At 38.5% G+C, this 71,363-nt stretch overlaps 6 protein-coding genes across 12 annotated transcripts in view; 4 read left to right on the forward strand and 2 right to left on the reverse strand.

Moving 5' to 3' along the window:
• The window catches only part of lamp1b (lysosomal associated membrane protein 1b), a 6,540-nt gene extending 4,238 nt beyond the window's left edge, over positions 1 to 2,302 (reverse strand). Inside the window, exon 1 of the mRNA XM_062431660.1 lies at positions 1,964 to 2,302. Coding sequence (XP_062287644.1) covers positions 1,964 to 2,024 — 61 coding nt within the window. The 5' untranslated portion in view covers positions 2,025 to 2,302. The remainder of the gene's footprint in view (positions 1 to 1,963) is intronic.
• A 3,345-nt stretch (positions 2,303 to 5,647) lies between these two features.
• On the forward strand, positions 5,648 to 14,008 carry LOC133992693 (T-cell surface glycoprotein CD3 zeta chain-like). Its single transcript, XM_062431389.1, has 7 exons — positions 5,648 to 5,841; positions 10,482 to 10,576; positions 11,148 to 11,183; positions 11,331 to 11,354; positions 11,449 to 11,508; positions 11,590 to 11,619; positions 12,375 to 14,008. The coding sequence occupies exons 1-7, from the start codon at positions 5,778 to 5,780 to the stop codon at positions 12,456 to 12,458; spliced, it is 393 nt and encodes a 130-aa protein (XP_062287373.1). The 5' UTR covers positions 5,648 to 5,777; the 3' UTR covers positions 12,459 to 14,008.
• A 2,090-nt stretch (positions 14,009 to 16,098) lies between these two features.
• On the reverse strand, positions 16,099 to 36,789 carry pou2f1b (POU class 2 homeobox 1b). Of its 3 annotated transcripts, XM_062431376.1 has the most exons (15): positions 36,744 to 36,789; positions 29,482 to 29,547; positions 28,653 to 28,744; positions 26,458 to 26,637; positions 25,606 to 25,671; positions 25,156 to 25,276; positions 24,923 to 25,026; positions 24,551 to 24,706; positions 23,291 to 23,432; positions 23,006 to 23,160; positions 22,570 to 22,758; positions 22,183 to 22,297; positions 21,751 to 22,075; positions 21,545 to 21,633; positions 16,099 to 20,671 (listed from the first exon to the last, which is right to left on the reverse strand). In XM_062431376.1, the coding sequence occupies exons 1-15, from the start codon at positions 36,787 to 36,789 to the stop codon at positions 20,403 to 20,405; spliced, it is 2,115 nt and encodes a 704-aa protein (XP_062287360.1). In that variant the 3' UTR covers positions 16,099 to 20,402. The 3 variants fall into 3 exon arrangements, with proteins under 3 accessions (XP_062287360.1, XP_062287362.1, XP_062287361.1); XM_062431378.1 differs by lacking the exon at positions 25,606 to 25,671 and having other exon boundaries at positions 23,006 to 23,151; positions 25,156 to 25,273; XM_062431377.1 differs by lacking the exon at positions 25,606 to 25,671 and having other exon boundaries at positions 23,006 to 23,151.
• Positions 36,790 to 43,061: 6,272 nt separating this feature from the next.
• LOC133993146 (cell surface A33 antigen-like) lies at positions 43,062 to 47,515 on the forward strand. Its single transcript, XM_062432012.1, has 7 exons — positions 43,062 to 43,193; positions 43,548 to 43,714; positions 44,806 to 45,019; positions 45,157 to 45,321; positions 45,440 to 45,556; positions 46,294 to 46,421; positions 46,577 to 47,515. Exons 1-7 carry the CDS (start codon positions 43,142 to 43,144, stop codon positions 47,282 to 47,284), a joined length of 1,551 nt encoding a protein of 516 aa, XP_062287996.1. The 5' UTR covers positions 43,062 to 43,141; the 3' UTR covers positions 47,285 to 47,515.
• A 1,720-nt stretch (positions 47,516 to 49,235) lies between these two features.
• On the forward strand, positions 49,236 to 63,949 carry LOC133992688 (immunoglobulin-like domain-containing receptor 2). 4 transcript variants are annotated; one of them, XM_062431379.1, is made up of 10 exons: positions 49,236 to 49,390; positions 52,062 to 52,385; positions 53,929 to 54,048; positions 56,834 to 56,890; positions 57,955 to 58,101; positions 58,213 to 58,374; positions 58,663 to 58,776; positions 60,169 to 60,370; positions 60,850 to 61,516; positions 63,302 to 63,949. In XM_062431379.1, the coding sequence occupies exons 1-10, from the start codon at positions 49,339 to 49,341 to the stop codon at positions 63,335 to 63,337; spliced, it is 1,881 nt and encodes a 626-aa protein (XP_062287363.1). In that variant the 5' UTR covers positions 49,236 to 49,338; the 3' UTR covers positions 63,338 to 63,949. The 4 variants fall into 4 exon arrangements, with proteins under 4 accessions (XP_062287363.1, XP_062287366.1, XP_062287364.1 ...); XM_062431382.1 differs by lacking the exon at positions 58,663 to 58,776; XM_062431380.1 differs by lacking the exon at positions 56,834 to 56,890.
• Positions 63,950 to 66,650: 2,701 nt separating this feature from the next.
• Positions 66,651 to 71,363, forward strand: part of LOC133992689 (immunoglobulin-like domain-containing receptor 1) — a 7,897-nt gene continuing 3,184 nt past the window's right edge. The window contains exons 1-6 of one of the 2 annotated variants that reach the window (XM_062431385.1): positions 66,651 to 66,931; positions 68,907 to 69,077; positions 69,711 to 69,860; positions 70,253 to 70,372; positions 70,495 to 70,641; positions 70,828 to 70,953. In XM_062431385.1, the coding sequence (XP_062287369.1) occupies positions 66,883 to 66,931; positions 68,907 to 69,077; positions 69,711 to 69,860; positions 70,253 to 70,372; positions 70,495 to 70,641; positions 70,828 to 70,953 (763 nt within the window). In that variant the 5' untranslated portion in view covers positions 66,651 to 66,882. The remainder of the gene's footprint in view (positions 66,932 to 68,906; positions 69,078 to 69,710; positions 69,861 to 70,252; positions 70,373 to 70,494; positions 70,642 to 70,827; positions 70,954 to 71,363) is intronic. The other variant, XM_062431384.1, reaches the window with a different exon arrangement.

Genomic DNA, 71,363 nt, shown 5'->3' on the forward strand with positions numbered 1-71,363 from the left:
AACTGGTTTAAACCACTATGACACATTTTTACCCTGAAGTCAGTGAATCTCACACAACTTGGTGGGTTGTATGGAGTAGTTTAAGCGCCTCTGTCATTTGTGACTGCACAAGTAAAGTTGTGGTAATTGATGGATTTGGTTGCTGAAATAGTGAATAAAACACACATGGACAATTATATTCACACTGGTCTTATACTATATTCTGTGAAGTCCGTTTACACAAAGCTGCTGGTTTAGGTTTGCCCAGGTCAGCAACATAATGAAGCCTGTCTTCTTCAAAACAAGTCTTTTTATTTCTAAGTCCAATGTTTACTGTCAGTATTAGACAATACATTTTACTGGAAAACTAGAGCCACCTGGATCACAGTAGGAGGACTGAACAAGTGATCCTGCATTACCATAGGTTTACCATTTGAGTCTAGTGTAGAATATATTGGAGCAATTTATTTTACCAGCAGATGGCAATATACATTTACAACTAAGGAGTCATGTGATACAGATTTTACTTGCAGAGGTGCGAATATATCATTTGCTAAATATACTTAAAGTACTCATTAGGCAGTAAAATTGTTCTTAAAGTCAAGGGGAAATGAAAAATGGATTTTTTTAACCCTTTAAGAACCTACTTAACATTATATGCCTTTTAAAATGTTATATCAAAATCCAATCATGTTTTCTTCCTGTAAAACAGTAACGTGTGCTTATGTAGGCTTTAAGCAACCAATTTCAACCAATAATATCATGACACCCACACAATCGATCAATCTTCAATTTTTAGCAGCACAGAGCAACACTTTTCAATTTTCAAATCAAGTTGCCCCCACGCCTGTCTACCCTGTTTCACTTGGAAATATGTCACAATACGGAAGTAAGATGCTCTCAAAATGCTGTTTCGTCTGGACTTTATAGAGGCACAGCTCAGACTTTAGACAAGAGGTGCAGTTTTCTCACCCTGAGAAGAACTACATGGCCTGTAATCTTTCCAGTGATTGATCCCTGATAATGTCGTCATGAGTTATCTCAGTTTCAGCGTCATACTTCACATTCCTAACAGAAAGTCTGTGTTGAAAACTGGAGGTGTGAGCTTAGAAAGGAGTGGGCATTTAGGCAGGACATTATGGGAATTGTAGGATCCCAAATTTTTGGGCTTTAACCCAAACTAGTCATGAACAGAAAATAAACTCTCAAAACGTATGGAAATGACTTACTAAATTACTGGAGCCCCTCTTACTGTAGGCTCAGTGACTGGATATAATGTATTTACTTACTTCCCACCACTATTTTATTATAAGACCATTTTGATGACAGTGTATCGAACAAATGGGATTCTACAACCTGTTCCTCTCCTGGTCTCCTCCAAATATCTTAGCAGAGGCTATTTACCTTTAAGATGACACAAAACTGAGCACTTTGTCACATTAGTTGAGTCAGATTTTGAGGTACTTGTACTTAAGCTGAGTATTTCCATATGATGCTACTTTATGCTTCCTCTTCACTGCATTTCAGAGGTAAATGTTGTACTTTCTACTCCACTACATTTATTTGACAGCTTTAGTTACATTTCAGATGGAGATATGACAAGCTTTTAAAATACAAGATTAAAGATAAAACCAGTGTAACCAGTAACATGGTACACTAGGCCCTTAGTATTCATGATATAATGATGTCATGTCATATATAATAATATATCGGTCAGAGGGACCAAACCACTACATTTACTGCAATACTTTAACTACATAGTACTTGTGTATTTTTACCTAAGTGGTATTTTTCATGCAGGACTTCTATTTGTAATGTAGTATTTTTACATTGCTGTATAAGAGTATTGTACTTCTTCCAGCACAGATGTTGTTTTTCTACTCGCAGGTTATCTATGACCTTCGGAGTTTGTTATTGTAATTTAACGGTTTTGCTGGTCAGGTATCCGTCAACTTATTGTCCAATAAGACAAACCAATACTTACCTAAAATCAACTGTAACGTTACTGTCAGGCACCGTGACTGGATACCGCTGATCTGCGTCATGTTTCCCCGGTCTTCTCTCCGGTGGTTTGAGCGCTTGTCGGGGCAGAAATCACAACAACAGGACAGAGGGAAGCTAGCCTGTGCTAAGCTAATGTTAGCCTGACAACAACAGTCAGAAAACAGTCACAATAAGAGCGAGCTCACACAGCGACAACACTAAACACTGGTCCTCTAAACAAAATCTAACTATAACGTGTCTGGTTAACTTCTCCTGTCTGTGTGTGCCGGCTGTGAGGTGAATGTTTGTCGACTGAAACGCTTTATCATCGCACCACTGCAAAGACTGACATCTGGCTCACGTGACAAACGCTTTAAGAAACACCCAGAGAGTCACGTGGTGGAGGGCTGCTTTGAGTTCACATTTATCAAGAAATACTGCAGAGGTGGAAGAAGTATTCAGAGCCTTTGGCATCGATAGAGCAATGTTAAAAATACATTTAAAAAATAATTACAAGTAGAGGTCCTGCACTGTAAAATAACATAAGTATTAGTTGTAAAATGTAGTTAAAGTATAAGACTAAAAGTAGTTGTAGTAGTAGTCGCTCTGACTGATATATTATTATATATGACATAATTAGATGATTAATACTGAAGCATCAGTGTTAGAGCAGCAAGTTACTGTTGTAGCTGCTGGAGGTGGAGCTAGTTTATATACAGTTAGCTAGTTTAGTCCAGTGGTTCCCAACCTAGGGGTGGGGCCCCTCCAAACGTCATCAGATACATCTGAGGGGTGGGGAGAGGAAAGAAGAAAAAACAAAGTTCTGATCCACAAATCTGTTCTCAGATTTTGGACATTTTCCTCAAATCTTTATTTGGTGAAATATTGGATCATTTGAACATTTATTGAAATGAAACCATGTGAGAAGTTTTGAGGGGGAAATCGCCATTTGGTGGAGCTGTTAACAACTCATAGACATCTGAAATGTGACCCAGATTACACACTACTTTTTTTTTTAAGACGTCAAAAGCCAAAAAGGTTGGAAACCACTGGTTTCATCTTTAACAATGTGTTGTGTTTTAAAAGCTTGTTATATTGTCCATTGTGTCAAATCTTCATCTGAAAAGTAACTAAAGCTGTCAAATAAATGTAGTGGAGTAGAAAGTACAATATTTACCTCTGAAATGTAGTGCAGTGAAGTGTAACGTAGCATCAACTGTATTCTTGCACTGTATTTGTGTACATACATACAAACTTAATTATACTTTAACTTCAGTAAATACATTTTATGCCACTTGGCACATTCACCCTACTTAATTTATATTATTGTTCATTTATAATATTGTTCTTTATTGTTTTTGCTATTGCAGTTACTTTACAGATTAAGCTTTTTATATACAAAACACAGGATCTGTTGTACATTATTTCAGTGTATATTAGATCAAATATTAAAGTTAATTCAAATGTATTATATCCCAGTTTCATTGTTCATCCATTAGTTGCCCTCTTTGTCTTTTTAGTATTAAATACCCTCTTTGTGTTTTCCCAAGCAGTGCTGTCTGTCTGAGCCGTAAACTGCCCGGACACAAACACAGCAACAAAACCACATGCAGCTCACAGCACATCTATTTGGCTAACTAACAGAGTCCAGTAGATGTGGCCATCTAATTAAAGTTCTTGTGAGGTCTGGCCTCAGTCAGATGTCCCTGAACATTTCACACTCTGATGTCAAAATTAAGTCTCCTCTCTGTGCAACTTCACTCGACCAGTACTCTGCCTGCAAGTTTCCTTTAGTGTCACAGTTCAGTGTGATTATGCAACACTTTGGAGAGAAACAGTGGTCTCTTGTCTGTAACCCCCTTCCTCTACACAAACACTAACATTGAAGTATCATAAGGGCAACTTATCTTTTGACCTTTTGAACATGCAGTCACTTAAACAAGCTGTTACTGGCTTCAAATGTCAAATCAATCTCTCTGCTGCCTGCTGGTCGACTATTCACATTTCGCTTTTTGATTGACTCTCTGCTTCAAATCTTGCAGTTTAACCTGTTTGCTGTATTTTAAGATACATGTAAGTGACACAGATTGCTGTATGTATGTTTACAAAGATATGTGATGTATGTTTGTTATTGCATTTGTCAAGAGAGCTACAACTTATCCTGTAAAGCTTCCAAGCTGCGAGTTTATGATTGGTTTAAAGTAAAGTATAATGTAGCTGTAATCATGAATGATGATATATGATTTAGAGTATGTTAAAGCATTTATTAAGGGTTGATACACATGAAGAAATCATTTACATGCAGGTTTAAAATGTGTTAAGAACTTAATCAGAAACACTTAAAATGTAATTTAAAAAGCTTACAACTTTGTTATAGTATGATATAAACAATTGGTAGTTCACAGATTATGATATTTATTTCAATCAATTTTAATTTCCACTTAAAGGATCAATGTATAGCACTTAGTGCCATCTAGCGGTAAGGTTGCAGATTGCAACCAATTGAATACCCTTCATCGTCCCCTTCCCCTTCCAAGCACATCGGAGAACCTAACCACAAAACTCCAGGGACATGTGAAAGGCCCTCTCTAGAGCCAGCATTTGGTTTGTCTGTTCTTGGCTACTGTAGAAACATGGCGGCCTCTGTGGAAGTGGACCTGCTACCTATGTACATATAACGTCGTGAGCACACCGAAGAGTTGTAAAAAGCAGCCTGCGGCGAGTTGCCATTCGTACTCTATGTAAACTCGTCTTTGGCGAAGTGCGGAGAGAGAAAACCTGCAGCCAATCAATACACAGTGTAGTCTGACATGTCGAAGTAAGTTTCAATTAATATATTCCCACCCCAAACACATTTAACAATGGAAGATAAACTTATTGTGACTGTTTCTGCACATCACATAGACTACTATACAGCAACGTGTTGTACAGTTTAGAGATGCAGAAAACAGAAGCTGTATGGACAGAGATCTCCCGTCTGCTCAGTGTGAGTAGTGAGTTTTAAACTGAGATGTTATAGTTGCATGTGGGTCAATATTTGGATAATTTTTCTGCTTCAAATTCAATACCCACCTCAGACACGCAAGTGATGAAACAGGCTGTTTATGTCGGGCAGATAGGTGACATCATGATCATATCTTTGGCAACCTATCTCACTTTAGACAACATCAAATGTGTCAGCCATGTTTTTGGTTCATATTGGTAGTTTATTACTGCGGCACACAGAATGACAGAAATGAAAGGTAAACGCCCCTCGTGCCACTCTTTGGTGTGTTCACGGCCTGAAGGGCTCATTCTAAAGTAACAAAATCACAACGATTCTTATTTTTCAGGTGATTATACTAATCAAAACACACTTATCAATGTTATAATCAATTTCTGCCATGTCCGCTCTGCTGGATGCCACTAAATTCTACACACTGCACCTTTAAAATTTTAATCGTTTACTGAATTTACTGAAAGAATTTTACCATTTTTTATTTCACTGCCGGATAACAGTGAAGGTTTGTTTTAAAACAGGTGACCTGCTGGAACATATAAACCATTCTTGTTGTTACACAATCAAAAAGAATATACGAAGCAGCTGAACATGACAAAGTCTCTGAGCGTTACTGTGGGTGTTGAAGCTTGTACGATGCTTTGAAGTACACACAAGCAAGTCTCAGTCCACAGGCAGCTTCTCAGTTCAGCCACTTCCTCTGATCAGAGTGTGGTGGAAAAAAAGATAAGGGTGAGGCAACTGAAAGCAACCTAGGGCTAAAGAAAGAAACAACGTCTCCACAGACGAAGAGAGAAAGAGACAAGGAGGGAGAACCATGAACACACTCAGGACAGGTGTGTTTTTGCTGTTCGGGCTCCTGGTGCCTGTATCTTGTTCAGGTAAGTGATGCAGATCTGAAACAGCTATTTAATCCTAATGTAATTCACTTCATTGACTTTGACAAAAGTCCTGAAATCTTTGTGGAAAAAAGAAATCCATATCAGCTGATTGGTATTGGAAGGGGTCTGCAGGCATGATAAGAATTATGGTGAATTTATTCAGTAAAACAGAAATCTTTGTTGTCTTCCGTGACACAGGCCATCTCCACTTAGATATTCCGCAGCCAAGAGAGCATTTAACCCTTTAAATGAAGTTTTTGATCTGTTCTTTATTCACTTTTTGGATAACAGATCTTTGAAACAAAACAAAAATTTCTACAAAACAAAAATAGCAGACGGAAGCATTTTGCAATGGAAAAAGTAGAGCTGTCTTCTTAGTCATCCAGGTTGTGAAGTTTTCCATTCTAATATCAGAAAGATGATTGTCTATATTTGGAACATAGGAAACAGTGATAAAAGATTATAATAAATGATTAATATGCAAAACCTTGTTGCTCAAAAAACGTCCCACACAGCAGCAGAATGTTGATTATTATACTCTATATTATGTAGAACATAAGAATGTACTTTTTTTCTCACTCTGCATCAGCATGAAATATAAAACAATTTTATTTCCTTCGGGTCAAAGGTTTGACTTTTTAACGGCAGACGTTTGTGTGCATTTGATGTTTCCCAAGCTATCTACTTTTTGCTTTGTGGGGGAAAAAACGTTAAAATTACATTCAAAATATCAAAAAGACTTTCATGTCCTGTCATGTATTTCAGTCAGATTCGTCATGATGAAGGGATTACAAGAAATCATATGCATAAATGAATAATCTCCCTTCAGACATTATACTGTGTGTGAAAACACTGTTATTTTCCAGAGTAAGTTATCATAACACTACGCCAAGTAAGCAATAATCACTCAATATTGATCAGGAAACGTGCTACGTGTTAGCTTGAAGACAATAACATGCCTAACCCCTCAGCGTACAGTGGCCCTGTTAAGTAGATTTAAGGTTTGATGACTGAAGATATATTGATTGTGTATTATTACACTCAGTGAAATATACAAACACGGTTTCTATGGCTGCAGCATTTCATCATATGATGAAAATATTATTATTATTATTATTGTTCTGCTTATTATACACTGACATTTTGGTATATTTGGAAACTTTAGAATAAAAAGATTAAAATTTGTGGGGGAAAATGCATTTAAATCAACAAATCTACTGGAAGGCTGTTACTTAGTACCATTTGTAAAAGAACAGTTTGACATTTTAACAAATATGTTTAATCACTTTGTTGACAAAAATTAGACGGAAAGATTGATACCAATAAGTCTAAAAAAAAAGTCAAGCTATTCCTCTGAGGATATTATAGATTTTATAAAAACGGTTATTAAAAGAGGTTATTAACCTATGTGTGCTTAAAAATTAAAAACAAGATATAGCAACAGTGAAAGGTGAGCTGAAGAGGTTTTAAGCCAAGCAGTTTTTTTGGAAACATCAGCACAGTGGGCCTTCAGTAATGCTAACAGCAGAATTTGCCTTTTTGAAGTATAAAAATAACCTATGTACAATGTTGCAACTTCAGATCATCAAAATTTGATGAGGAAGTGACAGTCTCAATGAATCCCCACCACCGGCTACATTGTTACAACAAGACTTTTTTCCAACCGCACAACGAGATAAATGAGCCTCACAAAAACCACAAAGCAGCCAATCGCTCTGACAGGAAGATGCTTGAAGTACTCAACTGCAGATAGTTTCTTATTTCCTGTCTCAGGGGACTTGCTCAATACTCTCAAGTGCCTCGGTATGATGCTATTTTCCATCCCATGTTGCTAAATGTATATCCGGTGTGTCATGTAATAGATTCACACACACACACACACACACACACACTGGGGGCCCCTATATGTTCTACTTTTTATACAGTAGCTTAACCTCTTTTTACAAACAGTATTGTAGCAAATCTCCACTATTCAATTATGAGACATTATATTATAACATACTGTATAACATAATATTCTGTATGTACTGTATTTTATAATATATAACACAGCTTATCACGATAATATTTTGTATTTCTATTATAATATATTATTATTATTATGTAAATATTAGACATTACTGTATAATGATATTGTGCATGTATTGAATGGCACACTTATTACATATTATATTTAATACACCTGCATATATTTCCACATTTTTTAATGGATATATCCAAAGTATTTATTATTCATACTTATACATATAACAATATTTATATAATGTATAGTACATACACTATAGCTACTTGTTTCTTTATCAGTTACATCACTGGACTCATTCTTTCTGGGCATATACTGTATTAACACAATATTATTATTATTATATTATGTATTGAATATAATAATCTTAATTTCTCATTTAGTTTTGTTTTATTGTATTTGTATAATTCAAATAGTATATTATCTGTAAAGCGTGTCTCTCCTGCTGCTGTAACGTGTGAGGAGACGCAGCAAGATGTATATGTTTACTTATCTTACAAGTACAAGGTTTTAGATCCACAATTTTTCTCTCGCAAAAAGAAACAAGCATTGACAAAAAAAATTAACAACAAAAAAAGTTGAAGCAGGGCTGATGAAATCCTCTAAAATTTGAGATACATATACACAACAAACATACATACATTTTTTCACTTTATAGGATAAAGATACACAAACAGAAACTCCACATTCTCTAAAACCCTTTAAAGACACTCGATTTGTACTGGACATCAGTGGATATATGTATATATGGATATTATATTCCTTATTTATACTTCTATGTAATTTTATCTTATTTGTTCAATTTAAATAGTTATGTGGTTCATTACGATTCAGCCTGTCTCTCTTTCTGCTGTAATGTGAAGAGTTGAAGCATCAGTTAAGAAAACTCTTAAAAGTTACTTTTCATTTTCAAACTTTTTTTTTTTTTATTTTTTTTTTTAAATGTTGCCCAAAGCAGCTCAGGTGCAAAGGGAAAATTAAGCAAATACAGAAAAATAGTGGAGTTTTGTGTCTTTTTAAATCTGATTGTTACACCTGAAAAACCTAAATCTATTTGTAGGTTTATCAAACATTATATAGAGTGATTGAAACATCTGAGACCAGCAATTTACTAATTAAGGACAAGAAGCCAAACTGTGGAGTAAATTAGCCGCTTGCAGACTACATTCATCACATGATGAGGAGATCTCTGAAAGTATTTTGTGTGGTTTAGCGTTTGAGTAGCGAAGTCTGTGGATGATTTTAAACTGAACGATATCCCAGCTCACTCTCCCGGCTAGTCTTAAGAGGGGAGGGTTAACAAACTGTAGCACATCATATAAATATGATACCATATTTGTGATTTATAAATTAAAAAAAAAATAAAAATAAAAATCAATCACAATAAAAAAGTTACACTTGGGAAGTCAATATTTCTCGCCCTTTAAAAAAAAAATTAAGTATGTTTTGCATTTATTTGACAGTGGAGAGTGAAGACAGATGGGAACTAGGGGTAGAGACTAGAGAAGCGGATGACATGCAACAAAGGTCTGTGGACGTCGTGGTTATGTGGTCTGCGTATTTACCTGCAGGCTATCAGGACACATCTTCTCTATTTCTCTTGAAGTTGAGCATCAGTTCAATGTATCTTTTTTAATTTTATGATTCCTATGGTCCCAGAGTAACAAAGGGGAAGTCTCTATAAAGAGGTGCAACAGCTGAGACAATAATGTAATGACAGAATTTTCCCAGCATTGACTCTACCTAATGACAAGATGGGAAGTGATGAATGTCTCTGAATGTTTGCCTATAACTTTGCAACTAAAAGAAAAGAATTAGAAATTAGTCAAGGATTCAAAATAATCTTCAAGGGGAATTGTAGTTCTTTTGTTTTTTTTAAACAAATCTTGTGATCCAGTGGTCATCAATTTGCTTTTGTTCCGGTTCATCCAGAGAACACCTGAAGTGATCCATTTTATAGAGGATAACTGGACATACAACACGATATGATCTGTGTAAAGAGATCAATGTTTTTGTCTGTGTATCTGTTGAAATGAAGCCATGAACAGATTCTGCAAAAGGCTCAACAACCAATGAAAACAGGAAGTCCCTCAATAAACTGAAACAAGGGCAGAGTCATTTATTTCTGATTAAATGTGCAGAGGGATTTTTTAAATATAAGAACGTTATCAAATTCATAAAATTGTCTTCAAAGTTAAAAATATTGAAATACTGAAAACAACACAGTCTATTTTACCTGATCAAAAGCCAGTCTCTACTCAATAATGATTTCATCTCAGAGTTGCAATACTGTACTCAGTTTCACACACACATATTCACACAAACATTTGCACAATTCATTTATATAGCTTCATTTAAGTGTAAATTTGATGATTTTGATTGATTTTGATGTTTTTTATCTCTTGTGCTGCTGTAACATGGAGATTAAGTCTTATCTTGTTAAACCTGAATCTGCAAACTAGATAACAGTGGTTTCCCTCTGAAATGTGTGTAGAGGAGGAAAAGTCTCACACAACATACATACTGAAGGACCTCAAAAATGTCTTCAAGTACAGAGCTTAGTTACCTCCCATGTGTGCCTGCAGTAGAATAATTCTCTCCTCTGTTTGTCCCGTAGAGCCTTTTTTTAACGACCTGGTCATCTGCTATTTCCTGGATGCATTCCTGATGGTTTACTGCATCACCATCACTGGTTTCTTCTTTAGAGCAAAGGTGAATTATAGTGCAAGCTAGACTGGTGCTTCACAAAGATATCTCTATACTGGAATAATTAGGTGATTCATTATTTAGTTTACAGTCATTCAACTATTAAAAGGAAAAATGTTCTTCTTCTTTTTTCACATTATCAAATATATACAAGCCTTATGTCTTTTGACTGATCAGACAGTGTAAGCAATTTGAAGTGTCTCACAATAAAAATGATTAATACATACTGTATTATTTTCTCTCTCTTTTTTATTTTCTCTAAATTTTGCTTTTTTGATTATTTGTTTAGTCTATAAAATACTTTTTGCCCGACAAACAGTCCATACACCAAATGTATCCAATCTACAATAATATAAAACTTTTCTTTTTAAATAGTTAATGTTTGACATTTTTGCTCAATAAATTACTTTTATCAATTGATAAATTATAAATCTTGTGTTGACTAATCAATTAATCAGCTTAATAGACTAAATAATTAGTTATTTGAACAACAACAATTGATGGATTAAACAGACCTGAAAATAACACACACACCTGCTATACAATGTCAATTAATTGAAGTGTTTGTTCTGTTTAGTTTGCCAACCTCCCAGCTGAAGCTGTTAAAATGCCGGTAAGTGTTTTAACCTCACATAATCTTCTCATTAGGACTTTTTTGACTGTTTATTCACTGATATGAAATGTGTATGTGTGTTAATTCTTGGATATGTGCATTTCAAGTTCATTTCAGTTCACTTTCTGTATGTTTCACTTATTAAAGCAGGACACTAATGGAATTTACCAGGTAAGGAAGACTCTTACACAATTTCATGACTAAATCATTTTGACCTTCTGCTCTACTGTGGGATCTGTATTTATTATTATATTTTCCACTGTAGGAACTTGAGAGACCAATGGATGCCGATCCTTACCAGGTGCTTGAACCATCAAAAAGAAAGGTAAGACACTACTTTTGTTGTACCTTCTCACCTCTTTTGGCTCTAAACTGTCACTCAACCTGCTTGTTTTTTTATCTCTAGAAAAAAGCCAAGAAGAAGAGGAAAACTGAGGTAAGGATGCCATATCACTCACATGGGAATGACTGTCAATCAAAAATAAAGGAAGGAAATGAAAAGTATTCTAGACATTATATGTAGTGTAGCATGACAGAGGATCACATATGGGATAATATATTATATTTCACATACAATCTCATATGTGATCTTTTTATAAAGGAATTGAAATGATAAACTGTCCTCTTTGAAGAGTAAAACTAATTCTAATCATTTCAACAATGTAAATTTAAACTCCCAGATAAAGGTAAATTTAACTCTAAATTGCATTCATATATGTATATTTATAATTCATCATCTTGCTTCAGTATAAAGGCTGACTGTGATGATGTCCTGTAAAAACAATCTGGTAGGATGGTATGACAGCACCAGTGATTGTTTTACAGGGATACAGGGACTCAAATACTGTCACTCATTTGGTGACGATGGATCAACTCAAAAAAATTTTGATCTCAGATTGTAAAAAAGACAAACAATAGCATCATTGTTCTGTGAAGGTAACTTGTTTGGAGATAGAAAAGAGAGGATTATTAGCATGATTAAGTGTTTTCTGGTGATAACCAACCATCTTATTGCAGGACTTTAAACTACTATCTTTTTTTAAACCATATCTAACACAACAGCCAAACATGTGCCATCATGGGCTGAAAGTCCACAGGTTTTCTTTCTTTCTTTTTTTTTTTTTAAAAGACCCAACAACAAACAAACCAAAAAAACAGAGGGTGATGTAACTTTGTCTCTCCTCTCTACAGTCTACCCAACCTGGGGCCATGGAAATGGATGTTTTTGAATCTATGGTCGGCACTTCCACTGCTCCAAGTCGGCGTCCCCAGTGATTTTCTGCATGGTCACTTGTGTCGCAGGAAAGTGCTGTTAACTGCTGAGCTCTCATCTACAGCCAGGAATAGTTCAACATTTCTCACTGTTACATTAGACAACCGACTCCACTTATGTGTGTGGTTTGTGTCTGTGATAATAAATATGGATTCAGAGCTGATGGGAAGCAATAAAATAGCTTAGCTTAGCATACAGACTGAAATCAGGAGAAAACGCTTTGAAAAGTTTGGCTTTTCCCAAAGTTCAAAAACAGCAACAGCTGTATAAATAGATAAAAGATTGGCTCAGAAGAGGGGATGTTATACTGAAAATAAATCATTCAAGTTCAAGTTTATTGTTATTCAAACCATACATTCACATATATAGCAGAGTGAGTGATGACATTTCTCTGGGGCCAAAGTGTAGCTACAATAAGTAATAGTGCAAGATGGATAATTAAAAGTAAGACAAAAATCCCTGAGAGCTTAAAACAGTAGGGCATTTAAAACAGTATGTTAAGGCATTACTGTTGAATGACCTTTGGGAAATGTGGGAAACAAATTTTAAAATATGAATATTTTCTTATTTGAGTTGAGTATTTTCTGATTTGATTAACTTTGACTGATGAAGCCTCATAATAGAAGAATGATTACAGCCAACAAAACATGTTTCAATATTTATACATACACCTGACTGATTATTCAGGCTAGACTTGAAGCATTATGAACCTGTCCTTTAACAAGTGCCCTGTAACAAAAAAAAGGAAAATACATTTCCCAGTTATAACTCTGTCCCTGCATGGGTTTCTTTCATTTATCTCAATTGTTCAGTTATATCTATATGCTAAATATATGTAATAAATATATGTAATAAATCAATCAATAAATGTTTTTTCAGATGTTTTATAACTTCTCTTGAATTCAGCAGTCAGGACAAAAGTATATCCCATCAACTGTAACTTTTAAACTTGCTAACCTCAATCATATAAACCACTCCTGGCCACATGTGCATGAAAGCATATAGGAAACTAGATACTAAACTCAATGACAGTGCCTATACAATCACATGGGCATGAATGAAAACATTTTTAACAAATATAAAACTTTCATGCAATAAAAAAAATCCTGATACGAAGAGTAATATTTGACCTCATTTGCAATTTGAGGTGGTCTGTCAATAGTGTTACAGACTCTCTTTCATAACAGTGTTCTCTGGGGGAAATGCTCTTTGAGCTGCAGTGAATTTTTTAGTACAATACTGCGAATGACCACCAGGAGAAAATGGCATCAGGTCTGAGCACTCTAATATTTGAGAACTCCTTTTGAACTGGGTATATAAAATCAAATAATATATAAATATATACTATATCTCCAATCAAATGTGACTTTGGGTGACTACAGCTAATAGCACCCATCATACAAACCTGCACTTTCTCTCTGTATTTGTTTTCCAGTTTTTAACTAATACTTTAAACTCATGAATGTTCAGGCTACTGCTCCTCCTGTGCATCATCATACCAGTGTGCATCTTTATTGTGTAAACCAGCTTCCAATAAAAATCAAAGCACATGTCAAAACACTTGAAAATGGTTTAATGATGTTTACAACAAAAGAGAACTGTACATTTACAGTAAAAGATTATCTTTATATGTGTATAAAAACAAAACAAAACAAAAATACAGCAGACAAATGCATCAAAATCTACTATGTATCCTGATTCACATACTTAAAACTCCTACACAATCTTTCAGTTCTATGCCGCCATGACTGGAGGCGGGGGTTTTTGTAGTCAGATCAGAGCGGTGTCCCTCTGTGTTATTAAAGTCCATAATGGAAAGCAGAACTCTTTACATTAGAGCTCTGTGAGGTCAATTATCAGACTGCAGAATAAGAAAAAGGGAGAAAAAACGGGGACACATTCCTTTAGATGAGCCCAAGCTTCCAATGTGAGTAGTTACTGTTTTACAGAATGCATTTCTTGAGATACACAGACGTAATATGTACATGGTGGCGTCCTTTTTTTTTTTCTCCTCATTTTTCTCTCTTGTTAAAAGCCATGGTCACTTGGGCTGTGAACTGATATCACACACATGACACACCCAAAAACATACAAAAATACTATATCTTTAACCTACCAAGAGTAAGACAGTTCTGCAATTAGTTCCATGCTGTGACAGAAAAAAGAGATTACAACAAACAAACGAGAAAGACAATTTTTTTTTTCTCACGTAAGTTTTTCTCAGAAATATACCAAAATATACATCTAAGCTTTGGAATACTGAGGCTAGGACTAAAGCCAGTGCTGGGTTTGTCTCTTAATACACATGCTGCAGGGTGGAAGGAAGAGAAAAAACAGAGAGAGAGAAAGACAAGAGACACAGGACAGAGAGATATCTTTGGTATCTGCATTTGTCAAAAGTTAAATATTTGGATTTTTGCTTTGGGATAGCGCTTGTGAGATCCTACAACCTCACTTGGAGTAAAGCATTAAACAAGGTGTCACTGAAGCCCGTTAGCCAGTCGCTGAGCCGCAGGGACACAGTCCATGCAGAGTGAAGGACCATGATGCATAGTGTCACAGCTGATAAAGAGTCTGTAGTGAAGAGACATGTCAAAGGAGTAGAGCAGAAGAGGAGGAAAAAGAGGAGGTAGGGACACAGCAGTGAAACCTAGCAACCGCAGGATGTGTATTCCTGGAGACAACAGGGTCATGTATGGGGGGGACTACAGTGTACAGATGAGGAGGAGACAGATGCACTGTGAGAGGCGGGAACAGCATTTTCACCACAGTCCTTGAGAGAGAGAGAAAGAGAGAGCGGATGGGGAAACAAGTGGATCCTAGCAACAGCGCTCAAGACAGACAGACAGACAGACAGACATCGAGTCCTGAGCATTTACAGTGTGCACAGGATTTACCCTCAGTGTGTATTAACAAACATCACCCAGCTACCACCAGATTGGTTTGTTTATGTGTCTGTCGGAGAAGCCCGCTAAGCCCTGTTCAACCCCCCTCCGATCCCTGCCCACAGGCACTGAAACCGCTGCACAGACATACCGGGCCGAGTGTTTCCGAGAGGGAAGAAGGTGTGGGGGGCGAGAGAGAGGGAATGAGAGGACTCGAATGAGAGCTTGCAGCCAGGATTTGATGCTGAGCAGTGAGGCAGGGATGGGCGAGAGACCGCGTCGTTCATATACAATCAGTTAGAAGTCTTTGGTTAATGTTGTTACCACAGGAAAGCGAGAGCGGGCTGTGACGGCACACCGTCGTTTGGGAAGACACGTACATACCAGGACTTGGTGGAGTGTAACAAAAAACAAAACAAAAAAACGAAACTGAAGCAGGATTGTCAAACTTAAAATGTTCAAACATGGGTCCAATAATAACATAGAACATATCTTTTCAGAAGGGGAAATCTTTAAAACCCAAAGTACAGAAAGCATTAAAACAAACACTAAATAAAAACATTTATCTCAAGTTACAACAAATAATTTCTATACAATGCTGAAATACATCAGTGTGCAGTGTAAAAACACCAAATTGTGAAAGAAAGCAAGCAGACATTCATGAGTACTGGTATGTATTGTGTCTCCCCCTTGTGGCGGCTTTTTCCACAACCCTTTACCGAGCACAGGTGTGAACAGGCTTCTCCGATGACACAAATTTGTGTTTGTTTTTTTTTTGTTTTTTGATTTTTTAAAATATTTTTTTTTCTTATTTCTTAAGTAGATTAAAGCAGGTTTCACTCAGTCTTGAGTTAGAAATGAGGTATACAACAGCTCCTTTTGCCTTACTGGTGCTCCACACTTCCTCTTATCAACGTTAAAAACTAGCAAACCAGTGTGATGGGTCAACATACTAGAGATTGATGTGTGACTGATCCACGAGAGCGTCTTGAAATCTCTGGATCACGTAATGAAACTTAAGCGTTACAGCCAAGCCAGTGCCAAGTAGATCAACAGTTAGACAGCGAGTAAGGTAAATAGAGATTTTTTTTTAAAGTCAAGACTATGACCACAAACTGTTGTTTTACCATTATTAACCACAAACTGGCTCACAGGCTTTTTATAACCAGTAGAGAACAACAAATATAAGTATTCATGTCTCAACGTTTGAAAAAAAAAAAAAAAAAAAATCACTCAAACACCTGCTGGAAGATGGGAAAAATGCACCATAATGCTTTGCAGACTGCCCTCTCTATTCTCTCTTTTTAAGACACTCATACACATACACACGCACACCCACCTGCTGGAATTATTAGTAAAGCTTTTTTTCACAGGTATCGTCAACCTGTCTGAGTCACACCTAAAAAACATAGGTAGCAACGTAATCATCCCACACTCCAAAATGCCCCAAGTACACTGTATTTGTTTCAGTGAAAACAATGCACCAGGTGAGCTCACACACACACACACACACACACACACACACACACACACACACACACGCACGCACACACACACACAATAATGCTACAATGCTCATGTCTTCTACGTAACAATAAGGCATAAATGATAATGTTAATCTTCTTTGTCAAACTAAGAAAGCCAGTGATCGTGCCCTCTCACACTATACAAAACAATTAAAGGCATAAAGTAATATTACAGAAAAAAATCAAATGATTGTTAAAGACAGCACAGCAAATCAAGTCCACAATGACTCAACCAAAATAAAAACAACAACAACCAAAAAAACAAAACAAAAAAACTCTATGAAAAGATTAAGATCAGATGCTTCAGAGTCTCTGTTCTCCTGCCAACCACAGACCTGTGTGTCCACCCATACGTGACAGACACAGGTGTCAGCGACTCGCGTGCGACTGAGGCGTGGTCACAGGTTTCTTTTCTTACTTTTTGGTCTTTATAGTTTAAAAAAAAAAAGAAGTAATTTTGCAATAATTAAAAAAAGGAAGATTTTTGGGGAGATTTTTGAGTAAGCATGATAAACTACATTCAGTCTTGATAACATACTGGTTCAAATATAAAATATGAATATCTTACAAGTGTTTATATATATATTTATATGTATAGAATTAAGAAAAGATCGTTTCTCTAATTCTTAAGTCTTTCCTCAGATAAATATTTCAGTAACATCCTATGGTGCCGATGGCAACTGGTTCAACTTGCTAGCACGCATTCACCTCTTAAGTAACTACAAACAGCACTGGAACAGGACTGAGTCCTGTAGGCCCCTCGAGGCCTCAGTGACAGGGAAACCAGCAACATGAGCAGCCAGACACCTGCCGAGCTGCAAAGAGAAAGGCTTTAACTTTGGCAAGAAGGATCTCTAAACAATATTTAAACCTGGAAATACCCCATAAATAGTAGTACTAGAAAATAGCAGTAGTAGGTTGTCCTTTTATGTATGGTTCCTATGTATGGTTCATCAGTATAAACTTTGAATGGCGAGCCAGACAGTACTTATACATTCCACACTGTTCTATACACAGAAATGTCTACAGGTGAACCTTATATGTTTAAGTGCTGCTGAGGTATATTCAGTCAAAATTATTCAACAACAGAAAAGAAGTACACAAGAGGAGAACATGGACAGATTTCACTGCTTAAAGTTTCAGTGATTGAATAATCACTGTGCTAATTAATTGTGTTATTTGGAAGCAGCAGAACAATGATGCTGTTGTGTGGGGTTTAGTTAAATGTGTAGCACATGAACAGTGCTCAGAAATAATCTGGCAGGTTTTTAAAACTAGTCCACAGACAGATTTGGGGGAGCAGTATATTGTTTGTTAATATGCTAATTCAAAACCTCAGTGATAAGAGGAGGTGTAGTATGATGATCAGAGCTATGGATTTACATAGTTGAGCCCTCTGTACGGGAGGGGTCTACACCACTAAACCTGATTTTCACAGGATGTAGTCATAAAGCTATAGGAAAGCATGCAGGCCTCTCAACAGCTCAACTCCACCAGGAGTTTCAGCAGCAAGTTGTTAAAGCTAAGTTTCTGTGATCCTTATCCAGCAGCACCAAATCAGGAATATCAAATATTGACAGGGGTGGGAGGAGAGGAAAATAATTTATCAGCAGTGTAGAGAGTAGAGATCATACAAACGGCAACTTGTGTGCTCAGACAGGCACAGCAACTACTGAGGAAAAACCACTTTGGTTCAAGCTGTTGTTTTATGGCTGAATATTAGTATAAAACCAAAAAACAGACCTTTTCTGTTATGCTTCAGAAATGTTCAAAACTGCTACCAAAATGTCCAAAACAGATTATAAAAAGGAAAACAAGCCATCAAACGGCTCACAGAAAACCAGGATCAGGCGTCAGGGTGAGGCCCCAGTGATAAAAACCAAATCATAAAGAGTGAAAGGAAACCAATTTCTCAAGCTTCAACCAAGCCAATCCCTCTGTTTTTTGGTCAGTTGTGCCACCAATTAAAAGTTCAGCTATGACACTCTTGGTCAAATAAAAAAAAAAAAACAAACAAACAAAACAAAAAAACAGGTCATCTTTGGAAAATGATCATCAAAATATTGCATTTCTATATTCTGTTGACAATGAAGAGAGATTCTGCACTCATAAATATATTGACTAGACTAAGCTACACTGACTACACACAGCAATTATTTTAACAAATATTTTTGGTATATCTTAAAGTACGTAAGCCAGTCAAATGACTGCGGATAAAAATAAAAAAAGACAGAATTTCATTCCTCCCAAAACAGGCAGACTGCAGCTCCTCAATCCAGTTTTTTGGTACAGATACTGTGCACAAGTAGATACGACGGTACTACTATTAAAAATAAAAACACAATACAATAAACCCCATTTAGCCAATGCCACCACATATTTGGTACAACGACCATGCCCCGACAAGTCCTCCTCAAAACAGACTGGTCAGCCACAGAGCCTTGTGGGTCATGCAGTTACTGAACTCTCAGCATCTGCCTGAGCTGTAGACAACACATGCAGACTTCTACTTCCTACCTTTGAATCCAAAACATAATGTACATTTATTCCAATGGATCACCATCCAAAACAAATCCTCAATCCAACACAGGACTGCATGTCTGCAGCTCTTTTTAAAGCTCTCAGTTACATTTTCAGTCATTTTCTATCAGTGTCTATAATCCGCACCAACACCTTCATATTACAAAAGCCTGGTAGCTACTGCATCACCAAGGCAAAATGTAAAACTCAGTGTTTCCAGAAAGAGAGACTCAGAGAGACACACCTGGTCCCTCTGACCCTTAAAGCAATGATAACCTTTGTATCGGCCACTTATTACTTGTTTTTAAAGCCTTATAACCACAATTAAAAATTGATAGTTAAATCTTAACTTATTAGACTTACAAAGTTCTGAAAATGTCAAAAAATACAGACATTAAAAGATAAATGAAAAAAAAAAGTCTCTAAAATATAACTTTGATATGATTTACATCAAGGCCTGTCCAAAAAAACTCAAAAGAGATCATTGAAGATGGGGTGACACACAAATCCCCATTAGTGATGATGAATATTGTGAAATTAGTAGTAAAATCAGTTAAGTTTGAATGTTTAAAGAGAAAAATCCTAAAGTTTTTGGTTAGAAGTATTTCAGAGAAAATTCTGAGCTGGAAATAGGAAGGACATATGTACAAAATGTGAACAGCTTGATGGTACCGAGGATATTTTCTTCCTGGACACTTGTCAAGGTTCATGAGGAGCGGCAGGCCAACAACAGTGTCCATCTGGCTACTGTTTGTGGAAAAAACATCCAAGAACAATAAAGAGAGGGGAAACAAACTACAAAACAAAAAGTCAACCCCAACCTCATCTGAGGTCATATTCTTTTTGGTGGCAGCGAAAGGATTAAATAATGATAGATACAATGGAAAGAACATGGGGTGGTTAGTGAACCGCGGCGCCTATATCAAACGACCTTCCCTATTCCCTACATGGTGTAGTGAGAGTAGTGCACGACATGAGGAATAGGGCGTTAAATCGGGATGCAGCCTAACTGGCTTCACTGAGCCTTGGAGGCAGTGGTAATGGTCGAGGCTTGCACAGGCACAGCAGCCGTGGTGGCTTGATGAGCATCAGCAGTGAGCTGCAGCCCCCCCGCCCCGTGCGACACCAGGCTGACGGGGTTGCTGGTGAGCAGCGACAGGTTCTGGGGGTTCAGGAAGAGCGGCGTGGTCACCAGGTTGGGTGTGTTACCAGCAGAGGTGTTGGCAAACAGCAGGTTACCACCATCCAGAGAGGTGATGGGGATTGCCCCACCCGATGCCAGAGCTGTGAAGAACAATCAAACAATCAAATTTCAATTCAACAAATGCGTAAACTACACAAAGGCTCACAGAATCACTGTCAATGTAGGACATTTCTTTCTGCAGGATTTGTTTTACCATCATTAAAATGTATTGCAGCTCAGCAGGATTTTTTATATTCATAGATGTAATTTTCTCTCAGTGGCATTACCCTCGTGGATGTGGCCCTCAAGATGCAAATGAATAGTGGCCTCATTAAATTTTTGTCTTCATTATACAACATCTTAGGATAATTATTTCTCCTGATAACCCTATGATGAATTTTCATTTTCTTTGTACGTGAAATATTTCCATATGCCTTTTGTTCATTCATATACTCTTGAATTTATTTCACTGTTTCATTTATTGATTCATTAATTAGTCTGTTTCCTAATGAGTGAGGTTTGGTCCTCCATAACAGAGGTTCCCAACACTCAGGCTGTGGGCTACTACAGGGCCTCGAGGATGTTATATGATTTGTCTCAAAAAGCAGGGTGACAGAAAATATCCTTCATGCCCGGATATGCTGATTTTTAATGAAAGTAGGTGTGAGAAGTAACCAGTCCATCACTACCAAATTTCAACTGAGGACAAAACCTGGATGTTGCTGAGAAGTCTATCTGTATTCTTTAAATTTAGTAAACTTAGAGTGAGCAAGAGAAAGAAAGAGGAAGCATAAAACACATCTTTTCAGTTTTTTCTTCACCATTCTGCAACAAATTTGTCTATAAAAACTATCTGCAGTTCAAACAGGTTGAGAAGTTCTGCTCCATACCAGCAACTACCTATGAAACTGTATTTCTGTATCAGACTACAAGATATTTTGACACTCAGTTGTTAATGTGACATTTGTACCCACCTTGTAGGGTGGCCAGGGTGCTGTTGCTCATGAGGGCAGGACTCAGCGCGCTGCCAAGGCCACCAGGAGCCAGACTGAGCAGGGCCCCACTGAACACACAGACAAGATTGTATTGATCAGTAGAGAGTACAAGTTTACAATTCAGTGAAATCCACAGAAGTAATAACTGGAGGACCTGGACCTGTTTGAACATGTCCAATACTAACCCTGGGGCGAACTGGGAGGAGGCCATCAGTCCTGGGTTGAGCCCTGCGGCAGCAGCCATAGCAGCAATGCTGGTGGGTAACTGGGCACCCTGCAGTGCTGCAGACAGCCCTGAAGTCACCATCACCTGACCTGTCCCTAAAGAGGTGGCTATGGATGTTGGGGCCTGGGTGACGATGGTGTGCGCATGAATGCCAGCTTTACTCTCTGCGGTCGTACAGTGAATACTCGTTGGTGACGGGCTTAATGATGGAGAACTGGTTACTGTGGTAACCATAGGTGCAGTGGATATGACAGATGCAGTGTTTGTGGGTCCAACTGTCGTCCCTTTGGAGAAAGGTGGGTCATCGGGATTAATTTAACAAAACATAAGTTGACATTAATTTTCAAAAATTCAAACACTTTCTTAAAAGCAAACCCAGTGAAGCACACACCTGTGAAAGACAAATTGGAGACGCTGGTGCTGGTGAGAGGCATCACTGGATTTACAGTCAGAGTGGTGGGTGTGTTAATAGTTGGACTGCTCACAAGGCTCGCCGTGCTGGCCACCTGGCAACAGAATAGGAGGAGGGATTGAATGAGATACTGTGTGTTAGAGTCATTTTGCTATAGCAACATGGACTAATATAATAAACCATTTGTCACAGCAGCTTTGCCCACTGAACCAAATATATGAGCTTAATGTACAAATATCCACTTGTCAAGCCTCCAAATACAAATGACAAGCACACATGAACCCCAGACAATCTTTCCTTAACTTCTAAAAACAAATAAAAAAGTCCCTCAAGAAACACTTCAGAGCAAGTTATGCCAATCCTCACCAAAGGACTACTGGGTGTAAAGATGGTTTTGATGGGGGTGTGGCATCCTCCGCTGTTGCCACTACTCGGGGGGTTAATCCTCTTCTCTTTCTGCCGGCGATTGCAGAACCAGACCCGAATCACCTCCTTCTCCATGTTGAGCTGGTCAGCGATCATGGTGATCTCCTCAGAGGTAGGTTTTTGGTTCTGCTTGAAGAGGGCAAAGGAGCCAGAGATTCCCTGTCAGCACTAAGGAGACTACTTCCGTCACTAAGACCACAGCTTGTGTCTTTTTTCTGCCAGATAACATTTTTAGGTTTCAAACTTCCTTTCTTATTTAAAATCTTGAAAATTAACCAACATATTGCAAAAAACTGCTTCCAGTTTTACCTGGCACAGTATGCAACAACAATCAACAGCTAACCTCTAATGTTTGCTTATTGTTAACTGTTCTCACCTCAAGAAAGCTCTTTTCTAAGGCCACTCGGATGTTGGTCTCAATACTGGTCCTCTTCTTTCGTCTGCGGTTGATCCCCTCTATGCCCATGCCCGGGGAGCCGAGTGCACTGGGGCTGGACAGGCCCTGGTCAGATGTCAGGTTCTCTGCACAAACAGCATCGACACAAAGAAAGGGGAGGGAGGTAAAGACAAGGTACTGTAAAGATACACAGGCCATGCCAACGCTGCTACCCTGATGGCAATCAATTCGATAGCACTCGATTAGGCTGGTTCAGGGACAAACCTGCATCATTGAGCCACTTTTCCAGCAATGGCTTGAGTTTGCACATGTTCTTAAAGCTCAGATTCAAGGCCTCAAAGCGAGAGATGGTAGTTTGGCTGAAGTCGTTTCCGTACAGCTTCCCCATGGCCAGGCCAACGTCGCCCTGGTGAGAAGGAGGGAAACCAAGAGAAAGAATGAAGAGACAGAGAAATATGAATTCTGGTTTCTCTACAGGGAGGTGCAGCAGGAAAAGACTCACCAATAATATGCTGTTAATGATTTCTATATGTCATACAGCCCTGTTCACATCTGGCATTAAAATGCATCTTGAGTGAGTCGATCACAAGTGGACACCTCTAAATACAGGTGTGAATACCCATTCAGATTCGATCGCACAGACCACAATCAGAGGTAGTCTGGGTCGCATATGACCACATTCTATTAGGAGTGTATATCGAATGTGTCCTGGGCCACATCAAAGGACCACCTACTTAACTGACGTCCTCTGTGTAAGTAGAAGTATATATTCATGCATGCACCAACGGTGTCATATACATAGAGTGTAAGAAGTTAGAAGAACATCTGGGAACGCAGCGATGCAGTGTGTATACAGTTTAGGCTATTCGTCAGTGAATAAATGCTACAACTCCAAAAAGACCCAAGTCAAGTTCCTGCATCTAGCTTGCCGCCTGCTGATTAAAGTTAAGTTGGTTAGCCCCAAAATTAGCAACAATGGGTTAGCCTAACCTGAGCAGACTCACTTAAAGTGGACTGACCTTTAAGGTGGACCAGCTATTCTAATTTTAATGATAATCTAACAGAAAAGTCTGGCTGCTGAGTCTCTCCCGAGTTTTGCTTTCCTCTGCATCGTACTTGGTCTCTGCAAATGGAAATGATGTACTTCTTTATATGCATAAAGAGTGGGGAAGTGAAATCTGATGACAAATGGTCACTCAAGATGCTTGTGGAGAAAAATTCTAATGTCAGATGTGCACTGATGTACTTAGTTGTCCACTTGTGATCAGATCACCCAAGACGCATGTTGATGTCAGGTGTGTAAAGGGCCTAAGAATCTGAACGTGAGATGAGATTGTCCACTGATGTTTATTTGCCAACACATGGAATTTCAAATCACTGGACCCTTAATGATCAATCAAATCTATTCTCACACACACACACACACACACACACACACACACACACACACACACACACACACACACACACACACACACACACACACACACACACACACACACACACACACACACACACACACACCTGCGTGAAGCCCAGTTTGATCCGCCTCTGTTTGAAGGTCTTGGCAAACTGCTCCAGCTCCTCCAGATCACTAGGCTCCTCCAGAGTGGGGGTATCCAACCGTTTGGGTGGTGTCTGAATAGGTGTGGCTGCTGTTGTGCGGGTTGGGGTTGCAGGCTGCAGAATACAAAATGTGATTATAATACAGTTTAAGAGTCTGCAAAGGAAAATGAAAATGCAATTATGTAAGAGATTAAAATGTGGTTAAAAATGCACAAAGTCAGACTATAAAAGTTGTTTTCTTGATGTACTTTTATTCAAACACCTGGTTTACAGTTAAAAAAATGTAAGCATTTTAATAGTTTAAAAAGAGATGCTTGCATCATTACCAACCTGAGTTGTGAGGTTGATGCTTGGTTGACTCGGCAGGAGGTTAGGTTGGCTTAGGTTGGTTGGTTGAGGTAGTTGAGTTAGAAGACTCGGGGATTGTAATATGCCTACAGAGTGAAAGACAACCGGGGGAGGGATGATTAAAAAAAGTTTCCATCACAAAACCAATACTTGGTATGAAAATATATTCTTAATTGTGCATGCAAATCAAACACTGTGACCCCTGTAGTGCTTACCTGCTTGGGTGTGCGGTGTCTGTGAGATGATGAACTGGGTGGTCGGCATTGGTGTGGCGATCGGGTGGCCGGGCTGCACAAGGACAAACTGAGGCAGGCTAAGATTCTGCTGCTGTAGCTGCTGCAAGACAAGTAAAATTACCTCTAGTCATGTTGAAAACACAGATGTTTACAGTAAAAACCAGACTAAATTACATCACTGCAGCATTGTGGCTATGCACTCTCATCACCCAAAGCACCATCACAACCAATTTTGTCACAATTGGTAGACATACGCAAATGCTGTGTTTCCTGTCAGCCTATATTATTAACTGCAATACTGTCTTTCAGATAACCTACAGGAGACAGCAATTGAGCTAATAAATTTAATATTATATACTTTAAGAAATGAATAACAGGACAGAGTCATGTTGAATTTGTATTTAGTTATTTGTAGTAACAGTTCAATACCATCCATGTCTTTAAGTAGAAACCAAGTGTCAGGCAGTCGTCTGATATGGAAGTCAAGCAATTCTCCTGGATAAAGGTTTTATAACAAACAGTGGAATTTAGACACATATCAATCTTACATAAACCAGCTGTAGTATGACTAGTATGCATGTCTACAACTTCCTTTTGCATCAATCAACATTATATTTGTAATAGTCATTTACTTCCATATTATTACCATATCATTACCATTCAGTGAACAGCTGCCTCATTTTGTTTTTTGAACAACCAGTCAGAAATATAACAAGAAAGTAAAAAAAATACAGACAGAGGTCAGAGTCTCAGCAGATAAATATACTGCCAACCACTTCTAGTGGGTCACAAGTGATGATTGAGAGGGATTATTTTGTTAGAGTCTCAACATTTCTTTACGAAAATCCTGCATAATATGCCTATATTTATGCATTTTTACATTTTTACATTTATGAATGTAGTTTTTAATTTCTTTATTTTTAAATTTACTCAACACAATAACTAACCAAAGTTTGGATGTCTCCTACAGTGCAAATAATTTCCACAGTAATGAATATTCTGATTTCAAAGCCTTATTAGATGAATTTAAAGCCATCTGCATTTGCATTTGCTTCTTCAGTCTTCTCTTGGGGTTTCTTTATCAAGTCAGATTTTAAACTAAGTCCTAATTTCAAAGTTGAAACAAAATTAAAATTATCCCACTAAAATAGAATTCAAGTATCTAAATTAGCTTCATTAAAAAAGAAACTCAGGGCTGCAAGTTTACATACATGAAGTTTTGTTAAAATAGTCTTTATGAGTTACAGAAAAAATGGCTGATGTGTGATTGTGTGATCTTACAGAAGCAATCTGGATTGGCTGTGACAGGGGTAGCTGGGTGATGGGTGTGGCTGCAGAGGCTGAGATACTGGCCCCAGTGGTGCTGTTCTGCTGGTTAGCTGAATGCTGCACGGCTGCAGCCAGGAGCTGAGCTTGTGCCTGCTGGATCAACAGCTGCTGATGCGCTGGGGTCAGGGTCAACTGAACATGGAAGGGTTATAGAGAGGCAGAGGGGAAAAAGAGAGACATGAGTAGGATTCAAACAATTCAATTTTAAGTGTCAGTGAATGAGTTAGTGTTGTCATGATAACTCAGTTTTGGTTTAATATCCAACTTATCGATAACCATTAACAATTAACATAATGTAACTGTATAATATAATAATAGCCTTGGCATGTTGGCGTAAGATCTGTGTTTATTAAGCACTTTAAAAAAGACACTTTATTTTCTTTTGTCTCCAGGTTTATTAACAACAGGGGGACTGCAGGGTTTGATCCTGTTGCCAACAGCTATTAAACAGCTTTTTTATGATGCCAATATTAGACAGTTAGTACAACATTCCTTACACATCCTTACAGGTGTTAGCTAAGTGTATTTACCAATCCTACATAACATATGAATGCATTAGGTCACAGTGCCATTGAATTTTTCACACAGGTATCGAATTAATATTAAAACTTTGACTATTATGACAACACTAATATTAGCCCAGACAGGCAAATGATGAGAAGACTCATGCAGCTGAGCCAGGCACAAGTGCAAATGAGCATGTTGATGTCATGTTCAAACTCAAACCCACATGCACAGTAAACATCTACTCCCGCACAGCACAAAAGCGGCCGCATTCATCCCGACCGATTGTTGCAACTACAGGATGACCTGAGCTGTAAATGGAAGAACATGGATATGAGATGTGGCCAAAGTCACGTGGCTGGCCCGATCACGACTGGAGAGGCCGAGGTTATGTCCAAACATTTCTGTTATGGAGGAATTTGAACATAGCCGAACAACCAGAAGGATGAACAGGCAAACAGGCAGAGGAGACACCAGCCTTAGCCACAGAATCAGGGCAAGCAATCATTTCATCACCCACTTTGTCAGCCAGGGTTAAATGTCTTAAGGTGTCACCTCAGATACGTGGCCAAGACCTGGTTTTAACTCAAAGCATAGAGGCATGAGGACACTTACTCCAGCAATCTGTCCCCCGGCCAACATTAGCTGGGTTTGAGGCAATACACTCTGCTGGACGGAGGTCGGAAGAGCACTCGAGTCTTCCGGCTTAGACTAGTGGAGGTGAAGCAAAGACGGGGCTTAGAGGAAACCTTCCTAAAGGCATAACTGAGAATTGTTGACCACATAAGCTAATCAATAATTAGATATCATCATTGTTATCATAAAAATGAGAGTCTCTTACTTAGAAGCAATTTGAAAAAATATTTTATTCAGACAAAAACACTACTTGTTTAAAAAAAAAAAAAAAAATGTTTAAAGCATAAAACTGAAAATACAATGAATCATTAAATCTCTGTGCTACCTGAGCAGTTTTCCTGAAAATGAGCCTTCAGTCTTTGGGCAGGGAGAGGATTTGAATTTAAAAGGAAGTGAGAAAGTGGGTATTTAAAATGTGCCGCAGCCTTCAGAGACATGGAAAGTGAAGGGAAGGGAGGGGAGAGCTGAGATGCTAATTAAAATAACTGTTATGCAGTGCATGTAAATTCTGCATAGATTTGCATATTCTCGGCCATCTGTTTCCGAGCAACCGCAGAGCAGCTAATTAGCATACAGGGTTGATTAATCTGCCTTGTTGCCAGGCGACACCAGGAGAGCCTGGCTCATTTAAATTAACTCTTTCTGCATGTGCGTGTATGAGTGGGGATGGCCATTCCTCTGTTCAAACTTCAACCTTATTTCATTGTAAAATTAACCGTGTCAGAACATTTTCTGTATGTTCATTTTGTGTTGTCTATAATATTGTGACATTTTAACATTATTTAGATGGAGGCTTCAAATAAGCCCACTGGGTTTTCTGCCTCTCCCTGCAATGTACATCATTCTTTATCATTTTTTTGCATTTTTTTATTTAATTGTGCAAAAAGGAAACTAAAATGTCACTAAATCTAAGAATGATCTCTATTAAATATCTGCTCCTTCCACAAAAACAGGAACACAAAGTTGCTGAGAAATAATGTGTGGTGGCGGTGTGCCTCACGTGTTACCTGTTGGAGGAGGGCTTGTGCATGTGCATTAGTGATTGCACTTGTGGTTGGCACCGTCTGCCTCTGAAAGTCCAATCCATTGATTTGGATTCCTACGGACAGAAATATAATACATGAGACATGTTGTCAGAGCAGTTCAAAGATGTTTTTAGCGTGGTTTAACAGGCAACATAATCTACGCTGTTGTTGGTTTAACACACAAAAAATGAGGAACACAATACTAGAAGCCCACAGTGACCCTGCAGAAGAATACTGAAGGAAAACAAACGGCACAGTTTTCAGGTGAAATGAAGACTGGGTATGAGGAAAAACACATTTTTTAAATGACAGCATATGTAACAGTAATAAGTGATCCATATCCATCACACAGCTGCAGGAATGCAGGCTGACCAATCATCTGAATTAAATATTAACACTACAAGCTTATATGGAAATTGGAGGCATACAGTGACATTATTTACTTAATTCTTCATTGCACAATATAACATTGTGCAGTGAATCTACAACGTTAACTTTAAATTTGATCATTTTCATCATAAAAATCAATGAAGCACAGACGCAGGAAATTAGTGTGATGTTCAATAGGCACAAGTGAGGTAAACACTTAATTTGACAAAGAACTGTTCACAAGGATTTTGGAAAGCTGCCATCTCTATTTTTTTCTTCAAGAAATCAGTCATTACTATAAAAAAGTAGGAGGCAGATTTGCAAAAATTTAAATTTTTGGCTAAGAATGTGAAACCTGTTGAATGAGAGAGTAAAACTCAACAGCATGATTTTAATCCGGTAAAGAAGGAGGGGGAAAAAAAAGAAGCTGTAGGTCACTCACCGGTGTTCCCGTCACCACTTTCCATTGCACATTTAGTAGTTTCTGACTGATTATTCACTTTAGCATCTGGAAGAGCCAGACAGAGACACATAATGAGACTGCCAGTTAAAACATAACAGCTCTTTCTCAATTATTTAAGGAGCGCTCTCACTTTCATCAACTGAATATATCCCATAACTGCAGGATTTCTCTGCTGTAACATTTCAATCACACTGACGATTCAAAGGAGCAAACTACAAACTTAACCACCGACAACGCTTTTCACAGTCAAGGGCAACAAGAGAGAGCCACGTACTGTTAATAACTGATGTCCCGTTAATATGAAAATTCAAAGTGTGACAGCTTGGCATCTCCCATTTCGCATAAGGACAGCAAGCAACAACAAAACCCAGCTGAGCTCCATCACGACCTCATCAAAAAACTCACCCGCTTTTGCTCCACCCGTGTTTTCCAGCATGGTTGCAGAACCTATCAAGGAAAACGGCCTCTGCCGGGCAAACCCACCAACAGGGTGTCCAGCACTCAGTTCCTCCTCCCACTCCCCCCCTCCCGCCTCTCTCTCTTCACTCTCCACTGGTCAACGAGCAGAGTTCAATACAACTAGAGCTACACACAGACACAGTGGCACTGTCCGTCGCACGGTTCACTGAACAACACCAGGATACGCACACAGGGAAAGCCAGCAGGGTTTAGGCAAACAGCTCTCCTTCCCTCAGTCTGTACTCTTTCTCTTTTCTTTTCTTATAGCTCGGCCCCTTTCTCTTTTACAGTGCGCTCGCTCTCCCTCTTTCCTTGTCTCTCTCTCTCTCTCTTTCTCCTATGCCAAGATTGTCAGTACTTCTGAAAAAGTTCACCCTCTCCCTCTCTTGCTGGAATGAAACAAACGACAAGTGCAGCTGGCAGCCTCCTCCAACCCTGCCCCCCCCACCCCCCCCCTACTCTATAATGAAGCATAATCAGTATTCAGCTGATTAAAGCCGTATGCAAATCTGCTCCTGCCTCGTTAGCAATGCAAGGCTTTGAAGTCCTGCGAGCGACGCATTTCACACAAGGCTCTGAAAGCTTTCTGCATAATTTAAACCCCTATAAATATTTATCAGCTCATTAGCATATTAATTGGATGGCTTTTGGAGGACGATAAAAAAAAAAACAGGGGAATAAGGACGACACAGAGAGGGGAAAAAAGTGCTCAAATCAGCACTGGGTACAGCAGAGGGAGGGGAGGCAGCAGCACAAGACCAATTATTGTGCGAGTGCACGGCTAAAAAGTAATTAGCTAAGAGCAGGTAAAAGGCTGAAGATATCCCAGAATGCAGTGTGAGGCCTGTCGGCGGTGGTCTGGGCATGTTAGCAAGGCGGACCGCATTAATAAAAATAAAATTAAAAAAAGTCTAAGACTGCTTGTTCAGAGAATCTCCAGGAGTCATGGAGACTGGGCCAAACTGCTAAAAAGAGAAGAAGGGGGGTGTCTGGGTTATTAGTGGGAGGGGGATTCACTCAATCGGAAATAAATAACTCCACATTAATCCACCACAAGCCTGTCATTACTGCGAGACCCCCTGTGGCTAAAGCATTCCACAGTGAGTGACTGCAGAGAGTGGGTGGCGGGCTGTTGCTGTCTATGTTTATGAAGTGTTAGGGGATTAGCATATTTAGATTAGCTTTACATTCCATTAGTATTTCATTTTGGAGCCTTTTTAAATTCATTTCCAGGCTCTGAGAGTTAATACGGAGGGGAAACGGCTTCCACAGTGGAGCTGCACAGGTGTCCAGTGAGACAGAGCGATTGGACTGGAATGTCTAAAGGGGAGAAGGGCTTCACCAACTAACTCAACAACTTTCCAACTTTTTTCCAGCTAAAGCTCTGATCAACATCTTCACTTGTCCCGCTGCCTGAAGAAAGAAAGGCATTTCCACACTTGTTGACCAAATCAAACAATGCCAAGAGGGCACGGTGTCATTAACACAGTGACCACTGAAAAACAAACAGACCTTTATCAGACATGGCGGTGTGAGGAAATACGAGGCGGGCCTTCAGTCAGCAAGCAATGTTGGCAGCTGTTTGTAAACAGCAGAGTGATTTTATGACGGACAACCACAGACTAAACCAGTAGTTCCCCCATCCTCTTTTTTTTTAAATGATGTAACACAAAAATAGTTCAACTGCACCTTCATCAACAGTAATGCTCGGGATAAAAATGTTTTTATATGAACTGATTATAAACTGGATATCATGTAACACTCTTAACTACATAAAAGGGATATTGTTACAATATTTTTAATACAAGACATAAATATCTGAAGCCAGTTAGACTCTTGTCTGGTTTGCTTAGAAACTCACACTAAACCAGTTTTATTACTTTCAGCTTCTCTGCTCAACAGCTCAAAAATAATCTTTTGTGGCCCATCAAAGTTGGTTGTTTACTAATAATTATCACAACAAATACACTAAAAATGAGGCTGAAAACAATTTGTAATCTATTATTTGTGTGTTTATTTCCCTCCTAAACACATATTTGAGTGTATTTTTTTTTTTTTAATAAATCAAAATTTCTCCTGGCTCCTACCTGTTATGTTTTATATACTTTTAATTATTTAGGTACTTGTTAAAATGGGCGATACAAATAAACTTTCTTTGCCCATTAAACTCCACAGGTCTCTCCACCGGTGATCCCTGCAGACAACACTGTTTAGTTTGACTGCGGCCTCTTGTTTACCAAGGTGGCGGCTGCAGAGGGTATACAGATGCCACACTGGTGTAAGAAATCTGAAAGAGAGAACAGTTCAAGCAACGTGTGTATGAGGGGGTCAAGAGACGAGCCTGCCCGTCTGACCTCTTCCAAAAAGCACATCATACGACCAAATGAGAAAACAAAGGCAGTTATCAGCAGCGTACTTCAACATGTGGATAGTTAGTTGGTTGGGTGGTTTGCAGAACAATGCATGGTAAGATTATCCTGCATGGAGAAATTTAAATAGTTATCTCATTACCGGCGTTATACGGAGAAGGCTGGCTGAATAGTGGGAAGCTGTTAATGTGAGGGCAGAGATTCGACATGAGACGCAGCAAAACTTAATTAGCAAATCCACATTCTCCTCGACTCCTTATATATATCTACATCTGAACACACAGAATACGTCTAGACAACTTTTACAAATCCGAACGAGTCTGAGCAGGTCCGAGAGCGCCGAGCAGATGTTGAAACCGTCAGGATGTAGCCTATAGTCACAACGGATCGTATTTCAGCTGGAGGGAATTAATAACCAAACAACATAAAGCTTCCTGGTTCAAAACAGAGTCATCACAAATATCCAATTTTAAAATAACTTTTAATACTTGTTGTCGGTGTTTTGAATCCGGTCTCCAGCAAAAACACAACAACAGGGAGAAGAAAACAGCAACATTATACTGAGCCCACAAACAAACACAATCCAGGATGAAGGGTAATTTGATAAACAGTGATGGGGCTAACACCACTGTGAGCTACAGTAGGATCTCCTGGGCAGTCATTAGCCCACTGTCTACAGGCTAAGTGGAAAATTTAATCTAACAAAATGAAATTGAAGTTTCCAGGGCCTGGCGAGGAGGAATATGCAACTCCTTCCAATCAGCTCACACAGACGACCATAACCTCACCAAAAGTGTTGCAAACTTACAAATAAATTCACTACCAGGCTGCCATGCTGATATTTGCATCAGCTGCTATTTATTCATGTAGAATGCATTTCACTTACTTGTAATATCAAAAATATGCATCTTTCTAAATTCCCTTATCTTTTTAAAAGTTGGCACATTATTGCAACTGCTGAACAATATGTTTTTAATAGACTGAATATTTTCTCCCTAACTCTGGCTCTGGCTTTTAAAATGACTCCAACTGGCTTGTAGCTTTAACACCTTCCCTTATAACAATGCTATTAATAATGGCAGACACATGACAGTCATCAGGGACACCATGGGGATTGCTGCTTAGTAATGCAACAACCTGTAGGATCGTCCATACTGCTACTCTGCGGCAGTGTCCGAAATTACTCCCTCATTCCCTTTAAAAACACACACTGAATAGTTTACTCAGCAGTAAATTGAGATTTTGGACACTCACAAATCATCATCATCACCTTTTTGCATGTGCATGAGCTGCTGCAGAGACACACAACAGTAATTTTCACATCTTTTAAATGTGGCACATTAAATTGTAGGATTGCGAGCAGAGAGTGGTGCACAGACCATACTTTACTTTTCGACCATTGTGTCATTTTTGGAGGAACTTTACACAGATTAAGTTTACACACTCAGAATTCAGACAGAAAATATACATATGCATTAAATACAAAGTGATTTTGGCCTGTGTCTCCATTTCCTGATGTGCCTCCATTTTGTAGATTAATTCCCGACTCTACATGGCACACAATCTCAGATCCTTTCTTGTACCCATGGGTATTTCCCAAAACATACTTGTACTTCTTCCAAATACTGAGGATGAGGGGTTCAAGAAAATATGGGTGAGCTGTACTGTATACTTACAGTATTGAGACATGTTGATGTATTAAACATACAGATAACAGTTTAAAAATATGTTGCAATACTGTGAGGATATACTGCTCTAAATATAAATCCTCATAATGTGACACAAAAGAATGAAAACCTTTGCTTATCGACTTTTTTTAAATCCAAATGTCTGCTTTACCTTGTTATATTCAGAATAAGGAAGTGTTGCTTTGCATTGTTTAGTCATGAGTGACTCACTTCACTGCAGATCACCAAAAAACAAGCACTTATCTGTTTTGAACACACCACATTGCTCTTATTAGTAATGATTTTCTTCCTCCACTGTGAAAAAAAGCTTGTCTGACTGGAGCCTTCATGGAGGCCTTCTCAGTACTTTGAGATGGCATGTCTTGAATTTATTACTGCGAATGATGCATTATTCATAACAGCTGTGTTTACATCAATGAATATTCATGATGGAAGTACAAGGCTGGAATGAGGGAGGAACTGTAAAACTGATTAAATGAGAAAAGTAGCCTAAGTGTGAGAATGCAAGATTTATTTTCTCATCTGTTCTTTATGTAGAACAGCTTAATAAGTCAATTATATATTTATTTTTTTAAGTGAGTGGGGCTATTTCCAGACTGTGAATATAATTTCATGCAATGCTAACAAACAGAAAACTTAAAAATTAACTCAAATTAGACAACATCTTTTCAATATTGATGAGACCTAAAATACTTAATTGGCTTAAAATAAAGGAAAGCATTTAGTATCATGTTGCCATATCACAAAATGACCTGTAATGTGATACTATTATTGTTGAGGGCAATAGTTAAACTGTGATTCTCACTTCTCTACCAAAATAGGTGGGGTATGATTTTTTGCATATTTAAATGACAAATAATACTATCTATATCACCCCAATACATGAAGCGGAATTTCATCATCGAAACAAGTCAAGCACAGAAGCACAAGAAACAGCAGCTGCATTCGATAACCTGTTTTGACTTGCAAAGATAGACATGTCTTCCTTAGCATTTACCCCAACAACTACATACACCCCCTCAACTGAACCCAGAGAGGTCAATATGTTTATATATTTATGAAAATGGTTGCACATTTCCTGTTTTCCTTGCTTTGCCTTTCTTTCTTTCTTTTTTTTTTTAAAACACGTCTATTGCATCTCTCTCCATCATGGCGGAGGGATCCCCTTTCTCTTGCTCCCCCTGAGGCTTCCCCCATTTATTTATTGTCCTGTTTAAGTTTTTTAAAGGATTTTTTTTTTTTTTATCTAGGGTCTATGAACAGGAGATTTTGTTAAACTGTACAGACAGTGAAGACCCCTGTGGCATTCTATTTTGATTTGTGACATTGGGCAATACAGATAAAATTAGCTTGAACCCTAAAGTCAAAAAAGTAGATATTCCTGTACAACATGAAAAAACCCATCCTGTGCAGTGTTACTACAGCAGCCAGCAAACGGGTTCCTAAATGGCAAACCTAATCACATGGAGTTTAAAAAAAAAAAAAAAAAAAAAGTGCCATCAAGCTGTGTCTTGCCTGGTCATGAAACCGACAGAGTGAATAGTAAGACTGCCCTGCCTGTTATTATTGTGGCCTTCCGGAAGTGGGCCTCACCACCCCTCCCTGTGCCCGAGGAGGGAGGGGGGGATACACAGGTACAATCTTTGTATTCAGCACAGGCTGGGTCGGTCAGAAACTGCTGCAACAACCAAGGGCATGAAGATGAAAAGTTATACAAATAAATTAATTATTCTAATGAGATGGAGGGATAGCGCAGAACCAACGACTCCCACTTGGAGTAACAGAAGTGAAACAACTTCAATCAAACTATGTTCAACTGCATAAACATAAGCTGACTTGCAGAAAACAAAGTTAGCCTCCAAGCGACTGGACCAAGTTAGAGGAAGCAGCCAGCTCGCCACTCCGAGCACAACAGTTCAATCAAAGTAACTAAACTCATGTTATGAAACCCTCTCCGCTCATTATCGCCAAAAACTGTTGAGCTGCGGTAATTGTGCGGCACCAGAGGAGCTCCAGGAACACGCTGCACCCCGCACTCCGACTGAGGCAGGCCCGCATGAATAACACAACAGGCTGCTGTGGTGGCTCCGCTGTGGCCGAGCACAAAAGGCTGAAGAGGGGTAAAAAAAAAAAAAGAAAAACGCTCTTCTGTGAAAAACACACGTCGAGCCGAGCTGACACTGTAGTTAACAAAACACGCGTTTGCAGCATTTCGGGTTGTTTCTCCCCCACAAGTAGCACTAGAAAAGGAAAACAAGCCACTGCCCGGCTCGCTCAAATGAATATGCAAACATCTTTCAAAAGCCGCTGTGTGCATCAACACAAAGCCAAGGCGGTGCTAGCAGGCGAGCTAACGCTGCTAGCATCCTCATTCCCATCAAACTGCGTTACTGAGATATCTAAATATGTCACATATCAACCAGAGTCACGTCGGCGATTACTAATAAAATATGCTAAACCGTATTTGTCGACAGAGGTATGAATATGTAGCGGCGTACGGCCGTGTAATCACACAAAGGGGGGAGGCATGTTCCCATGTAATTCACCGTCGCACTGCTCGTTTCCTCCTCTGTCAAATTACAGTTGGCTCGCTGTGTGAGCTGAAACGGGGCTGAATATCATCCTAACCTGTCCGTCAATCCGCCTGTTGTCTGCATTCCGCTTATCATAAATTGTAACACCGTTTGAATATGAGTATGAATATGTAAAATGCTGTAATCATTACCTGGTCCTGAACTCTCATCTTGACTCGCTGCTCCTCCGTCCGCCATTTTGAATATTTAACCCGAAATCCCAGCCCTGAGCCTACCACACTGCTGCCACACACACACACACACACACACACACACACACACACACACACACACACACACACACACACACACACACACACACACACACACACACACACACACACACACACACACACACACACACACAGGTTTGTGTTCCTATCCTGATGAGGACCCTCGCTGGCATAAAGCCTTTACAGGACCCTCACCATAACCATGACCATCACAACTATAACCCAACCCGTTTTTACTAAAAATCTAAATTAAACTAAACTGTACTGACTGTCACTAACTATGTCTCCTCAATGTTCATCTAAATCCACCTTTAATATAAAAAAAATGTTTTATGCTCGCTGTAGTATTAACTCACAATTCGCAATTGTTAACTTATTTGTATTTTCACAAAACTAAATCAAACTTACATAGTAAAGTTAAATCATTTGGATTAAAATAATGTGGATCAATAAATGGTAACTCGATATGCACATTCAGAGCTCATCCACGACTTTGTCTGGCTGATGATTGGTTGACTGAATTAGCTCTCATTCATTGAGAAATACTGCCAGCTCCCTTCAAAGAGAGGAGTTAACGTTTGTCCAAACACTTGCTAGATATGTCACTAGCCGCTTTATAAAAAATAAGTCTAATTATTAAATTATGGATTATTAAAATTAACTAAAGTCACTGAGATAACAACACTGATGTCCTCAGAATACAAAAATGTCCTCACAACAAAATAGAAATGTCCCCTCTACATTGGTTTTCAACTGAATGGTTCTCAGAAAGATACAGAGACAAACACACACACACACACACACACACACACACACACAGGCAAACACACACACACACACACACACACACACACACACAAACGGCAGGCACGAGCACAGTGACGCGCAAACTCACCAGGACCTGTACAGAGCGGAGAGTGAGGTGTGTGCAGAGTGTTGTTAGCTGTGGCTTATTTACATACTTAAATAATATTCTGGATTTTTCTTAGAGTTCTAAATTTGGACCAAAAAGGACAGAGACAGATCCAAGGCCTCTAAAAAACTTGATTTTTTATTTTATTCTATTTATTACTCCTAGTTCTTACCTGTTACCTTTTTTTCTGCACTGCTGTAACATGCAGATTTTCCCCTCAGTACATCAATAAAGTCTTATATTATATTATATTATATTAACATTTTAACATGCATCCTAAAAACACCAATTTCAGACAAATTGTAAGATGTAATGGTGACCTCGCCTTGACCTTAGAGGAGAAATTTCACTTCTCTAATATATAGGGATGTACATTTCCTTTCATCCCAGCCACTTCCTGCATTTTGTCCACCAAACTGTACTTCATATACCACGATAACCAACGAGATTACATGGCCTTTCTTGATTCACCCAGTGCTCAGATTAATAGATTACATGTGTACATTTTGTACTCTTAAAGGACTGTATTAATGGTTTACATTTATTGCCAATCTCAAATGATTTAGTTGACCATTTTACAAACTGAAGGATACAGAATTTTTTTTTAATTTATTCAGACAAAGCAGTGTAATTTGACATAAATAATATTAAATATCTGTAGTTGAACTGTTAGACTGACCCTGAGCGGCTGGACGATGCAGCAAAAGAGCAGTCAAAAGGCGATGGTACGGTGCACCAAATCATGGTTTTTTATTCACCAACACCAAAGTAACACATACATACAATGGTACAGGCATGGCAGCATCACCGATGAGACCTGACCAGCAACAAGGACAGATGGAAACTGGCGCCTTTTAACACCCCCATCACTGGTCTGCTTAATTGGATGTTTCCACTCACAGGTTTACTAACAAAAAGATATTATCTCCCAGCTAATCCCCCAAGACAATATCACCCGCCTACACTTACATAATATTTATCCCACTGCTGTACACTCTATCTACTCCTCCCCAGAATAAACAAACCCACTACAATAAATATACATCTATACACACCAACTACCAAACCCCCCTCTTCCTATCCTAACACTTGGTCTCTCCCGGAACCTTTAAATTGGTGTTCGTACCCCTGGGGACTCTTTTGGTCGAACACTGAAGGAGACACCAAAAGGACAGGTAAGAATCCACACAAACAATTTAAACACAGGCAGCAACTTTAACACATTACTCACTTTCACATTGCAATATTAACGCATATTTATGTTGTCTATCAATTATACACTGGAGGTGCACATAGTATTATATAATCGAACTCCCTCTCTCCCTCAGGTGAAGCCGATTATCGCACCTGGCAGAAGACAACACACATCAATCCCAACTCATCATTACCCAATGGTTTAAACTGTTCAATAAAGATCAATGTGCAAATATGCAATGTGCAAACTACTAATAAAGTGCAACTATCACAGTTAAAGTGTCATGTGCCATTATTAAAGTGCCTAATTAAATTGTTTGGTTAAAAGTGACAATACAAAGACCCAAATGTGCCATCTTTACAAGGCCTAAGCCAACAGTCATTAGTAACGAAGCGCTCTTTGTTACATGAACATATATTCAAAGTGGAACATTGAAACTGAGTAATGATAATAATAATAATAACAACAATAATAATAATAATAATATTTTTTAAAAATGGGAGACAAATGACTATTTAAGGCCAAGACTGTCTTCCTAAGTTTTTAACACATCCATCAAACACTTTTAAAGGCATCTATGAAAGATCTGTACACTTTTTTCAATGTTAGTAATAATAAATCATTAAATACAATTACAGCTATGATGTTATGTGTTTTAGTCATTTAAAGACACTTCAGAAGGGAGGATATAATTGTTGACAAATATATAAAAAAGTAAATGTAATAAATAATTCTTTAAAACTGCGTGCAGCTACATTCACAGCTTCTCATTGAGTGTTTAATGCATGTGTTTATATAAATGGTAAAATAAATACGCAAACTATTAACATGTGGAGTACATGTCAATATGAACATCAACTCTTAATTTCTCATTTTTGTCAAGTTAAGTTCAATTATTCAATCAATCTGCAGCTTAACTGTATTAATATGCAGTTATTAACACTGGCAAAAGTTAATGTAGACTTAAACTTCATTGTTGATTACACAGCTCTATGGCAACAACAGCCAACAACTGGACCAAGAGTCTTAGGGACACCAAAAATCTCAGGTTCATTGCATGTCAAATGGTTTTGGTAATTTTATTCTTTGGGAATTTGTCAGGTTGCACAACTTAAAGTCCCCCTCCAGTCAAGAACGTGTTTCTTCTTGTTCTTACAGTTGGTTGTTTGAGCTTCACTGTGCAGAATAATATATGTCGGCCCGCCCTCACAAGTAAAATGACAGTATAGGTCTAAAATTCAGGCCGACAAAAACAACCAATAGTTATGTTTGTACCATCTAGCAGCTGTAGTAATTAAGACCTGGGAAGTGACACAGTTCAGATAACGTTGCTAAATGATGATTTGATAAGATGATTTTGACTTATTAGAGGAGGCAAGAATAGGGTAGATTGTTAGGTGGGGAAAAAAAGTGGACGTTGCTGCAGTAGACCACCATTTGCCTCCCATTTCCAACCACTTTTTAAAAAAAATAAAAAAATAAAAACAAATAAACGTTGTGGTGTTTACTGTTGCCAGGACGACAAAGGTTATAGGTGCAATATACGAAATTTAAGGTATGAAATAGGCAATACAGTAACAGACTCTTGTTTGAATGTTGCTTTCTTTTTTCTCCCAACTTTGAGTATATAACACACATATTTGTTTTGGTCTAAGATGCTGGTGCTCTAGTGCAACATCTAGTGGGACTGAATGTCATATATTGCACCTTTATAAACCACAGTGTAAACCACATTTAAGGGGATCATTTTCTAACCTTTCCCAAGTGGTTTTGGTGCCTAAACCTAATCAGCCCTTGACCAAAGCGATGTCACACCATGAAAGGCAATTATTTTTGACAATGATTTGAAATGGTTTTGTATAGCAGCATACTATGGTCCTATGGGCTGTTCTGGAGCGCATTACTACGGCCACTAGATGGTGTAAACTTAACTACAGGTAATATTTTGCCAACTGAATTTTAGACCTATACTGTTATTTGATTATGAGGAGGTGTTGTGTATGTGCCGACACCAGAAGCCTCTTTTCACATTAATCTGCTGAAGGAGGTTAGTTTTTCTGCACTTACCAAACATCTCATTTTTGGTGGTGGACCTATGAGGATGATGCCATCACAAACAGTTTGGAGGCCAATCATGGTCCAGTATGCAACTTACACTAGAGTGATGTGAAAACTTGAAGCAGTAGGAGACATCTTGTGTCCAGCATATTCATAGGTTCCAAATCTTTTTAATGAGGGGGAAGGAGTATATACGTGTGTGTGTGTGTGTGTGTGTGTGTGTGTGTGTGTGTGTGTGTGTGTGTGTGTGTGTGTGTGTGTGTGTGTGTGTGTGTGTGTGTGTGTGTGTTGTGTGAATACTGGTCTAGAGGGGATCTTTAAAGTATAATATCAACTAAAGCAGGTCCTGCATTATTACATAATGATGTGAGTCTGTCTTTAGGGGCCCTGTGTAGAATACTAAATATTTATTTAGGTTAATATTGTGCTCACATGGTGCATATTCATACATATAAAAGTAATAAATTACAGAAGTTTAATTAATTTACCACAAACTAATTTATACGCAGGGGACCTGGTGCCAGTTAAAGTTATTCCATAACAGAAGTACTGGTTGGTCTCTGGGTGTCTGTGCATGTAGATTAATGAAGCTACCACGTGTGGTCTTCTGTGGGTACTGTATTTGATGGGAAGTTGAAGGGTGCATACACAAAATGCACAGAATAGAGTATCAGTGGCATTGAGGGGTCAGTAGAATCCAGACCCCATGTTCAACACAAAAAATAATAATAATAAATGATTGTTGAAGAGTATAGAACTTTTTTTAAGATGTGAATAATTTTACCTAAACTGGATGTTTTCTTAAAATGAGTTATAATAGTGACTCTCATATATGTCAGTGTTCAATAACGCCGGAAAAAAATTACAAATTGATCCTTTAAATTGTTGTAATTAACGGAAAAACATCACATTTGATTATGTCTTAATTTTAGATGTAGTTAGTCTGTTTCCCTTAAAGAAATATCCACCTCAGATGCTTTTCTTTCAGATATATTTGTGTTTACTGAATGAAATAAAAAGTCTAAATGAGAACATTACTAGTGTTGTGGAGATAATTCATTATTTTGTTTTTTTTAATTTGTAAACTGATAATGAAAAAACACCTTTGGGTTGATTTTTAGGGTTTAGTAGGATATTAGCAATAATAAATAAATATAAGTAGCATGTCCTTTTTAGAGATGTAGAGATGCAGAATAGTGGTTCCTTCTCACATCATTTGGGTAAACATAATGCTAAACCAATGAGTGACTGAATACTTCAAAAAAAGCTGCTGGCCGTCTAAGGATTACATCATTGTCCTCAGTTGAGTCCAAATCTGCTACCTGAGCCACTGAATAAGCACATTGTCTTGTTATCAACGTCACATCTGTCCTAATACACAGCAGTGTGCCTGACACATATCACAAACAATAAACTTTAATGCCAAACCATAAGCTGGAGGTCCAGTTTCAATTCACACCTTCTGCCTTTCACCTTAAGTGTAAAATCTCTGAATGAGAGACAACAGCAGCAAGTTAAAGCAACAGGGTCAAAGGTCATTAACTGATTCAATTGTTTCATCATCTTATTTTATGCTATAGGTTAGCATAACCAGCAGTAATCTGGTCTGTATTGATACATACAATTTCATTGTAAGTCCAACACTGCAGCCTGCAGGTCAACCTGAGCACAACATCAGCTGTGGATGCACAATATAAGGCACAAGTACAACTTTCTATGTAGGTCAAACTCTATCAAACTGATAAGAAAAACACTAGAATAAATTGACTGCCATCAGTAATTGTTTTTTTCAATTTTGTGTCATTATCTACATTTCATACTTTGTTTTGCTGACTTTATTGAATGAATAATTAAATATCAAACTATCTATCTGTGTCATGTTGTACGTTTAAGGCCTGCTGGTTGTACAGCCCCTCGTTATCATGTTCATATTTAATGATCAGGTTTAAAAGTGACGATGGAGCAATGATTGGCTGTCTGGTGACATGTGACCTGTAGCTGCTGACTTATTACCCAGAGGAGCCAACTTCTCCCATAACTGAGAGTTCACCTTAAGGGTTAGGCTGGCTCTCGGTCTGAGACAGCGAGCATCTATTTCAAATCGTTCTTTTTCATTTCTTTTTTCATTCTTATTCATATTTTCTTTTAGCAATGGCAACAAAGACACGGCTGGGATGGCAAAAACTGTTTCTGATACTCACAGGTAGGCTTTATGCTTGTATTCTTTCTGTTAAATACATAAAGCTACCACACCTTGGTAGTATTATCATCAGCGTTAATGATTAATCCTACACTTTGCTTCTAAACCGGAAACAAGGCTACTGAAAAGAAACCTGTGGGTGAAACCCATTTATTACATTTGCCTAGAAAGAAAAAATGAAAAGCTCTATTTAAGTATTGTATAACATAAACATATTGTAGTCTAAGTTGGTCGAATTAAATCATATCTTCTATGCTCTGTCCTCCAGTAACACATTACGGAAGTAGTTGTCATAAACACATCATTATTACTGGGAAACAGATTCTTTCATTTATTATGTATTTAATTTGATTTCAGTGCTGCCTTGCTGTAGGAGTTTGGAGGTTTCTATTCCACAGCAAGAATACAAAGTCTCAAAAGGAGAAGATATTACCTTGACCTGCTCCTTCATTCCAGCCATATCAGATTTCAGGTTGCTCGTCCTCAAATGGTCATACTTCCAGGACAATCCAGATAAACCAACGGTGAGAATTTAAACTGGCTTCCTGCATAATTTGTGTTCATAAAATTGTCTTAAATGCACATATTGGGGACCTGCTTAAAGTAGAAATCTCAGCCTGTGAACAAACATACAAAAATCAAACAAACAAAACAAAACAAAAACCAAATAACGTCTTCAAAGTAAACTTGGCTTGAACATGGAAATACATGTATAACAGAAAGTAAAACTGATGAACCACTGGTGAGACATTAAACTTAAACATCTTCCTAATTTGTGGTTATAACATTGTTCATGTAGCACATTCTGGTAACTTAGGTAGGACTCTATACAACACAATTTTGTATTATATGATTTTGTAATATGATAAATTGTCCTCATTTGTACAGATAATAATTCTTCCAAGAGAAGGTATAGTAGCAACAATGAGACAAAACTGGAGATTTGGGCTTCAATCAACTAATTTTTCTATAAAATGTCAGCTAAAAAGTCGAAGGTTATGTCTTCAAATAAGTGTTTGGTTTAGTCTAACAAACAATCCCAAACCCAAAGATATTCAGTTTACAACTAGTTTATAAAATAGCAAAAAGCAGAAAATCCTCATATTTTGATCCAGCAAAAAAAAAAGTAAAAAAATTAAATATCAAAATGTTTTCTAATTAATTTTCTGTTGACCAGCTAATAGATTAATCAACTAACTGTGGCAACACAACTAGAGACTGAAATTAATATGCTTCACTCTTATTTAGCATACATAATAGTCTAGCATCTAGTCAATTTTATTTACAGTGTATATGTAATGTCATGGTGACTTGTGGCATGGTATTGATAATAATAATACTATAATAACTAATTGTGTATGTGCATTAACAATAAGAAGAAGAAGAAGAAGAGGAAGAATAAAACACTATTTATATAGCACCTTTCATACAGGGCAGTATACTGTGGCTCATAGTACTTTACAATAAGAAATGATACATACTCACATACTATTATGACATTGTTGAATATTATATCTTTATATGATATATAAATATCATAATTATTATATTGCATTATTATATTATATAGTGCAGGTGTTTTTGAAAACTGTTTTGTTTATGTACATTTCTCTAGCAACGCGTGGCCACCTTCTATACAGGCAATCCAATTGACATCGTGCCTGAATATGAAGGCAGAGTCATATTGGAGGTTGACGTCGCTAAACGCGTAAGCACACTCCGATTGACAAAGGTGACTATGCAAGAGAGCAATTTATTCCAATGCAGTGTCATGATCCCCGGTGACGATGTGGGAAGACCTTCTGCCACCACTTCCCTTTTGGTTCTGGGTGAGAATGAACAACTCACACATTTTATGTTTATTACCTGTCTGTTGTCTCCATGAGGACGTAACACCAATACTGCATTGTGTTTTTTCTTGTCATAAAGTGATTCTCATTGTTATATTCTTTGTTTTTTTTTGCAGAACCTCCCTCTAGGCCCCTCTGTACAATTCAGGGGGAGGCAGAATATTGGCAAGACATCACCCTCACCTGCAAGTCTGAGGAAGGATCCCCAAAACCCAGCTATAAATGGAATAGCTACAGTGTCAAAAACATGCCCAGACAATTTCCGCCAAAGACAACTGAAGGTATGTGTTTCAACCACATATATGTTTCTTTGAAGCACACATCTTTGGTGAAGTAGGTTCTCCTTTTGCCAGTGTTTATGTAAAGAATGACAAAATGTTTTGCTTCATTATGTTACAGTGAATGGACTCCTATCATTATTCAATATTTCCCAAGACACATCTGGGTTCTTCATTTGCACATCAACAAATGAAGTTGCTTCTGCCAGCTGCAACCTCACCTTAGCTGTGGTGCCAGGTGAATGTTTATAAATGATTTACCTGTTAACCTATTAGTGACAGATAGAATTGCCACTTAACTGACTTCCCATCAGCTCCCCTGAGCTTTTGAGCCACTTTTAATTCATGTGGCCCTGGTAGTATACCCTCTTCCATATTGTTTCCAGCAGCAGCGGCAGGCAACTGTCTTCAGTGCACAATATCTCATAAACTCAGTGTACTCTACCGCAACTGATTGGTAAACAAAGTTAGCAAGCAGCTGGTGAACATGGATTTTGCTGTTTAAAAAACAGATATTTTTCTCAGGAGTTGGTGATGACTAAGACAGAGCTAGTGAGTAAATATTGGACTTACCTTAAGGTGGTGAGAAACACAATATGAATGTTGTTTGTGTCTGCTCTTAATAGACAATTAACTGCTTGCTAATCCCTCCCCCAGCAGTTGTCCAATCATAGTTTACTGTTTGAATGTACATGGAAGTTACAATGTTACATGGAAGATATCCGTACCATACCAGTGTGGAGATTGCATGCTATTTAACAATGACCAAGATCTCAAGATCATTGGTTAATTTCGAGAAAAAGATGAATAATTGTCATTCATAATTTTTTGTTGTTGTTGCATATAGGCATAATTTTTTATCAGATATTTAAGATACAACTTGCAAGTCCAAAATGGCAGATGAAGCTGTAAACACTAGCCTTAGCCTTGCAAGAGCAGTGAGTAAACGTCATGTCTGTCCTCTTTTTTATCCAGCCAGTATGAAAATAGGGTCTACTGCAGGTATAATTGGAGGAGTCATCGCAGGTTTACTGTGTCTAGTGCTTATCATCTTCTGTTGCTGCCGGAAGAAGGGCCAAAAGGAACAAAATGCTGAAGGGTATGTATTGGGGTATATATTGTTTGTCTTGTATGTTTCTGCTACTATAAACACAACAATTATTAGTGTATTGATTGTTAGATTCTGAGTGGTGTTTACAAGTGCCAATCTCAACATTTACTCTTTATTTTGTGTGTTTTGTCCCTGGTTATCTGTTAGTTCCCCGAAGACATGGAGTTTCATGACAAAGACGCTCCTGAAGTTGGAGAGCAGTACCGGGATGACACAAGTGAAGCAAAGCCACAGGTTTACCAAGACAAAGCTGTTTCTCAGAACAGTTACAGCGCAGGACCAGCTGGGCATAAGTCTGAGGATGACCAACACAGTTATTACAGTGGTAAAGAAAGACCTGATGTTAAGGGCAGTGATATTGATACGCGTTACCAGGAAGACCAGCGTGATAGTTATCATGGCAGCCGTGATCGCCTTGACGATAAACGTGATCGTTATGGTGGCAGTCGTGATCATCTTGATGATCAGCGTGATCGTTATGGAGGAAGTCGTGACCGCCTGGAGGATCAAAGGGATCAGTATGGTGGCAGTCGTGATCGCCTTGACGATAACCGTAACTATAACAGCAGGAGTCGTGATAGGCTTGACGATCAGCGTGATCGTTACGGCGGCAGTCGCGATCGACTTGACGATAAGCGTGATCAATACGGCGGCAGTCGCGATCGCCTTGACGATAAGCGTGATCATTACGGTGGCAGTCGTGATCGCCTTGATGATAACCGTGACCGTTACGGTGGAAGTCGTGATCGCCTTGACGATAACCGTGTCCGTTACGGTGGAAGTCGTGATCGCCTTGACGATCAGCCTAATCGTCATGGTGGAAGCCGTGATCACCTCGATTACAATCAGTACTGAAACTGATATGAATAACTTTGTGAATCATTGAATAACTACTGAATCTTGCGCTAAAAATCTGATTTGCCTGGATGCACTGAACAGGTTTCATGGCTTAATGCCTCGTCACTTCGCTTGGGGACTATTTGTGGGATAGTTACCTGTGAATCTACTAATAACAGTGATTCAGTTGAAGTGAATAGGTCATAATATATGCTTCAGCCAAACCAAAACAACTTCTAACCCTACCACACCTACCACCATACACCAATATTTAATTAAACAGGGCCTGATCTGAAAAGAAAAATTATTGTAGGAAAAAAAAGTATTGTTGGTGCAATGTTTTGGTGCCCTGATATATGAGTAGGTTACAAATAATTGAGGTGGTGAGGGATCCTGGGGCGTGTCCTTTAAATTATTATTTTTTTTACAATACTGGAACATCTCAGAGTGTTACAATTATTTGTAGTCTAGTAGGCTAGTTAAATGGCCTGTATTTAAAATGTACTGTATGCCAATAGATTCATGAAAAACATAAAAACATACAACTTTGCTGCAAGGGACACGTCACACAGAGTCTGTCCACAGCTGAGTATCAATCTAACCTGGTTGAATAACTTGATTTAACACCAGCGGTTGCTTATTACCTGCTGATCCTTGAAGGAAGTTGAAATGTCACATGGCCTTCTGTATATAGTGTGTGTACTTCATAAAGATTTAATGATTCAACCAAATAAACTCTACTGTGGTCTAATGTCAGCTTATGAGGCTTAAATGTTTTAATTATTTGCATCAGTGACAGACTTTTAAGTGATTAACAGTTGTGCTTCAACATAAATAAATGTAAGATGATTATAAAGTCAGTAAGCCATAATAACCTGCGGTATATTCATGCTACCTGTCTACTTCAGTCTTTTTGTTGTGATGCAGACTTAAAAAGGCTAATTCTTCTTTTCTCCAACTACCTGAGCTACATTTACAATTTTTTAAAATCTTTTAAAAACATTTTGGTGGTAAATCTTTTTCTACAGCTTACAGCTTAACATTTTAATTTGTTGTTTCTTATTTTGGTGTCAGTTAAAAAGAAATTCAGTTTTACTTAAAATGATCATTTGTATCACATTTTGCGTTTTTCAAAATATGTTTGTTTGATAAATGATTTGAATGTAAGACTTTTTGTATGTAGCAAACATTTAGAAATAAAGAAATAAAGAAAATGGGTCAAATGTTGCCATTTGTGTGAAGTAACATTCCTCAAAACTCACTGCCAGGTCTGACCTGATTTTATCCACTAGCTGCCCCCCCTTCTCCTGCACACCCACACAGACCCACGAACAATATTAACCTAACTCACTTGTGGGGACTTTAGACTTACATAAATCTCTTTCTTTGAGCCTTACCCTAACCCTAACCTTAACCACTGACCAAAATGAGCCTTTTCCCAATTAGTAACACAGCTTTTGTCCCCAATTGGACAAGCGCTCCCCAATTAACTGGTCCTACTCATGAAATTTGTCCCCAAATGTAGCCTATGACAGAATCAACAGACACACACACACTCAGTTGACCTAGGTCACTTTTGAGGACATGCACTAATTTCATGGCTTCATCTAATCCTAACCATAGTCTAACACTAACCTTAAGCACTGTTGACCCAACAATCTGCGTTTTTCCCAATCTCAAATCCCCACTTGGACAAACTGCACAATTGACTGGTCTTTAGTCTGAAATGTGTCCCTCAAAGTAGCCTATGATAGACACACACACACACACACACACACACTCACACACACACACACACACACACACACACACCATATATTTAGAAGAAATATTCTGCTGCTCTCACACTAAAGTGACACCTGCACCAGCCCTGCTACACACCGCGTTTAGTATCCCGAGCGTGTGTGTGTGTGTGTGTGTGTGTGTGTGTGTGTGTGTGTGTGTGCTGGACTCACCTCTGCATGAAGTGGTACGGTCCCGTTAGTCGCAGTCTGGGTCCTGTTGGCAGCAGCGTCAGTCGGCGGACAACGAGGATGACAAACATGCGGAGATAACCTGCTTATTCCTGTCAAATGGACAATATCATGAACTTTTACCGGTGGGGTGTTTTAGTGGGGGCGCTGGGTAAGTCTGACTCTTTCTCTACAGCTAAAATGCATTTTCTGCATCAGCGCAACAGGTTGATCCAATGCAAACTGAACTACTTATCCTAGGAAGCTATGTGACTTCGGGCGTATTTGTGTAGGTTACAGAAAACTTAATCAGGTGCTGTTTTATATTAATTTGGCTGAATTATGTTAGATGGAGGACCCATTATCGTAATGGTATGCCCCATTTTTAATGAATTACTAACACATTAGAGGGTTTGTGGGGCAACAATAATCCTTCCGGTATTTATTGTAGTCTATGTTTTATGTAGTATTGTATTATTTTGTGTTTATCTCCTCAGATATGTTACTCATATACACTATAGACCCCACCATAGTTTACTCTATGAAGGCCTAATTGTAGGGTGTATTTTGGGTTACTACGTTTAATGGTAGTGCTGCACTTTCTACAGCTGCAAATATTAATCAATTTGTCTGCAACTTTTTTAATGAGCAATTTCTTATTTTAGTAATTTTCAAGCAAAAAATGCTTAACATTCCCTGATCCAAGACTCAAGTCTGATGGTTTGATGTTTCTTTGACATTTATAACTGATTAAATTTGACTTTTTGACTGATAATCAAATAAAACAAGCTGATAATTTAGGCAGTGGGGAAATAATACCAGGCATTTTCACTATTGTCTGACATTTTATAGACAAAACAATTAATCAGTAATGAAAACAAGTGTCAGGTTTATTGATAATAAACATATACCCAGGTGCAGTAAAATACACAAATTACTGCAAATCTGCAAGTTGGTATCTCCAACATTGCATCAGTGTTTCTTTAAGGCTTGAATTCTGAGTGTGGTGGTACACCTGTTAGCAATGTACTCTTATAACAGAAATGTTACAAATGTTCTTGTGAAATTGTGGTGATATCCTTTATCAAACAAGGAGACTATATTGAGTCTTATCGGTGTGGGTTTTTTGTCGGACTAATGAGTCAATGTGAAGGAATGCACGACACAGTAAAGGCAGGAAATGTGACAGCTTTGGAGAGGAAAAGTCGGTCCGTGTTCAGGAAACATGCAGCAAAGCACTGACCTGGAATACATTTGCTACCAGACAAGCACACACACACACGAACGCACACACGAACGCACACACACACACACACACACACAGAGAGAGAGAGCGAGACATTGGTTAAAAGGTAATGTAATGCTGAAGTGAGGCCTTTAGTCTGCATGCAGGTAGTGGGAAAGACAGTCTGCTGTCTCTTTAACCTGTTCATTAGCCTACAGTGAGTCACACCTGATATAAACTGCATGTAAACAATAATTAACCATCACTTTGAAATGATGTAACCAGAGGTTTCTGTATTTCTTCATCTCCTCTCACCTCGAACCGATTGTATTCATGGAGTAACGGTTTGGTTTAAATCTCTAGCAGTTAATTGGTCAGTTCACACCCAGCTGGACCAGGCCTGATACTCCCATTGGTTGGGAGTGTGTGATCTTCCCACCCCTCCAACCCCCCCTCAGCTCCTCAAGTGGGACAGAGGGGGGGGGGGGAGATTTGCAGCACAGCCCTAACAATAGACTGGTCCATGAAAAAAAGAAACAAAGGGAAGACCAGAGTTCTTTACTGGGAGGAATTTAGGAGCTCGGTCTCCCCTCTTTTTGTGCTCCTGTCCTGAAAAAATAATTTGGCTTAATCACCACCATCGCTCACTGAAGTGTGCTGTGCAATGTGTACTTTCTCAACAGCTGAACACCTGATGATACTCATATGACCGGAGAAGACAAACCTCGTTTAGGTTTTAGTTTATTAGTCATTAAAGCACTAGTTTGAACCTCAGAGCGATGCAGCATGGAGGATCATATCAGAAGGAAACGCATCAATTTTAGATAAATGCAGGGTGTATGCTCCTCTTGTTGGTCTGAAGGAGAGGCAGCCTAGTGGGTTTGCTTTTGTTTTGATTTCCTGTCTTCTGGGAAATGTTTGGAGCGAGTTCCTGCCCCACCCTAACCTAATACGACGAGCTGTACAGCAGAAAGCACCCACGAGCGTCTGTTTGCTCCATCCCCTCCCTTCTGTGATGACAAACCTCTGCCTCCTCACAGGCCTCCCCAGCCCCCCACACACACTGGAATTTAACCCCCCTGACCCTGGTACCACGCAAGAGAGGAGCTATACACACACACACACACATACACACCTAATCTCTGTTCCCGTCTTCACTCCCTCTTGATATTACACAAAATATCTCCCAGGTGTAGTCCTCCACACTCATGAATCATCCACATACACAAAGAAGAGAAGCAGCTGTTTTTTGTCATCAGCCATTTCCTGTCTTTAAACTGTTTTTGTCTACACTCAGATGCCAGTTTAGTATGGTCAGCCCTACATATAGTATAGTTTGCTATCTGATGGTTGTCCTTGTCTATGGGGTGTAAAAAAAAAACTTCCTGTGTGTGCCCTGTTTTCATTACTGTAGGTTGAAGTAGGTGAACCTGAAGTTTCTCAGTGTTAATACCTGTTGCTGTTTGAAGTTGGCTGCACAAGCTTTTATCTCACAGTAACACTCTCATGACTTTGAATAGCCAAATCAGGTGTCATGGAGTAACACATGAGGCTCATTTTATTTACAAAAAAAAGTTAACCACAGCCCTTATTCTCTATTTCCTTGTGTGTTTGTCAGTCTGTGTGTGTGATAGTGTGGACGTCATAATGCGGGAGAAGCAGCGTTTTGCAATGCTCTTCCAGTCCGTGGTCCTCCCGTGTCAGTACCATACGGCCTCCACCCAAACCCCGGTGGTGCAGTGGTGGTACAAGTCCTACTGTCGAGACCGCACCAAAGAGTCCTTCATTGAGAATCTGGGCGTCCAAGCCTCTGACCTGGGCTCCACGTCCCACCTGGAGTGCTCCGACAGCAGCCGCACAGTTCACGTTGTTGCCTCGGCGCAGGGAGCCTCCATGACGCTGGCTGAGCACTACAAAGGCAGAGACATTGCTATCATAAACAGTAATGTGATCATTTTTATCCTCTTTGAAAAAGTGATGAATTTAGGGAAAAGAGTTGCCGCAGCTGTTTGACCACTGTACTCTTAGAGTCATCCCCAAACAGGAATCAGAGCTGACTGTGCTTTGTATTTCCTGTTCTCTAAATAAACCTCTTTTGTCTTTGTCTCACAATAGTGTAGGCACATAATCACAACCCCCTTTCTCTCGTTCCTATTTATCTGTTCTCCTTTTAAACCTCGAGCCTTATCAAGAAAAAACAGCCGTCTTCTATCCAAAAGTGTCAACAAAGGGATCCTGCCGTCATTAAATACAGTAACAAGAATGATCCAATACATGTTGGTAATCTCTATGTTAATTAGGATTAGTATTTTCTTGTTATTCACATGTAAACATTGTGTATTTATTGTGTCTGTTTTACTGAAGCTACTACATGCAAATGACAATACAAAAACATGATATATGGGTCAATGACGTATAAGGATTTTCAACAACTCAATTTTAAATAATAAAAACAAGCATATCTAATGCAGTAGTTCAAACATTCAGAATGTTGTGTACCTGACAATTCATATTACAATTTGAAAGTGATTTTAGTGGGTTTTTCAAGATTAATTGGCACTGGCCTGAAAAAAAAGTCATTTGGTGCGACCATGATTCATCTTGAAATATCTTATATAAATAAAATATCATCATTTACAAAGATTTTAAAAAAAATGCAAATACTTTGTTTCCAAACACTTTATATTACTGAAAACTTGTAAAAAAAGATGTGAAGCATGTTAACTAAATTAATTTATTTCAAGATGAATCGTGGTCGCACCACATGACTCTTTTTAAAGGCCAGTGCCAATTAATCTTGAAAAACCCACTAAAATCACTTAATTTCAAATGTATAATATGGAGCTTCAGGTACACAACATTCTGAATGTTTGAACTACTGCATTAGATATGCTTGTTTTTATTATTCTACAATTGAGTTGTTCTAAATCCTTATATGTCATTGACCCATATATTAGTGTTAAATTATGGATGCATGCATGCATTAATAGACATTAACAATGTCAAAAATGTGTTTTGTTTATTTTAACTTCAGTTTCAGAAATTTGAGTTTCACTATGCAGAACAATGTGTTTTACACTAAAACTACATTCACCTGCTGAAGAACGAACGTTTCTCAGACTTTATAAAAAATCTGGATTGGTGACGTCACTAGTTTGAAGTCGACACCTGTTTAACAATTGAAATGAAAAATATTTGCATATTCAAACAATACATTCTGGGTTGTTTAATGTGAGAATGATTTCAACAAGATATTTTAACATTTTGTTGTATAAAAAACATATTAGACACACACATTATTATTATATATGTATTTTATATACATCTTAAAACATTACATAGTAACATAGTATTTTATTTTGTAATGACCATAGTTCAGATTCTCAAAGTGATACTCTCATAAACTGCCTGCTGCTTTATGAACCTGATCATTAGCTCTGTCACCTGCTGCAGTACTTGTAACCTGGTTTCTTGTCTCTGTGCAGAAGCGGACCTGCGGATCGGGCAGCTGCAGTGGGGCGACAGTGGAGTGTACTTCTGTAAAGTCGTTGTCGCTGACGATCTGGAGGGGAGGAATGAGGGCCAGCTGGAGTTACTGGTGCTCGGTATGGCTACATTTCATCTCAGTCAAAGTAGTGACATAAAGACTCAAACAAACTGACTTTGAGCTTGATCAGGATGAGCTGGCTACAATTTTATTGATGTTTGTGTGTATTTTAAAGCTCAGTGCACTCTTTATCTATATGTTTGCAAAGGTTTCCAGAAATACCCTTTTTGTTGTCTTTGCGTTCCAAAGTGTCCATACAGCTGCTTCCATGGAGACGACCAAATGGTGTTTTTCCTCTTTACATGGTCCTGATCTTCTATGACAGACTATATTGTTTAGCCAACCGCACACTTTAGAGAGCTGATGTGGCCGTCTGAGGCATCTTAAGTCAGTTAGACACTATGTCAGGGGTGTGTTGCTCAAAAGCCTGTATGGGATCATATTGTATGTTTATAAGTATGTTTGTGTGTGTGTTACATTTATTCCCTCAGGAGTGTTAGTCGCTGATTCATGATTACACACGGCTGCTGAAACCTGTGCTGAACAGCTAACATTAAAGTGTTAGAGGCCAGAGATTCACTGTATGTAGATCTTGAAGTAATTGTCCATCCATTGGGAGAAATTGTGGAGACTATTGTTGCCAAAAACGTAAGCCACTCCTTAAGCTGTTACCATGGCAATGTGCTATTTCAGAGGAGCATGTTAAGGGTTGCTGTAGGCATGAAGAGACACAGGAAAGGCCAGGAGCCAGGCTTAACTCTGACTTGAGCATAAAAGCGATCTTTACCAAAAATGCTTTTTTTCTGCTGTAAATTTAATTGACCTGATGTTCATAATATATTAAAGTCTGGTCATACATACATCCCTCCTGCACTGAGCACTAATCTGATTATAATCGGCTTACAGAAGAGAAGAGCGGCTTGTGTGAATGACAGGACTCAGTTTTTGGGACTAGGTTTAACTTTGACCAGAGCTAGACAGTGTGTATCTGGCCCTGAAGCAGTTTTGATACACACTAACTTAAAAATGTAAAGGAATACATTTTAGGAAATACTATAACTCGCTTTCTTACCAAGAGTTAGTCGGGCAGCAAGAAAGTGCATATTAATTTAAGCAACAAGTTGTGGTGCTTCTCTCACCATCTCCCTAATTTCTGGTTTTATTTTTCATTTGGATACATTTTTCTTCCAACGTTTACTCCCATAGCTCTCCCTTTGGTCTTGCAAAATCTTCTCCTGCACTTCTACTTTCCTTAGTTTTTGCCCTGCCATGTTCTCCCTGCATCGTTCACTGCCTCCCTCCCTCTCAGAGCTGCATAGCTCCTGAGCTTTCTCAGGTTACTCTGCGTTACAGAGTTCATGGTATGTAGATGTCTGTGCCAGGCCAGTGGAACCAGATTACTTTTTTGATCAGTGGGAATGGTACACTGTTTTTCCCCCTCCATAGTAACAGTCTGCTCAGCACTGGAGCCAGTAGTCTACCCCTGTAGTCAGACAGATCAGACAGCGACAGACAAGTCGTTACCATAATTATAGTCTTTTACCATCTCACAATTAATACAGTAAAAACTTGCTGCAGTTCACCTGTTGCCATCTTAATTGAGGTCATATTTATATTTTCTGTATTTTACAGTTTGCCAACCATCTTAAATTTGAGCTTTCTATATTTTGACCTGTTTATCCTGTATATGAAGCACAAAGGGGCATTGTTTCACAACGATACGACTTGTGGGAGCTATTTTCCTTTTTTGATGAGCTCCCATGGTAAATTGTTGTCCTTAATTGTTAGGTGCCCCAGTTTCCAAAACCCCCTCTTTGTATTCTCACACTGCCTCTCTTGCCACATCTCTAAATGTTTGTATCTCTGTATGCATGTAGCATGTGTGGATTGGCATCTGCATCAATTGATTTGTGCGCAGGTTAAACATCATTAAAGAGGCACATGTGTGGTGTGCATCACAGAAACATAGCACGGCTAGCCTCCTGGTAAAAATAGATTCAAAGTTACGTGACTTTGGCTTTTGAACTTTGAACCCTGGTGTACATGACTTATGTTTATGCTCACAGGTTAGTATTTCTGAAAGCACTTCTAGGAAACTCTATGCCATCATATTTTAGTAGCATGACGTCCAGACACCAAAACATATCAGTGAATCATGTGATAACCAGACAAGAGTCTACAGCTATGCTGGCAACATGAGTCTGCATTGGTACAGCAAAGCTTTAAATCAAATGGCAAAGTATGCTAAGCTAACATGCTGATGTTTATGTTCATCATCTTGTTGTTACCCTGTTAGCATGCTAACATTGAATACATTTCAAGATAATCCATCTGATAGTTGTTAAAATATTTCTTACAAAAAAACCAAAATGTCAACCTCATGGTGGTTAAAACCAAAGGATCACTAAGACCTTCTGTGTTGACCCTCGATATAATATATATATATATATATATATGTGTTCACTTCTATAGCAGTCCATTAAATATTGTTGAGATTTTTCACTCCAGGCCAAAGTGGTGGACCAACGATGAACCAACAAGCTTCAGCCAAGCTGCTCACTTAGCTAAACAAAATGTGCTCATTCATCTTAAAATTGTATGACACATAATTGTTAAATTTATGCAAGCAGGAATATTTAATACTAAACTAAAACATTAATGCTCCTTTAATGTACTTTTGCCAATGTTGATGGTGTAAAAGGTTTGTTTCTTTCATTCCTTAATCAGTGCATGAACATCAATCAGCCACTTTGCTACCAAATTTTCTAATTTGCCTGACCTTTTTTCTTCTTGCTTCCTACTTCCTCTGCCGGCCTTCACCTGTGCTCTCCGTGTCTCTGCAGGCAGGACAGGTCAGCCGGACGATATCCTACCTGAGTTTGATGTGGATTTTATGCCAGGTACGGCACTTCACCTGCACTTTAAACTCACTGGCCGCCATCTTTTAGCTTCTCTCATGCCTTCTAATGTTTTATTCTCACTGACCAATCAAAACTCTCTTTGACTAACAAATGTACACTGAACCTAACATAAGAATAAGAGAAAACAATAACAAAACCAGCTGCCAGACCAGTCAGAGGAGCATCATATCTAACATGAACAAAACACACAGTCAGTTGGTTAATGCAAGGTCAAAGCAAAAGATCACAGACTCTCAGTTCTTATCCTTCACCTCTGCTTATGATTTAAATTCCATAGGGGATATGTGTTGACTTAGTGAGGGGGCTTAAGTGGGTTTTGCTTTTTGGCACACCCTGAGGAAGTGTGTCGTCAGGGTGTAGATGCTTTAGAGATGTGATGTTGGATAAAATTCGCTTGAAGTTCCCTCGGGTTTGCCTGAAGTTCCCTATTATACTGCTTTGTGTTCTTTGGGTGCACCACCGAAAGGAGAAAGAAACATCAACATGATTTAAGAGGAGCTTTGCCATTTATTACACCTCGAGTCAGTAGTTTTGCCAGATTAGCTAAACGACTTTATTTGGAGGTAAAACTGAAAGCCAGCACTACGGAAATGTCTGGAAATATCTTATCACACAGAAAACATGTGTACACAACTACGGCAAGTACATTAGGTCAAAGTTGAAGTGGATGTTTACAGTTGTCAATTTGGGTAACAGTCACCTTTATTTACTTTTCCAAATCAAATTTGGCTAACATGAGTGTAAAACCTGTCTGATCATCTGACTACATAGAACTTTATTTTTCCAGATTTTCCCCCCCAATATTACCAGATCTCTACAATTAACTTTTCTAACTGATATGAATGATAGTTCAAGCTATTACATCAAGACTAGAACTGGACAGTGTAATCTTTTTTATGACTTGTCATTTGTGTTTCTGCTTTTATCTTATTTTTAATGGCCAATTTGCTGACATTGTTCCAATAAACTGATTTTATTCGTCTTGTGAGGGGGGCAGAGCACCTTATTTTTTTACTGTAATTCTTAAACTGTCTGTGTTGCAGAGTGGGCGTTTGTGGGCTCTGTAGTCCTGGGCAGTATCTTGTTCCTGTTGCTGATGGGCATCTGCTGGTGCCAGTGTTGCCCTCACTCCTGCTGCTGCTACGTCCGCTGCTGCTGCTGCCCTGACACCTGCTGCTGTCCACGACACCGTGAGTATCACAAACAACTACATGATTTCTTTTAACATACCTTCTTGGTATCAACTTGACAGCAGTTACTCTGCATGGAAGGTTTAGAGTTTTGTTTGTTCCCTTGTCCAGTATATGAGGCAGGAAAGATGGCAAAGAGTGCCCAGCCTGCTCAGATGCCTGTGTATCCCTACTACATTCCTGGGGTCCCTGCTGTGGTTCCTCTTGTGCCTTCAACGCATGTGGAACCAAAGATCGCCTCTATCCCTTCAATGGGGAATAACCTGGCTGGAGGTGAGTGTAAACAACACAGTTTGTGTAGAGGCATCAGAAAGAAGCTCTATAACAGCGTTACTTCCTTTCAAAAACCATTCGACTCAACTAACTCATTTCATCTGACGTCTCTCACCTTCAGATATAACATTAATGTCTGTTACATACGCATGCTTACTACATTTGTTTGTTCTATTCATCTCATGCTAATATGTTTGAGTTTGTTTGATCTGTATGAATGTATGTATGTTTGTCCAATCTTTGCATGATGATGTCTGTGAGCGCATGTGTGTGTGTCCATATCCACAGTGCGCAGTGGTTATCGACTGAAAGGCAGTCAAGACCAGGACTCAATGAAAGTTCTGTACTACATAGAGAAGGAGCTGGGTCAGTTTCCCTCTGCCAAGATGGCTGCACTCAAACGTAAGCCTGCGCAGATTAGGGCAGTTTCTGTCATCTGTGTGTGACAGTGCGATAGTGCGTATGTGTTTGTGTCTGGTCTAAGTGTTCCTGTTTCATTTGCATGGTTTGTGTACATTAAGTAGCGGTAGTTTCCATCTAATACTTACATTAATTTCATAACATCTAACTGTCTTCACTGATGTGAAAAAAATTCTGTTTCAAAAGGAAGGTTAATTTTTAAAGTCTGTTATATTCTGTATTTGGACATTTGTGTATTGTAGTTCTGATGTCATGACCACTTGCAAAAGCAAATACGTTTTTTTAGGTTTGTTTCTTGTCAGTTTAACTCGTGTTAAGTTTCATTTCATCAGTGAGAGGTCAGTGGTGTTGCAGTTACCCCCAGTTTTCATGCCTTAGTTTACAAACTAATTTAAAGCTGTTGAATTATGTTTGAGGTGCTCTGATGTACAAAATTACTTTTTCTTGTACACATTTAAAGCATGACGCTAGTAATACTTTTTATTGTCAAGAAATTCCATGAACTTCTAATTGCTAATTCTAAATCGTTGGCTTTCAGCCTTGAGTCCGTTGGTTCCTATTGAAGATGTATTAAAAACTGAAGATGTCTTAAAAAATGTTTCATAAATGTATAGTTTATTGTTATTGTTGACTGAGTAATTTCCTTAAACAGGAAGGGACAGTAGTTTTAATCAAACACTACTGTCATTTATTTGTTGGGGACTATTTTCATTCATACACATTTTGTGCTGTTGTGAATATTTATGGCAGGAGGATGTTGTATAGTGTATTGAGTTAAACTACAGTGCCCATGTTCATTGTAATATAGGAACATAACATGTGTTGTTTGGTAAGGTGGGTTTTTATTAGTGTAGTAGTGTTGTTGTTAGTAGCATCAACAATTTGTTGGTTTTGGTCTTTGTTGGCAGTAAGAAAAATATACAGTATCACACCAGTTTTTTTTCTTTAAATTGAGTTGTGACAGTTGAGGGAGGTAGCACATAAAGCATTTCCGTTTGACATCAGTCACAAATCTTTTTTGCTTAGGTTACAATTGGCAATCAGCTATAAGTACTCATGATTATACAGTACTTGTCAACAGAGTAGGCAAATGCACATGAAAGTCTTTGTAAGGTACTAATAGGGGAATTCAGACAGGACAAATAGGAAAAAAATCACAGTTTCGGCAAAGTCATCATCTGGGTGTTGATGAAGACTTCTTCCTATTTATCCTGTTTACAGTCCACACAACCACAAACCAGAGATTAAGTGACTTATCTTTCTATGAAATGTTAAATTGCATCATTTCACAGTTATAATTGTGTAGTTTATGAGATATTTAGAAATGCCTCTACACTAGTCTCTACAGTGATAGTGATGTATCTGTCCCAACAGCCAGTAGCCTATCAGAGCTGAGCTCTCTTCATGATGGAGGGAATACAGATTTCAGACACACCTATCAGACCGTCCAGATGAAGGCCCTGCCGTCCATCCCAGACCTGGATGACCAGTCCACACTCAGAGTTGCTCCACCTCCCCGGAGTCGCAGGCACAGACAAGACAGAGGCAACCACTCAGATGATGAACTAGACAGGAGGTAACTTGGATAGCTACATCAATTAATTTTCTGATCCTTTTCACAGGATTGTTTTTGGGACAAACACATTGGTTCGTTCTTATCCTAAAGACATTTTCTCTTGTAACATAAAAGTGAGAAAATTCAGTTTGAACGTATTAACAAAGGTATGTAAACTAAGCAACCAAACAGGGTTATGTTAGAAAGAAATAACACTATTACATTTTTCTGAATCATATGGTTGCTGGCTAGAAATGCTTTTGTGTATCTCAGTGTGAAATCAAGGAGCCACTGTTTCAGAAATTAGTGAAAATATTGATGGTAAATCTGCCACTGTTTTCAGTAAAAAATTGCATGCGTGCGGTGCCAGAAGAGAAAACTTGCCAATCAACCAATTGTTTCAGCTCTAGTTGCAGAGTGTTGTCTGAATTTCACATTATTTCCATCAAATACTTTACAGGCAGATATTGAAGCATGTGTGTGTGGTCTTCCTGCTCTAGGTGGAACCCTCGCTCAGAGCACCTGCAGAGAAAGACACTGGGCAGGAGAGGGCGAACTGGCTCTTTGGATGAGCTGGAGGAGTTTGCTCAGTCTTATGACAACCGCAGCCGTCGGGCTGAGCTTCCAGACCGAGCTTACGACCGGGATTATAGCCCACCCAGGCGTTTCTATAGAGATGAAGATGATGGTTGGGGCCGCCGAAGCCCCTCACCCTTACCACAAAAGAGAAGGGACACGTGGGACAGTGATCGTCCCTCTCGCTCATCCCCAAGCAGAGGCTATGATGATGCCTTCCTCAACAGTGTACTGCAGAGTAAGACGAGGGGGCGGGGAGGAAACAGAGGTGCTTGGAGGGTGGACGAGGACAGTGACACTCCCTCCAAAGGCAGCTCTAGAGGCAAGGGCAGTGATAGTTACCAAAGTCGGTCACCTAGCAACCGACCAGAAGAAGAGGACCCTTTGCCTCCGTACTCTGAGCTGGAAGCGGAGCGGTACCGCAGGGCTGACCCGAATACAGACCGGTACCGCACTGTGGAACCTCCTAGAACAGAGAGATACAGAACCACTGAACCAGCCACAAGGCCTTTCTCTTACACCCGCCCTCACCAGGGGAAGTGCCAAACGCTACAGGGGGGCAGAGAGGAGAGAGATAGGAGCCGAAACCTGGTGAGTTACTTGTAACAGGGAAAAGGACCTTCTTTCTCTTCAGCAGGTATATATTCTATATTTTTTTCTTACTGTCAACAAATCCCATTGAAACATCAAACCAACTGACCATAACCTACGAAGAGGTTTTGTCTAAGTATCAAAAATTGGTTTGTGGATCAATTTGAAGCCTTGAGTCTGGCATTTTGACTGTCGCCATCTTGGATTTTTGAGCCAGAAGTGACGATACGAGAGGGTGGAGCTTACCCTAAAAGTAGGGTTATGGTATCTGTCTTATCTCTGATAAGGCTAATGCTAATTTCAGCCAGTGAAAAAGAGACTTAACACTATTAAAACAAAATGTACTTACTAGAAAAACTGAACATACTTAGAGGGTCTCTTTGTACAGCCAAACTCTGAACAAGACATTTTTAGGAGACCAAAATGTTAGAATTAACTAACTGAAGTTTCATGTGGTAAAAACATGGTTCTGTTACCTAACCAACGTTGTTGTGGTAACAACTTGCTAATCACAAAGTAGCCACGCCCAAAAGCATACCCTGCTTAATCATCTATTTTTACTCTAATTGGGACCATCATTTACAAAATGGGCATCATGTTGTATTGAAGAAGACTAGAAACTACAGATTGAGACCATAAACTCATAAGGAAACCGCCTACTGAGGCAATAAATCAAGTGAGAAGTAGGGTCATTTTCTAATAGACTTTCATACATTGGGACTTCTTTTTGGCGTTGCCCCCTGCTGTCCATAAGAAAGAAGGCAGGTTTAAGTCACTTGCACATTGGTTTCACTTGTCAGAACCAGAGCTCCCTGCTTGGTGTATCTAAAGCCTGATAATCTTATTCCTCTGTGGCAAAGATCTACATCGCTTTCCCAGAACTACTAAAAACACATCAGTGAACCACACTGTTGCATTCAGTGACATATTCCTTCACTATGAACATGCACACTTTTGAGTCAATCCCAAACACAATGCCATGCTGCTGTAAACATTCACTATCTTAAAAAATGTGTAGTAATCCTAAACTGAAACTATTCGCTGAGAAATGCACTATTTACTCTTGTTTGAGTAACATTTGAACAACCTTCATTTGTTGTTTAAGGAGTCTTAAAATACAATTCTGGAGTGTCCTGGTGGTTTGCAACGTCTGTGGTTTGAGTCCAGTTGGCACATCCTTCCTTTATCTCTCCCCTTATTTTTTCTTCTTACTTATTTCTATTTTATGAAGGCAAAACTCTGCCAAAAAAAGAAACTGCTTTACACTAAGTATTATTATTAGTTTATTATGGGATTTGTTGGCAGTCCAAAAAAAAAGAATAACAGCAGCCTACTTTCATATTTGCCAAGGTTTTGCAGTATTTGTACATAAAAACATGTCTATTGAATACTACACACCAAGAATTATGGTCTCACACTGAATCCCTATAATTTCCGGTATAGATGATTTTATCTAAGTAGCTGTAACATTTTTGCATACATTTAGAATAAATAAGAGTATATTACCTGTATGTGTGTTTAATTCAGATATGTATTACCTGACCATACTTGTAACCATAACAGTGTTGCAACAGCTTACTTTCTGGTTTATCAAATGTTCCCAAAAATGTCTCATTTTCTCTAAGAAATCAGTATAACAGTCATTCCTACTAACACAGCTTGAGCTGCATGATTTCTGTGAATCACAATCAACCTTTGACAACTCAGGCACCACGCTGAACTAACCTGGCATGGGCATGAATGCAAAGTCTCTAATGCATGGCTCTTGGTGTATTTCTTTAACAGAGCACAGCACCTAGCAGGGACACTCTCATAGTGTGACAAGGTTTCCCAGCCTCGGCCTGCACAGCACAGCACTGCCAGTCCGTTCGTTCAAACCGTCCTGTTGCTATGCAGGAGGGGCTAACTGTTCTGCCATCAGCCACATGAAGTCTGGCTCATCTCACTGAAATAACCACACCGAAAAAAAATAACAACAGTGGCTGGAAAATCCTAAGAAGTAAATGTGCGCAAATCAGTAGTTTCTGTTAGTACAGAACAACTTATGATTGTGTGCATGTTTTCTCTCGTGTGCATTACTTATACCTGTGGAATCATGGTCCATAAATGGTCATTATGTTGACTTGTGTGTGTGTGCACCAGTTTTTTATTTGTTGAGCATGATGAGTTGAGTGAGTGGACTTACTTTTATCAGTGCCAAGATATTTTTTACTATTTGCCAACTACAGAATTATTATGTAACGAGGTGCAGGAGCAACAGTCTTATTATTTTCCTACAAAATTTCACTCAGTACTCTGCAACTCAGGTTCACTTTGTATTTGTCTGTTGTTGATATTGTACTATATGTATGTACTGTACCTTGAATTTGTTGTGCAGATTTTATTTGCACTGCTCAAGTACTATTTGAATAAAGAAAACTTTAAAAAGTCTTACATCAGTGTATTTTAATTATCACAGTGAGGAAACCAGTGAGAGAAGATGCACACAGCGTTATAATGTGAATAAAAAGTTTTGAGATTTTCCAATGATGATTTAGATTTTTTTTTAAAAACATGTATATATTTTTAACATGTTGCTGAGCAGACCTGTGTGTCTCAAAACAAATTTAGGAGAATAACAGAACAAATTAATCAAAAAGGCAAAAACTACATAATCTTACTACAGCACTATTTTAATTGAAGAATGCTATCTTATAACATGAACAAGTACACATCAAATTATGTACTGCTTAAACTATCCTTTGTTAAATTGAAATTTAAATGTTTATTGCTATTATAATTCAAACAATTTGAGATAAAATAGGACAGAACTGACAACAAAAATTATGATACAATATAAAACACTGCATAGATAACAAAGATTGAGATTTAGGGTAACGTTGCACAGCTTATTAAAAAGTAAAATCAGACAAATGTTTATACTATGCTGATCATAGTAATGCCAACATGTCAATAAAATTACACACTTCTATATTTGTCCCTTTAGAGTAAAAAAAACACCATTTAAACATCCTAAGAGTGCTACACTAGCTTGGAGCCAGTCCTGTTCAAGTATTCAAGGTACACAAGTGTGATGTGGAAACTTGGATCCTGCAGTGCACAAACACTGAAAATGGACTTCATAATCACGTAGGAGACGTCTTGTGTCCAGCTGTTAAACTTGCAGATGGGATAAACTGGCTTTGTGCCCCGTATATATTTGCATTAACTTGTTTTGACAAGATTAATTTTGATATAAAATATCAGTTGTCTGTCATATCATTTGTGTCTGATAATATTTGTGATAATGTGTGTGTATTTTGGACAAAGCTTTCCTATATTATTATCGTTGCTTATCAAAAATACACAATGAAATCAACACTGCAGCTTTACTCACAACTTTCATTTACAGAAATACAAACAATCAGCACACTTTACCATGTAAATCATGTGTATGACTTCAAATGTTATACATAAAATATGTTAGGCTGTGAATACATGGTACATCATAATCTCACAACATGAATTATGTTACCACTGTTTATTTAGAGCAAAATTAGACTAAATGAACATTTGATAGCACTCTACAACACAGCTTGCACAAACAGTATATCTGTTCTGTGCACACTGGGTACCAAGACACAGTCAGAAAGAGAAAATGAATGGTTCTGTGTTCTTTTCAAAACTACTGACAACAAAATACCAGGAAGGAATTTACAAACTGGCACGTCTGCAGGTTCAGAGTGGTGCCAGACACAGATGTGATGGCAAAGCTTTTCAACCATGCAGCATTTTTCACAGGATTTCAAGCACACTTGTGCAAGCTGAGAGCAGCACTTGGGCCCCAGCTCACACAGGCTTGTTTTGTGTCAGATGTGAAGCTGGCTGGGGTCTATGTCCTCGATAAGAGATGTAAACATCCTCACACAAAGAGCTCCGACACTCATTCAACATGACTCACCCCGAGAGTGAACTTTAAACTCAGGCTGTTTGCCACAAACGAACAAATGAAAACCGTTGTGCCAGCCAAACTGACCTGCTTCTTTTCCTGCTTCATTTACAGTCAGATTATCCAGCGTCAGTCCTTTTAATGTAACTGATTTTTATTTTATACTGGTGAGGAGAAGCAAGCCCCACAAGTGATGAACGTTCAAATAAAGAGTGTATTCATCTGCCATGTAAATTGCATTTGATTACACTCATCAGGCCCACTGGGCTCCAAGAAACACAGCAGAAAGCAGAATATTCACAGTTTAATAAATGAGTATTCTGCTAATTAAGATCTCAGTTTCTCCCATGTTGTAGTTTGGACCAAAAAACTATGAAAGAAGAGACTAACTGGAATACTGAGAGTGCTTTGTGTGCAGCCAGGAAATTGTTTGGGGAAAAAATAAAAATGTTAAAATTGTGCTCTTACAAATAATTTACTAATTTTAAATATATGTCATTGTGCCACCAGATTACCAGATTGATTCTCTCAAGTAGGGTTGTGCAATATGATGACATATATCGTGTAATGAACATATGAAAACATATGTTGTTTCACACTTTCATACATGAGTTTAGCTGCGAGCCCAACTGTTATATCATTGAATTAATATGTGCTATAGCGGGATAGGTATTGTTATGAGGGTGAGATTTTGGTCATGTCGAGGAGCCCAACTCTCAAGGTAAGTTAGTTGATTAGCCAACCTCATTTTCACTGAAACACAGAGATATTTTGGGGTTTTAGCTGTTAAAATAGACCATGGGCTCTTTACCCCTTTTTTTTTTTTTATCTTGTAAATTTGAAGTTTGTGTGCCAGTTGTTAACATGGTTCAGATAACATGAGATCATAATATAGTGTGGTGGTTAAAGCAGGCTCCCTGCTCTCTGAAACGTTCATGAAGGATAAATCACCTATTTATCAATGATAAGAAATATATGGATGCAAAATACATCTCAAAATTCAGTATAAGGACTAATTATAAACGACTCTTCCGTGAAGAGTCAGAATATGAACGGTATGTGAAGGTAAAGGAACTATTTTTTCACCTTGTCGCTGTGTTCAGGACTGTGTGCTCCTCCTGCTCCTCCTCCTGCTGCACCTGTCAGGAGGGGCGGGGTCAGTGATGTCACCTGAAGCTGTGGGGGAAGGGGTGCGGGTGATGACCCGCCTCCTCCACAGTTCACCCTTGTGGGAAACTTGTTTGTCAAAGCGGCTGTATATATACGTCTTTCACCACAGAAGACACACATGGCCTCAACAACATGTCGTCTTGAGTGAAAAGTGGGATTACTATGCAGAGCAGTGCCTTCATGACGCTTTTTAACAGATTTTTTGTGGATTTTAAATCGCCAACAGAAACGGAGAGTGAAGCTTCCGCGGAAGGATAAGAGCAACAAAATGGGAAACATGATACTGATGGCGCTTCTGCTGGTTCACCTGCCGACAGGTGAGGCTTTAAAGTCAATACAGTGTTTTATCAGGCTATTGTCAGGAATGCCGGGTGAAGCCACTTCAGCAAACAATCGAAACTAGGCCCAATGTCGACAGGTTAATTATCGACAGGTGTAAACAGGACGAGGCCAACTGTTGTCACGTGACTGCACATCATCAACGCTACATTTTTTTATGGCCTGATCTCCAAGATTTATAACGTCCACGTTCATACAGCCTTGGAAATGCTGACTGCAGTAGTCAACATTTCCTCACAATAATGTATCAGCTATACTCAAGGATTTTGTCATCAAGGTATATTTTTCACCAAATACCTTGATATTGATATTGTGACAATATTGTAATGATGACTATTGGTGCTTTCACAAAATATTTACACAAGGAGATTTTTGATAACTAATCATCAGTGTGGATATAATGAGTACGTGGGTAAAAGCAGACAATATAACAGTTTGAGCAGTCTGTTAAGTTAAGAAAATTATGTCAATTTACTGTAATGCAGCCTTTAAAAGCAAGAAAAGACAACATTTACGCCATATCACGATATTAGGATACTCAAAATCTAAGACGATATCCATTCTCATATCATGATATTGATATATCAATTTATTGCCCAGCCTTGATTCTAATCAATTAGACAATCAGTCAACAAGTGATACATTACACTATAATACACTTTAAAGTCATTTATCAAGCAATATCAACATCTCGTTGCAGCTTCTCAGATGTGATGATTTGCTGATTTTCTCCATTAATTAAAATTATAGTTGCAGAATTTGCTCAGTACTTTGCCGATAAATCCATATATCTGTAAGTTGCGAGAAAACAGTGAAAAGTGCTCATCACAGTTTTCTAAAGCCAAAAGTGATGAAATTAAATTACCTGTGTTGTCAGAGCAACAAGCCAAACCCCAAAATATTTCTGTTAATCATCACATGAAAGAAAGAAAAACAGCAAATCTTCAAAATTGAGAAGCTGGAACCAGAGAGAGGAATTTTTGGCATTAAATGTTTAATTTATTACAATGGTAGATGCCAGTTATTTCTCTGTTTACATAATCAATTAATCAACTATTACTTTCAGTTCTGTTTCTATGTGTAGTAAACATTTTGCTGACAAAGATGTACAAGAACATATTCTTCTATACTTGAGCATTTTATCAGAGAAGGACTGTGACTAATTTTATTATTCATCTTTGAGGGGCTGGTATTGGCACATATTATGTGAAAAGTGTCTCAGTTATTAAAATTGCAGATGAATTTTGTGCTGATTGACGAATAGTTTCAGATCAACATCTTTTCAAATTTCTGTGAAAACACCAACAGCATTTTTTAAGTGTTGAAGAACGTTAAATGTATTTTTGCACAGATTAGAGGATGTTTGAAAACGTTCCATGTTAGGTTTTTACACGTCTGGTCCACATGCTTCATCGAATAACATCTTTGTTTTAATTGTCAGGCTGTTATTTATGGCTTTAATTGTATTTCATACCGACCTCCTTGATTGTCCATAGTTTTGTGATTTATGTGACTTGACTGGCAAAATGTTTCATTATGATTAATAAAATTTTCTGTTTATCTATTTTGAGACATGAATCAACTGAAGAAAAACTATTAACATGCCTCGCAGTTCCTGAAGAGCTCTATCAGGATTTTGAAAACTATTTCAAAGAGAAAGATTTTGTTCTTTACTGATACTTTTCTTAATTAACAAAGGTCACCTGTCATCAGCTTATTGTCCTAAACTCTACACCGCTGACAGCTGCTATTTCCTTCTAATGTTATTATACAATAATTGCATAGGTGTGAAGTCTTCTGCAGTAAACTGTTAACCAGTTCGGTCAGATTCTTTTCAATCCAGCATTCAGGAGCAAAGCCTTGGCACTGACATGCAAGAGTTTTTTTTGTTGTTGTTGTAAGTTACACACGTTAACTTTCATCTCTTCTCTTTCTCCATCCTCTCTGTATCAGAGCTGCTGTCCATCCAGGTGACCGTTCCAGAGACGGAGAGGAGAACGACTCTGTTTGCCTCTGTGATCCTGCGCTGCGACTATTCCACTTCAGCGAACGCTCAGGATGTCCTGGTCACCTGGAAATACAAATCCTTCTGTAAAGACCCAGTGCTGGACTACTACTCCACAGGTAAGACCACATATGGAGAAATATAGCAGTGTACATAAAATATGGTAGTTCACATACACAGTGACCTTTTTAAACAGTAGTAGTACTGTTTGTACTGATTTAGTTTTTATGACTACCACTGTTGGTTTGATCCTTTTATATCATCATTGACATAAATACTTATATTGGAAAGAATTACCAAAATAGCAAATATTCTGGTTATTTAGTAGTTGGACAGACATCAAATGGTAAACTTAAAGGCTTGAACTTTGTAATGTTTATTGGGTGATAGCTCTTTGAGATGAATCATTTTGTTTTCAAGGGGGTCCAGATACACAAACACAATCACAATCACATAAAACATGAAACATTCACAGAGACTCTCACTTTCCGAGCCACCCATACCACCCATCAAACTTTCATATAATGACGCACATAACCAGAAAACATTTTTAATGAACCTATATGCCAAGCCTCAAATGTTTCCTTTGAGACTTGAACGTGTTGGTAAAATGAGAACTGAAAACATGTTTTATTTGTTAGTTAATATCAGCACTTGCAACTCAAAAGCCACTCCCACTTGCACCTCTTGGCTGACGTTATGGAAAGATTCTGGTCATGTTTTAACATCCTTGTGTCCCTCTGTTTCTGAAGCCTATCAGGCCGCTCTGCAGCTGGGTCAGGACCCGTCCAATGACTGCCCAGACCGCCAGCGCACAGTTCGCACAGTGGCGCAGAAGAGAGGCCTCAATGAGCCCATACTGGGTTCAGACTACAGAGAACGCAAAATTACCATTCAAAACAGTAAGTCTGAAGCCATCATAATCACAAGTTTGCTATGAACTGTCAATGGAGTCTTACTTTCTCCACTGAGCAATGATCTAAAAAGATTTTAGGACACCATACAAGTTGCATATATCTGCATACAATTAAGGAAACATTTGTAAAGTTTTTATTGTACTACGTGAACATATGCCAGCATAGAAATATTTGCCAATATATTGACTATTTTGCCTAATTAATTATTAGCATAACTGAAGAAGCTGAAGGGAGGATATATTATGCAGGAAAAAAGCTACTAAAACAAGATTTTGTGGATTTTGAACATCTTTTTCTTTGCATAATATTTTATTTGAATTTTGCTACAGTGACACAGTTTGTCTTAGTGACTCTATTGTGGTTTCATCCTTTAACAGATGCTGACCTGGTCATCAATGAGATAATGTGGTGGGATAATGGTGTCTACTTCTGCTCTATTGATGCGCCTGGTGACACATCGGGCGACTCGGATCGTGAAATTAAACTCATCGTGTACCGTAAGTTACCTCAGTTGTACTCAAAGTCACATGGACCTTGAATCTAATATCTGGGGGAATATGTCTTTGTGTACTAAAAAAGAGATAGAATTTTCTGTAATGTGAACTCTGACCATTTCCAGACTGGCTGACTGTCCTGTTGATCATCATTGGTGCCCTTATGCTCCTCATGCTGTTCTGCATATGTTGCTGCCAGTGCTGCCCGCAAAAGTGCTGCTGCTATGTCCGATGCCCGTGTTGTCCACAGACGTGCTGCTGCCCAGAAAGAGGTACAGCAGATATTGTTTTTGGGTTTACCCACAGGGTAATGAGGCATCAAAGACTAGATGGTTACTGATAAAGAATCTTCACTTGTGCAAACCCATACACCAAAATCTACTCAGTCATCATCAATTTCACAAAATTGAGTCACACAAATGATCTTTAACCGTCTCTCACCTCTGCTCTGTTGTCAGCTGTGATGCAGCACCGGATGATGCAAGAGGCTCAGAGGGCAATGGCTCCCTGGATGCACGGCCAACCCATTTATGCTCCCATCAGCTCCAATGGCTCCTCACATGGCGTCCCCATACTGTATTCAGGTGAGTGAAACAAAGGCACAAAAGACTTTACTTTAATGCTTTATTAAATGCTTTGATGCACCATTTTTGTCTAGACCCAAGGGCGTGCGTTTGGTTTGGTTTCAGAAGTGGGAGGACACAATGAAGAAAAGAAAACAAGCTCTATGAGTGCTATTTCCAGCATTTAAATACATTTATATCAATCCAGAAAATAACACACTCTAACTATCATGCTTTTGATGATAGACCAACAATAGAAATCAATGTAAAATGCATTTTAAGACTATTAATGAACTAACTCCACTTTTTGATAGATGTTGTATTTGAATCTTTTCTACATAACGAGCAGTGTCCTTTCCTGCCTTGTCTTTTGATTGATGTTCAGTTATAGTGTCAGTTTAGGAGAATATTAACTGTAAATTGAAATGTTG

This window comes from Scomber scombrus, chromosome 13 (assembly GCF_963691925.1).
Source record: "Scomber scombrus chromosome 13, fScoSco1.1, whole genome shotgun sequence".
Lineage (NCBI taxonomy): Eukaryota > Metazoa > Chordata > Actinopteri > Scombriformes > Scombridae > Scomber > Scomber scombrus.

Coding starts and splice junctions, on each gene's coding strand:
- LOC133992693 (XM_062431389.1), top strand. CDS start 5,778: ATGAACACACTCAGGACAGGTGTGTTTTTGCTGTTCGGGCTCCTGGTG. Junction 5,842..10,481: donor GGTGCCTGTATCTTGTTCAG/GTAAGTGATGCA, acceptor TTTGTCCCGTAG/AGCCTTTTTTTAACGACCTG. Junction 11,620..12,374: donor AGAAGAAGAGGAAAACTGAG/GTAAGGATGCCA, acceptor TCCTCTCTACAG/TCTACCCAACCTGGGGCCAT.
- pou2f1b (XM_062431376.1), bottom strand. CDS start 36,789: ATGGCGGACGGAGGAGCAGCGAGTCAAGATGAGAGTTCAGGACCAG. Junction 25,672..26,457: donor AGCCAATCCAGATTGCTTCT/GTAAGATCACAC, acceptor ACCTTTATCCAG/GAGAATTGCTTGACTTCCAT. Junction 22,076..22,182: donor CTCCAATTTGTCTTTCACAG/GTGTGTGCTTCA, acceptor CTTTCTCCAAAG/GGACGACAGTTGGACCCACA.
- LOC133993146 (XM_062432012.1), top strand. CDS start 43,142: ATGGCAACAAAGACACGGCTGGGATGGCAAAAACTGTTTCTGATACTC. Junction 43,715..44,805: donor ACAATCCAGATAAACCAACG/GTGAGAATTTAA, acceptor ACATTTCTCTAG/CAACGCGTGGCCACCTTCTA. Junction 45,020..45,156: donor CACTTCCCTTTTGGTTCTGG/GTGAGAATGAAC, acceptor TTTTTTTTGCAG/AACCTCCCTCTAGGCCCCTC.
- LOC133992688 (XM_062431379.1), top strand. CDS start 49,339: ATGGACAATATCATGAACTTTTACCGGTGGGGTGTTTTAGTGGGGGCG. Junction 54,049..56,833: donor GCTGGAGTTACTGGTGCTCG/GTATGGCTACAT, acceptor GTGTCTCTGCAG/GCAGGACAGGTCAGCCGGAC. Junction 56,891..57,954: donor TGATGTGGATTTTATGCCAG/GTACGGCACTTC, acceptor TCTGTGTTGCAG/AGTGGGCGTTTGTGGGCTCT.